The sequence below is a fragment of the Bufo bufo genome, chromosome 8 (genome assembly GCF_905171765.1).
Source record: "Bufo bufo chromosome 8, aBufBuf1.1, whole genome shotgun sequence".
Taxonomy (NCBI): domain Eukaryota; kingdom Metazoa; phylum Chordata; class Amphibia; order Anura; family Bufonidae; genus Bufo; species Bufo bufo.
In genome coordinates, this window is record NC_053396.1 from 11518547 (window position 1) to 11590635 (window position 72089).

Consider the following 72089-nt stretch of genomic DNA (forward strand, 5'->3'; position numbering starts at 1 on the left):
TTACCTTTGCTGTGGAGAGGGGTGCTACACACCTGGTCTATGCTATATAGATCCAAGACACTTAACTTCCCTAGCCCCGATCTCCCATTGCATCTCCTGCAGTCCTTTATTAATCCTACAGTACCGAATGCTACCGGAGTATGGGCTTTGCTCAGAAATCACACTTTACAGGAGGTGATGTCTACAGGGGGAGGGTTGGATTGGGAGGGGATACTCGGATTGCCTAGGGTTCAATCAATAGCATTTCTTCATCTTAATAGTTTTAAGAGGGATATAAAGCTTTTGCAGCTACAGACCTCTCACCTCACCCACTTGGCTGGAACGGAGGCTGAGGTCCGCTCGACCCTCTAGCAGACCCTTCTCTGTGATGTATAAAGAACTACTATCTTCCGCATATTCTGAACCTCACTTCATAGGCTCTTGGGAAAAAGAATTATCCCTCAAGTTGTCTGACCCAGAGAAAGCCTTTATATTGACCCATTCACACGGCTTTAGCCGTTGCATTAAAATCCAGGAGAACTCGTATAAACTGCTTACCCGCTGGTATAAGACACCTGAGTTCCTTCATAGACTCAATCCGGAGGTTCCTGAGGTCTGCTGGAGGTGTGGAGCGGGCATCGGCTCTCTCTCGCATATATGGTGGAATTGCCCTATTATTTGCTCCTTTTGGAGACAGATAGAAAATGAGCTGAACAAGATCTGCTCTACCTCCATTGTACTGTATCAAAAGCTAATCCTACTTTGGTGCCCAAACGCGTCGCTTACCCCGGCTAAATCAGATTTACCTACCATACTGATTACAGCAGCCAAACTCTTAATTCCTCTTCTATGGAGACAAACTGATCCTCCTAATGTCCTGAGATGGATGGGAAAGATAGATCAGCTATACAGGTTTGAGGAGCTGGCCCATTGGGAATCACATACTCGTGCAAGGTTTCTGAGAACATGGCGTCCCTGGAGAAACTTCAGATATCCTGCCAGCTAGAGCATCTTCCCCTTTCCCCCCACCCCCTATCCCCCTCTTTCCTCGTGTTTGTCTCCCCGTCCTTTTATTATCATTTATTTTGACTAATATCTATTTAGATACTTGAGTTATGGTCCATGTGCTCACGTAAAGATGATGTCTTTGTTCATCACTGCTTCGAGCAGATTGCTGAATGTATCTGAAGAGATGTGTTTTACTTCTGCTTTCTTTGACTCATACTGTACATGTATTGATGTAAAATGGAATTTTTGTCAGTATACTTATGTTTGCACATGATATGACCAATAAAAAGAAATTTGGTTAAGAATATAACTACTATAATACTGCCTCCTATGTACAAGAATATATACCTACTATAATACTGCCTCCTATGTACAAGAATATAACTACTATAATACTGCTCCTATGTACAAGAATATAACTACTATAATACTGCTCCTATGTACAAGAATATAACTACTATAATACTACCTCCTATGTACAAGAATATAACTACTATAATACTGCCTCCTATGTACAAGAATATAACTACTATAATACTGCTCCTATGTACAAGAATATAACTACTATAATACTGCCTCCTCTGTACAAGAATATAACTACTATAATACTGCTCCTCTGTACAAGAATATAACTACTATAATACTGCTCCTATGTACAAGAATATAACTACTATAATACTGCACCTATGTACAAGATTATAACTACTATAATACTGCTCCTATGTACAAGAATATAACTACTATAATACTGCTCTATGTACAAGAATATAACTACTATAATACTGCTCCTATGTACACGAATATAACTACTATAATACTGCTCCTATGTACAAGAATATAACTACTATAATACTGCTCTATGTACAAGAATATAACTACTATAATACTGCTCCTATGTACAAGAATATAACTACTATAATACTGCTCCTATGTACAAGAATATAACTACTATAATACTGCTCTATGTGCAAGAATATAACTACTATAATACTGCTCTATGTGCAAGAATATAACTACTATAATACTGCTCCTATGTGCAAGAATATAACTATTATAATACTGCTCCTATGTACAAGAATATAACTACTATAATACTGCCTCCTATGTACAAGAATATAACTACTATAATACTGCTCCTATGTACAAGAATATAACTACTATAATACTGCTCCTATGTACAAGAATATAACTACTATAATACTGCCTCCTATGTACAAGAATATAACTGCTATAATACTGCTCCTATGTAGAAGAATATAACTACTATAATACTGCTCCTATGTACAAGAATATAACTACTATAATACTGCACCTATGTACAAGATTATAACTACTATAATACTGCTCCTATGTACAAGAATATAACTACTATAATACTGCTCTATGTACAAGAATATAACTATTATAATACTGCTCCTATGTACAAGAATATAACTACTATAATACTGCCTCCTATGTACAGGAATATAACTACTATAATACTGCCTCCTATGTACAAGAATATAACTACTATAATACTGCTCCTATGTACAAGAATATAACTACTATAATACTGCCTCCTATGTACAAGAATATAACTACTATAATACTGCTCCTATGTACAAGAATATAACTACTATAATACTGCCTCCTATGTACAAGAATATAACTACTATAATACTGCTCCTATGTACAAGAATATAACTACTATAATACTGCCTCCTATGTACAAGAATATAACTACTATAATACTGCCATCTATGTACAAGAATATAACTACTATAATACTGCCATCTATGTACAAGAATATAACTACTATAATACTGCTCCTATGTACAAGAATATAACTACTATAATACTGCTCCTATGTACAAGAATATAACTACTATAATACTGCTCCTATGTACAAAAATATAACTACTATAATACTGCTCCTATGTACAAGAATATAACTACTATAATACTGCTCCTATGTACAAGAATATAACTACTATAATACTGCTCCTATGTACAAGAATATAACTACTATAATACTGCTCCTATGTAGAAAAATATAACTACTATAATACTGCTCCTATGTACAAGAATATAACTACTATAATACTGCTCCTATGTACAAAAATATAACTACTATAATACTGCTCCTATGTACAAGAATATAACTACTATAATACTGCCTCCTATGTACAAGAATATAACTACTATAATACTGCTCCTATGTACAAGAATATAACTACTATAATACTGCTCCTATGTACAAGAATATAACTACTATAATACTGCCTCCTATGTACAAGAATATAACTACTATAATACTGCTCCTATGTATAAGAATATAACTACTATAATACTGCCCCCTATGTACAAGAATATAACTACTATAATACTGCTCCTATGTACAGAATATAACTACTATAATACTGCTCCTATGTACAAGAATATAACTACTATAATACTGCTCCTATGTGCAAGAATATAACTACTATAATACTGCTCCTATGTACAAGAATATAACTACTATAATGCTGCCTTCTACATAGATAATGTCCCACAGCTGATCATTACAGAAGAATACACTCTCTTCCATGAGTGGTTGATGATTGACACGAAAGGAGTCTGTTTGCCTGATAAATTGCTCACTGTCCAATTACTGTATTTCAGTTTCTCACCTCCGTAATTTGGATACTGATCTTCAGATTATTATTGGAGAATATGTTAGGTGATGTTTTTGCTGGTTCTTGGCCCCCACAGATAGAAGTGTCTCTAATCGGCAATGCTCTAATTATAGATGGTGAGATGATACAGGGTATATTTCTAGACAAGGAATTTTATTCATTTTGTGGCTGCAGAGTAGACAGTCCTGCGCACACTAATTGCTCCCCTGTGACTTTACGTAAATCATGAATGTAAAAGTGAAGTTTCTTTTCAACTGGAGCTGAAAACATTCAACTAATTAGAACAATTGGGAATTGGAAAGTCACTGTAGTTTATATATGTATGTTACTATATTCAGAGCACCATGTTAGGCCCATTCACTAAGATCGAGGAAAATATTCCGCTTTAGAGACATAGCAATATGACTGAACATGGATCTCTACCATATTATTTTTTTTATGGCCCAAATAGTTATTGTCTTGCAGCTTTGCCCTTCTTGGTGCTAATAATATGTGTCTTTTGTACGAAAGAGTATTAAAGCAGTGCATTGTGGGTATTGTCAATGCCATCTCTTGTAACTTCGAAAATAATACAGTATCGGCCAAAATGTCCCTGTGCTGTTGTACATCAAATCTGACTGAATCTCCTCCAGCCTGCTTCCTTTAGGTGATATAAGGATATTGCCAGTAAATCATCTCTTCCCTTCCCTGCAGCGGGTCGGAGTTTGGATACTGCCTGTGACACGCATGCTGCTGCTCAGAGCACAGTCTGCTGCCTCTCCTGTGCAATAGAACTGCAAATGTGACTCTACAACATCTTGATAACAATTTGGAATGAGCTAGATATCTATAGCTTCTTAAAGAGGACCTGCCCCCTCTCCTGACATGCCTCTTTTAATAGCTTCATGCATTCCCCATGTAATAACAATTCTGGAGCATCTATTCTTATGGCTCTGTGTTGTGCCATTCCTTTACTATTTCCACTAGAAGTTAGGAATGAATTGCTAGCAGTCTGCAGTAAGGGTACAGAGGGGAGGTAACCAGTTGGGGGGGGGGTGCCCTGCACCGTCTCACTCTATCCAATCAGTGCTGCCATTTACAGACTCTGCAGGTACACCCCCCAACTGCTTACCACCCCTTTGTACCCTTACTGCAGACTGCTAGCAATTCATTCATAACTTCTAGTTGAAATAATAAAAGAACGTCACAACATAGAGCCATAAGAATAGATGTTCCGGAATTGGTATTGCATGAAGCTATTAAGAGGCATGTCAGAAACGATGAAAGGTCCTCTTTAAACATGTGATCTGGCCATAGATCCCTAAATGATGCCTGAGTAAGACCTCATGGGACATGTAGTTAATAGCTATATACAGTACAGACCAAAAGTTTGGACACACCTTCTCATTCAAAGAGTTTTCTTTATTTTCATGACTACGAAAATTGTAGATTCAATCTGAAGGCATCAAAACTATGAGTTAACACATGTGGAATTATATACATAACAAACAAGTGTGAAACAACTGAAAATATGTCATATTCTAGGTTCTTTAAAGTAGCCACCTTTTGCTTTGATTACTGCTTTGCACACTCTTGGCATTCTCTTGATGAGCTTCAAGAGGTAGTCCCCTGAAATGGTTTTCACTTCACAGGTGTGCCCTGTCAGGTTTAATAAGTGGGATTTCTTGCCTTATAAATGGGGTTGGGACCATCAGTGGCGTTGAGGAGAAGTCAGGTGGATACACAGCTGATAGTCCTACTGAATAGACTGTTAGAATTTGTATTATGGCAAGAAAAAAGCAGCTAAGTAAAGAAAAACGAGTGGCCATCAATACTTTAAGAAATGAAGGTCAGTCAGTCAGCCGAAAAATTGGGAAAACTTTGAAAGTAAGGGCTATTTGACCATGAAGGAGAGTGATGGGGTGCTGCGCCAGATGACCTGGCCTCCACAGTCACCGGACCTAAACCCAATCGAGATGGTTTGGGGTGAGCTGGACTGCAGAGTGAAGGCAAAAGGGCCAACAAGTGCTAAGCATCTCTGGGAACTCCTTCAAGACTGTTGGAAGACCATTTCAGGTGACTACCTCTTGAAGCTCATCAAGAGAATGCCAAGAGTGTGCAAAGCAGTAATCAAAGCAAAAGGTGGCTACTTTGAAGAACCTAGAATATGATATATTTTCAGTTGTTTCACACTTGTTTGTTATGTATATAATTCCACATGTGTTAATTCATAGTTTTGATGCCTTCATAGTCATGAAAATAAAGAAAACTCTTTGAATGAGAAGGTGTGTCCAAACTTTTGGTCTGTACTGTATGAAGGAGGGGAATATAATAATGCTATTATGTGAGTTGGAGGGAATCATATATTTCTGATTATAATTTATTTTTTAACCTGGCCACATATATAATTAATACCCCAAAGCTGGCAGTCCAGAAAAAGCAAACAGTAGTCCCATACACAATAGATTTTAGGGGAGAATTGAAGAATGTAAAATTGCCAGGTATCCTTATAGCCATTCCCATTGCTTCCATCCCCAAGATAAGTGGTGCCAGAGATAGCTGTTAGCCGCAACTCCATTCTGCTCTGTCAGGATTAATATACACTTTTAGTTTACTCTTGTCAAGTTGTGTCATGGTAGGTAGGTACTAGCCGAGCGGATAGGCTCAGTTCATGGTAGGTAGGTACTAGCCAAGCGGATAGGCTCAGTTGTGTCATGGTAGATAGGTACTAGCCGAGCGGATAGGCTCAGTTCATGGTAGGTAGGTACTAGCCGAGCGGATAGGCTCAGTTGTGTCATGTTAGGTAGGTACTAGCCGAGCAGATAGGCTCAGTTGTGTCATGGTAGGTAGGTACTAGCTGAGTGGATAGGCTGTTGTGTCATGGTAGGTAGGTAGGTACTAGCCGAGCGGATAGGCTCAGTTGTGTCATGTTAGGTAAGTACTAGCCGAGCGGATAGGCTCAGTTCATGGTAGGTAGGTACTAGCCAAGCGGATAGGCTCAGTTGTGTCATGGTAGGTAGGTACTAGCCAAGCGGATAGGCTCAGTTTATGGTAGGTAGGTACTAGCCGAGCGGATAGGCTCAGTTGTGTCATGGTAGGTACTAGCCGAGCGGATAGGCTCAGTTGTGTCATGTTAGGTAGGTACTAGCCGAGCGGATAGGCTCAGTTGTGTCATGGTAGGTAGGTACTAGCCGAGCGGATAGGCTCAGTTGTGTCATGGTAGGTAGGTACTAGCCGAGCGGATAGGCTCAGTTGTGTCATGGTAGGTAGGTACTAGCCGAGCGGATAGGCTCAGTTGTGCCATGGGTGGGTGACAACTGACTGGCCTGCAGCTTCACAAATTTTAACTGTCAGAAGGATTACTGCTCCTGGGGTGACTAAATACTCCTGATATATAGGCTGAGAGGTTGCATTGGGTACACTGAAGCTGTATTTATGCAGTCACTATATACACAGGTTATGCTCACAGACTTGTATGTAGTGTATGGTTTGTCTGTGCAACATCTCCCATCCCCCACTTTATTTCTTCCCCATATTAATTTCATTTGCTCCTTTCTTTCCCAGTATCCGTTATTGCTCCTCTGTTCCCCCGTCTATCCTGTCTGACAGCTCAGCTCCTTCCCAGGAGAGTGTATACTGCCTACAGCAAAAAAGTTACAGCTCTCAGAGATGCAGTAGCATCTTGTTACCTTACAGAGCCCATAGCTACAGCTGGACCATGAACTTATGAACATTAAGTGGACACATAGACATTCTGCCATCTTTCATTTATTCATGTTGTGTCTTTTGATCAGCAACTTTTACGTCCTGTCTCACAACACAGAATTTATAAGAACAAAATGTGCAACTTCTTAGGCATGGACTTGCTGAAAGCAATGTACAAAAATAACACAGAAGTCACGCTGAGCGGTCTCTCATCATATCCTGCGCCAGCACAATGTTACCCATGTAATGGTGCAGGGTATAGAAAGAGGCGGGGACCTGCAGCGTTTTGGATGTTTATACTCAATACCCGCATCCCCCATGGTCAGAACAGGAGGCAAGATTTGATTTTGCATTAATGATTGTATTTTTGATTGTAACATTGTATAACCTTGTTATTTGTTAATTGGTAATTTATTCTTTTCAATGTGCGCACATGTGGTTTGGCTGTTCCCCTTCCACTATGGCTGCTATTTAGTTTGGCTGTGTGTCTCACCATTCTATGACGAAGGGTGTAAAGAGGACACACGCATCAGTTAGATGAACACTGTCCTGTTTGTATCCATCTGTATGTGGCTGATTTTAAAAATAATGGAATAAATATTGTATGTTTTTACTATTACCGGTGGCTGGATCTTTCTCTACTATAATACTGCCTCCTATGTACAAGAATATAACTACTATAATACTGCTCCTATGTACAAGAATATAACTACTATAATACTGCTCCTATGTACAAGAATATAACTGCTATAATACTGCTCCTATGTAGAAGAATATAACTACTATAATACTGCTCCTATGTGCAAGACTATAACTACTATAATACTGCTCCTATGTACAAGAATATAACTACTATAATACTGCTCCTATGTGCAAGACTATAACTACTATAATACTGCCTCCTATGTACAAGAATATAACTACTATAATACTGCTCTTATGTACAAGACTATAACTACTATAATACTGCTCCTATGTGCAAGAATATAACTACTATAATACTGCTCCTATGTACAAGAATATAACTACTATAATACTGCCTCCTTTGTACAAGAATATAACTACTATAATACTGCCTCCTATGTACAAGACTATAACTACTATAATACTGCTTCTATGTACAAGAATATAACTAATATAATACTGCTCTTATGTACAAGAATATAACTACTATAATACTGCTCCTATGTACAGGAATATAACTACTATAATACTGCTCCTATGTACAAGAATATAACTACTATAATACTGCTCCTATGTACAAGAATATAACTACTATAATACTGCCTCCTATGTACAAGAATATAACTACTATAATACTGCTCCTATGTACAAGAATATAACTACTATAATACTGCTCCTATGTACAAGAATATAACTACTCTAATACTGCTCCTATGTACAAGAATTTAACTACTATAATACTGCTCCTATGTACAAGAATATAACTACTATAATACTGCTCCTATGTACAAGAATATAACTACTATAATACTGCCTCCTATGTACAAGAATATAACTACTATAATACTGCTCCTATGTACAAGAATATAACTACTATAATACTGCTCCTATGTACAGGAATATAACTACTATAATACTGCTCCTATGTGCAAGAATATAACTACTATAATACTGCTCCTATGTACAAGAATATAACTACTATAATACTGCCTCCTATGTACAGGAATATAACTACTATAATACTGCTTCTATGTACAAGAATATAACTAATATAATACTGCTCTTATGTACAAGACTATAACTACTATAATACTGCTCCTATGTACAAGAATATAACTACTATAATACTGCTCCTATGTACAGGAATATAACTACTATAATACTGCTCCTATGTGCAAGAATATAACTACTATAATACTGCTCCTATGTACAAGAATATAACTACTATAATACTGCCTCCTATGTACAGGAATATAACTACTATAATACTGCTTCTATGTACAAGAATATAACTACTATAATACTGCTCCTATGTACAAGAATATAACTACTATAATACTGCTCCTTTGTACAAGAATATAACTACTATAATACTGCTCCTATGTACAGGAATATAACTACTATAATACTGCTCCTATGTACAATAATATAACTACTATAATACTGCCTCCTATGTACAAGAATATAACTACTATAATACTGCTCCTATGTACAAGAATATAACTACTATAATACTGCCTCCTATGTACAAGAATATAACTACTATAATACTGCTCCTATGTACAAGAATATAACTACTATAATACTGCTCCTATGTACAAGAATATAACTACTATAATACTGCTCCTATGTACAAGAATATAACTACTATAATACTGCTCCTATGTACAAGAATATAACTACTATAATACTGCCTCCTATGTACAAGAATATAACTACTATAATACTGCTCCTATGTACAAGAATATAACTACTATAATACTGCTCCTATGTACAGGAATATAACTACTATAATACTGCTCCTATGTGCAAGAATATAACTACTATAATACTGCTCCTATGTACAAGAATATAACTACTATAATACTGCCTCCTATGTACAGGAATATAACTACTATAATACTGCTTCTATGTACAAGAATATAACTAATATAATACTGCTCTTATGTACAAGACTATAACTACTATAATACTGCTCCTATGTACAAGAATATAACTACTATAATACTGCTCCTATGTACAGGAATATAACTACTATAATACTGCTCCTATGTGCAAGAATATAACTACTATAATACTGCTCCTATGTACAAGAATATAACTACTATAATACTGCCTCCTATGTACAGGAATATAACTACTATAATACTGCTTCTATGTACAAGAATATAACTACTATAATACTGCTCCTATGTACAAGAATATAACTACTATAATACTGCTCCTATGTATAAGAATATAACTACTATAAAACTGCTCCTATGTACAGGAATATAACTACTATAATACTGCTCCTATGTACAAGAATATAACTACTATAATACTGCTCCTATGTACAAGAATATAACTACTATAATACTGCTCCTTTGTACAAGAATATAACTACTATAATACTGCTCCTATGTACAGGAATATAACTACTATAATACTGCTCCTATGTACAATAATATAACTACTATAATACTGCCTCCTATGTACAAGAATATAACTACTATAATACTGCTCCTATGTACAAGAATATAACTACTATAATACTACTCCTATGTACAAGAATATAACTACTATAATACTGCTCCTATGTACAAGAATATAACTACTATAATACTGCTCCTATGTACAGGAATATAACTACTATAATACTGCTCCTATGTACAGGAATATAACTACTATAATACTGCCTCCTATGTACAAGAATATAACTACTATAATACTGCTCCTATGTACAAGAATATAACTACTATAATACTGTCCCATATGTAAATGTATATAACTACTATAATATACAGATTCCAGTCACATTATTATGACCACTTTCGATATCAGCAGCGGGTAGCTCATGTAGGAAGCAGTCCTCAGCCTGCTTGGTGGGTATATAAGGTGTGATAGGCGGTCTGCACACATATCCCTTGTTCCTTTCATGGGTAAATGGGTGATTTTTTCATAGTTGCAAAAAGGGCTTTCTGAAACTGCGCAGTTTGTGAACTATTCTTGTGCTGCTGTGGTGAAAGTCTGTAAACCCATTGTGAATAAGCGACTGCAGGTACCACGTGCCATTGAAGTTAGAGGTGAACGTCGGCTACACGGGTGCGCCAGGGCGAACCAACACACTACAGTGGAGCAGCTCATTGCTAAAATGAACCAGGGGCTACCAGACGTGTGTAACACAACAGTTTGGAGAACCCTACTCATATGGGGTTCTGAAGCAGAAGGATGGTCACTGCACTTCTAATCGGCAGAAAAAGCTTACATTTTTGTGGCAGTATTGGAATTAGACCCCCGCTGATTGGTAAAAGGTTGTCTTCTCAGATGAGTCACGTCTTCTGCTTCATGGAACGGATGGACGTTGGCGTGTCAGATGAGAAACATTAGATAACACTCTGCAGCCATTGCTAGGGGTAGCAGCGTTATGTTCTGGGGAAGGTTTGCGGGGCATTCTCTCATCCATGTGGAAGGCGCTTTGACATGATTTGGGTCTGAATCCATCCTTGCAGATAACGTACACCCATACATGCTGATTGTCTTCCCTGGGGCGGATGGGATCTTCCAGCAAGACAATGTGACATGTCACACGGCTAGAAATGTCCGACATTGGTTAGAAGAGCAGGACCAAGAGCTCCAAGTACAACCTAGGCCCAGTAATTCCCCAGACTTGAACCCATTTGAGCATCTGTGGGAACACCTCGATGGTCGTGTTTTCTCTATGGATCCCCCCACACAACCTCAAGGAGATGGGGGATACGGTCAGCATGGCTCCAGATACCTGTGACAACCTACCAGGACCTTTTTGAGTCACCCCCAACTCGTCTAGCTGCTATCTGTGCTCCACGCGGCGGTTACTCTGGATTAATATCCACGTGGTGGTGGTGATAATAATGTGACTCGACTGTGTAATTTTAGAGAAGAGAAATGTATCTGCATTAGATGCTCTTACTGTAAAAAAGTCTGCTCCATTGTGTTTGTCTTTTACAATCAGAATGTAAACTGTAGACCATTTTGTTGTTTAACCACGTGATCACTCCACTTTGCTCTTTTTAAGGGTCTCGATCACATTGTACATGGTGGAAACAAGCAAATTGTCTCTGACATAAGCCGCCCGCTCCCTCCACCAGCCTGATATTGCATTACACTGAGCAATATCTGCCAAGAATCTTCCATATGAAACGCGCGACAATATCCAGAATATTGATGGTCTCGCTCAAGGCAGCGCGCTTTTAACACTGTTCATTGAAAAATAAATTGTGACGAAACCTAATTCTGCGCTGCCGTTCTGTTCGCAATATCTCACGCGTTTATAGATCCTTCAGGAGCAAGCATTTATTATAATGGCCCCCTTTGAGGAATGGCTTGTAATATTCTTGTCATCCTCTTAAGAACATTTCTTAAAGGGCCACTAACCTTCCATGAACACCAATACCTTATTTGTGTAATGCTTCATTTCTCCTGTGGTGGCGCTCTAGGGAAATTAAACACTTGCTTCTAGGCTCCTTCACAGATCACACCTGCGGCTGCTGGCCAGGTGCTTAAGTACCTGATGCTCCTAGCATTAATTAAGGCTGAGAACATTGGATCATTTATGTACCTGGCTGGCGGCCATGAAGAGGGCTTGAGCGGCCCACCAAGAAATCTCTCTCGAAGGCCAGTCCGCCCTTTCTGATTCCTGTCGGTACCTGATGATCACCTTGGGTTTCATTAGCTGGATGTCCAGCACTGAGCGCATTGCCCAGGGTTAATACAGGATTACAAATACACGGCTGCTTTTTTTTCCAGTAACAGCACCACCCTCGCCACAGGTTGGATGTGGTACTGCGGCGTAGGTCCATTCACTTCAGTGAATGGACCATTCATAACCCATAGCAGCCATCTTTCTCTAATCATGGACAACCCCCGTAATAAAATGTGCAGCTCAGATTCAATACTTCCAATTTCACGTTAATTTTTCATCAGCCAAGGAGGATAACGTTTCCTGCAGACCCCAAGAAGTCAATAAAACATAGTAAAAGAAATGACCGTGACAATAAATACCAATGTGAGTGGCTGTGAACACTTCACACCGGATTTACAGTCGCAGCCGGACAGCCTCGTGGGCAGACGTCAGTACTGACACGGAACGTGGAAGAAATAATAACGTGGACGGAAACTATAAAGTGGGAGATTGTAGCGGAGGGTAAATCACTTCCTTTACTGCTAATTGGAAGCAATGTGCAGCTGGTGGAGGTTTTACTCGGGGATTTGTGAAATTGATTGGGGAGGCTGAGGAGCCAATGCTGGGAACAAGAAGACCTCAGTGAGATGCCCGGACTGCCTGCAGTAATCTGAGAAGTGATGCTGAGTGTACATAGAACTGGCCTGGACCTATATGTAACACATAGCATGTGTGATACTGCCGGCTGTATCTAAGCCCATCATGTGCAATACTATCTGCTAAGCACACAGCTGATCTTTGCTCAATGCCGCTTTTTGCATCTTTTATGCCTTTTGAACTCCTCACAAGAACGCACAGCGATGTCACCCCCGCCCCCCTCTCAGTCAGCCTTCCTGAAGCTGCCAGGGCAGATGGCAAGGAAGCAATGCCAGCATGTGTGTAGCAGAGTGTTTGTAAATGTTTAAATGTGTTTATTTATGCACATGTCTGTCTATCTGCATTAATTGTGCATCAGCTAGTAGGTACTCAGCACAGGAGAGTGGCAGTGGAATATGTGAAGACAGAGAGCATGGACCGTGTGCGTGTAGTGACCGGAGAGGACGGACTGTGCGTAGTGACCGGAGAGGACGGACCGTGTGCGTAGTGACCGGAGAGGACGGACCGTGTGTGTAGTGACCGGAGAGGACGGACCGTGTGTGTAGTGACCGGAGAGGACGGACCGTGTGCGTAGTGACCGGAGAGGACGGGCCGTGTGCGTAGTGACCGGAGAGGACGGACCGTTCGTAGTGACCGGAGAGGACGGACCGTGTGCGTAGTGACCGGAGAGGACGGGCCGTGTGCGTAGTGACCGGAGAGGACGGACCGTTCGTAGTGACCGGAGAGGACGGACCGTGCGTAGTGACCGGAGAGGACGGACCGTGCGTAGTGACCGGAGAGGACGGACCGTGCGTAGTGACCGGAGAGGACGGACCGTGCGTAGTGACCGGAGAGGACGGACCGTGCGTAGTGACCGGAGAGGACGGGCCGTGTGCGTAGTGACCTGAGAGGACGGGCCGTGTGCGTAGTGACCGGAGAGGACGGACCGTGTGCGTAGTGACCTGAGAGGACGGACCGTGTGCGTAGTGACCTGAGAGGACGGACCGTGTGCGTAGTGACCTGAGAGGACGGGCCGTGTGCGTAGTGACCTGAGAGGACGGGCCGTGTGCGTAGTGACCTGAGAGGACGGACCGTGCGTAGTGACCGGAGAGGACGGACCGTGTGCGTAGTGACCGGAGAGGACGGACCGTGCTTAGTGACCGGAGAGGACGGGCCGTGTGTCTAGTGACTGCAGGGGACGGGCCGTGTGTGCAATGACTGCAGGGGACGGGCCGCGTGTGCAGTGACTGCAGGGGATGGGCCGTGTGCAGTGACTGCAGGGGACGGGCCGTGTGTGTAGTGACTGCAGGGGACGGGCCGCGTGTGTAGTGACTGCAGGGGACGGGCCGCGTGTGTAGTGACTGCAGGGGACGGGCCGCGTGTGCAGTGACTGCAGGGGATGGGCCGTGTGTGCAGTGACTGCAGGGGATAGGCCGCGTGTGCAGTGACTGCAGGGGATGGGCCATGTGTGCAGTGACTGCAGGGGATGGGCCGTGTGTGCAGTGACTGCAGGGGACGGGCTGCGTGTGCAGTGACTGCAGGGGATGGGCCGTATGTGCAGTGACTGCAGGGGATAGGCCGTGTGCAGTGACTGCAGGGGATGGGCCGTATGTGCAGTGACTGCAGGGGATAGGCCGTGTGTAGTGACTGCAGGGGATGGGCCGTGTGCCTAGTGACTACAGGGGATGGGCCGTGTGTGTAGTGACTGCAGGGGACGGGCCGTGTGTAGTGACTGCAGGGGACGGGCCGCGTGTGCAGTGACTGCAGGGGATAGGCCATGTGTGCAGTGACTGCAGGGGATGGGCCGCGTGTGCAGTGACTGCAGGGGATGGGCCGTGTGTGTAGTGACTGCAGGGGACGGGCCGCGTGTGCAGTGACTGCAGGGGATGGGCCATGTGTGTAGTGACTGCAGGGGATGGGCCGTGTGCAGTGACTGCAGGGGATGGGCCGTGTGTAGTGACTGCAGGGGATGGGCCGTGTGTGCAGTGACTGCAGGGGATGGGCCATGTGTGCAGTGACTGCAGGGAATGGGCCGCGTGTGCAGTGACTGCAGGGGATGGGCCGCGTGTGCAGTGACTGCAGGGGATGGGCCGTATGTGCAGTGACTGCAGGGGATAGGCCGTGTGCAGTGACTGCAGGGGATGGGCCGTATGTGCAGTGACTGCAGGGGATAGGCCGTGTGTAGTGACTGCAGGGGATGGGCCGTGTGCCTAGTGACTACAGGGGATGGGCCGTGTGTGTAGTGACTGCAGGGGACGGGCCGTGTGTAGTGACTGCAGGGGACGGGCCGCGTGTGCAGTGACTGCAGGGGATAGGCCATGTGTGCAGTGACTGCAGGGGATGGGCCGCGTGTGCAGTGACTGCAGGGGATGGGCCGTGTGTGTAGTGACTGCAGGGGACGGGCCGCGTGTGCAGTGACTGCAGGGGATGGGCCATGTGTGTAGTGACTGCAGGGGATGGGCCGTGTGTAGTGACTGCAGGGGATGGGCCATGTGTGTAGTGACTGCAGGGGATGGGCCGTGTGTAGTGACTGCAGGGGATGGGCCGTGTGTGCAGTGACTGCAGGGGATGGGCCGTGTGTGCAGTGACTGCAGGGGATGGGCCGTGTGTGCAGTGACTGCAGGGAATGGGCCGCGTGTGCAGTGACTGCAGGGAATGGGCCGCGTGTGCAGTGACTGCAGGGGATGGGCCGCGTGTGCAGTGACTGCAGGGGATGGGCCGTGTGTGCAGTGACTGCAAGGGATGGGCCATGTGTGTAGCAATCTATTTGAAAAAAGAAATGTCCAATGTCCAATATATGTAATATAAAACTAGTTTCTGGAGTAATGAAACACATTCACATGTGAGAAGTCACTTCTACCGTCGCCATTTCTTGTCTGTAACCTGATTCATTGCCAGCAGATCAGATCAGTCATTTCAACCAGTGGAAACTGATAAGATATAGTTACTGTGCATAGATCGATTGTCAGTGCTCACAGTGAGATCATTAGTGATTATCAGGTCTATGACCGCCTCGTTAGATGTGGCACGTGATTGGTTGCTATCAACATCACTCCCCCCCCCAGTATATGACCCTATGCATTTATACAAGGCACTTCCCATCCCCAGAATCCCATTTTAATTGCTTTTTAGGTCTCATTTTTGTCACCTGGAAAGAGACATTTCACTGCGGGTTTAATTGTTGCGTTCTGGCGAGTGACATATTTAACATATTTCATTCAACTGAGAGCGTTCTCTGATTTAATTAGAAGCTACGCTGCTCACAGAAACTTTTCATGTTAGACTGATTTTAAGCAATTTCATCAAATATAATGGATAAAACAAGTCTTTTTTTTCCTGTGATAGAAACGGTAGAAGTAATTTAACCTCTTAATACACCTGGGCCAAATGATAGCAACCGCCTCCATCACCCGCCATATGAGCAGGCACTAAGCAGTTGGTGCTGTATGGCACTATATATAACTGTACGGTATTATTTAGGAAGTGTGTAGTGGTATTGGGCAGTGTATCACAGTGGTTATATATACGGCAGTATTATGTTATTTGGCACTATAAAATACTGTTATTATGGTAGTATTAATGAAGCGCTTACGTATTATACATGGCAGTCAGATTCTACAGACTCGCTGGTGGTATTACGTAGGCAGTTTTGACAGTGTATGTCGGTTATTTTATGTGCACTGAGTGGTATTTGTTTGCTATATTATCATTTTATGTTTCTGTATTTTCCGGAAGAATTGCTACACTGTAGCCCAATGAATCTAAAGTAGTTAGTGCACCCCCCCCCCCCCCCCCCATTAAAGGCATTGAAATGAAAAGTATTAAGGCTGCGTTTATAGTCATTTACGTCTGCTGTGTGATTTCCCTTTAATGGAAAAAATTGCACCGTAAATGCAGGTCTGTTGTCGCAAAAACCACGTGTTGTTTTTTTTTTGCCGGACCAAAAACGCCGCCCGGCCCCGACGTGTGTCAGCACCCTTATTATTTATATGTTGAAACTGGTAATTGGTTCCAAAGCTTAAAAATGTCAACCCGATATAAGAAAACAGGAGGATTGAAGCTAATAAAGCAGAGAGATGATACAGATAAAGCGAGTTCTTACTTTTAGGAGTCAGAAGGGGGAACTGGGTAATCACTTTCTAAAAGCATGGGCGCTTCTTCAGGGTCTGTTCTTGGCCCACGGTAATGGAGGGCATTATTTCTTACTCTGTAATGGAGGCATTGGCTGGCACTAGTAGGGGGCATTATTTCTTACTCTGTAATGGAGGGCATTGGCTGGCACTAGTAGGGGGACATTATTTCTTACTCTGTAATGGAGGCATTGGCTGGCACTAGTAGGGGGACATTATTTCTTACTCTGTAATGGAGGGCACTGGCTGGCACTAGTAGAGGGACATTCTTTCTTACTCTGTAATGGAGGGCATTGATTGGCACTAGTAGGGGACATTATTTCTTACTCTGTAATGGAGGGCATTGGCTGGCACTAGTAGGGGGACATTATTTCTTACTCTGTAATGGAGGGCATTGGCTGGCACTAGTAGAGGGACATTATTTCTTACTCTGTAATGGAGGGCATTGATTGGCACTAGTAGTGGGGCATTATTTCTTACTCTGTAATGGAGGGCATTGGCTGGCACTAGTAGGGGGACATTATTTCTTACTCTGTAATGGAGGGCACTGGCTGGCACTAGTAGGGGGACATTATTTCTTACTCTGTAATGGAGGGCACTGGCTGGCACTAGTAGGGGGACATTATTTCTTACTCTGTAATGGAGGGCACTGGCTGGCACTAGTAGAGGGACATTATTTCTTACTCTGTAATGGAGGGCATTGATTGGCACTAGTAGTGGGGCATTATTTCTTACTCTGTAATGGAGGGCATTGGCTGGCACTAGTAGCGGGACATTATTTCTTACTCTGTAATGGAGGGCATTGGCTGGCACTAGTAGGGGGACATTATTTCTTACTCTGTAATGGAGGGCATTGGCTGGCACTAGTAGGGGGACATTATTTCTTACTCTGTAATGGAGGCATTGGCTGGCACTAGTAGGGGGACATTATTTCTTACTCTGTAATGGAGGGCACTGGCTGGCACTAGTAGGGGGACATTATTTCTTACTCTGTAATGGAGGCATTGGCTGGCACTAGTAGGGGGACATTATTTCTTACTCTGTAATGGAGGCATTGGCTGGCACTAGTAGGGGGACATTATTTCTTACTCTGTAATGAGGGCACTGGCTGGCACTAGTAGGGGGACATTATTTCTTACTCTGTAATGGAGGGCACTGGCTGCCACTAGTAGGGGGACATTATTTCTTACTCTGTAATGGAGGCATTGGCTGGCACTAGTAGGGGGACATTATTTCTTACTCTGTAATGGAGGGCACTGGCTGGCACTAGTAGAGGGACATTATTTCTTACTCTGTAATGGAGGGCATTGGCACTAGTAGTGGGGACATTATTTCTTACTCTGTAATGGAGGGCATTGGCTGGCACTAGTAGGGGGACATTATTTCTTACTCTGTAATGGAGGGCATTGATTGGCACTAGTAGGGGGACATTATTTCTTACTCTGTAATGGAGGCATTGGCTGGCACTAGTAGGGGGACATTATTTCTTACTCTGTAATGGAGGGCACTGGCTGGCACTAGTAGGGGGACATTATTTCTTACTCTGTAATGGAGGCATTGATTGGCACTAGTAGTGGGACATTATTTCTTACTCTGTAATGGAGGCATTGGCTGGCACTAGTAGGGGGACATTATTTCTTACTCTGTAATGGAGGGCACTGGCTGTCACTAGTAGGGGGACATTATTTCTTACTCTGTAATGGAGGCATTGGCTGGCACTAGTAGGGGGACATTATTTCTTACTCTGTAATGGAGGCATTGGCTGGCACTAGTAGGGGGACATTATTTCTTACTCTGTAATGGAGGGCACTGGCTGGCACTAGTAGAGGGACATTATTTCTTACTCTGTAATGGAGGGCATTGGCACTAGTAGTGGGGACATTATTTCTTACTCTGTAATGGAGGGCATTGGCTGGCACTAGTAGGGGGACATTATTTCTTACTCTGTAATGGAGGGCATTGGCTGGCACTAGTAGGGGGACATTATTTCTTACTCTGTAATGGAGGGCATTGATTGGCACTAGTAGGGGGACATTATTTCTTACTCTGTAATGGAGGGCATCGATTGGCACTAGTAGTGGGGACATTATTTCTTACTCTGTAATGGAGGGCATTGGCTGGCACTAGTAGGGGGACATTATTTCTTACTCTGTAATGGAGGGCATTGATTGGCACTAGTAGGGGGACATTATTTCTTACTCTGTAATGGAGGGCATTGATTGGCACTAGTAGTGGGGACATTATTTCTTACTTTGTAATGGAGGGCATTGGCTGGTACCAGCAGGGGCATTGGATTGCAGTTAGCAGGGCCATACGGTAATGCAGGGCATTAGAAATCACACTGTTCTGGAGAGCATCTGCTGAAACTGATAGGGGGAAATTTTGGCTCAAACTGTAATGGAGGGCAGTGGCTGGCACTTATTTGGGCATTGGGGCTCACACTAATGGTGAGCATTGGCTGGAACTAGCAGGGGGCATTGGATGGCAGTTATGGCAATGCCGAGCATTGGCTGGCATTGTTAGAAGGGCATTATGGCTGACACTGTAATGGAGGGCATTATGGCTCACACTGTAGTGTAGGGCTTTGGCTCTTTTCCTTTTTGTCAGCCAATCCCTCCAGTCCTGCCTGTAAAAGTCGCTTTCAGATTAGCCTGATATTCCAGCCAACATGCTCTAATTTAAAGGCATTTGGCGTACTGATTACGCCCGCTCTCCTTTAAACAAGTTGCAGTCTACTGGAATTGCTGAACTAATGGATGTTGAAAGGTTGGTTAAAAGGAATACTTGTCCGCTGTTGCTTTACAGAACAGACTGTGTGCAGCGTCAGAACGGGACACATCCCATGTGTGCAGTGACAGCGCAGGGCAAGATGTGGACGTGATGTGCAGTGATCTGTACTTGGTCCATCTGTTCCGGACTTGCTCATATTGACGCCCTCTGAAGCTCAGGTTACAGCACCAGATTTGAAGCAGCAGTAAATATTATGAAAGCTGATGTTCGGTGCATTCTTCAGCCACACACACCTACATCTAAAAGGAGCCATACACCCGTGATTGAACAATATGGAAGTCAGTGATCTAACCAGCGCCGCTGCACATATCCCATGACCCAACTGCAGTGTAGCACGCTGAACATTAGAACATCTCATTTTGTTTTTAGGTTCTAAAATTCTGTGCTGATTAACTTCATAATATGTCTTTATAGGGAATATACATAGCTGCCGATCTCCAAATCTCCTGCTTCCCTTCACACCGCTATAGCGTTATATAATGCATTGTTGTCTGTGCCTGCGGCAGCCACTAGGGGAAGCTTACTGAAGACAGACTCATGACGAAGTTCAATGGATGTTGTATAAATCTGTATGCAGTGAGCTCCCTCTAGTGGCGGCTGCCGGCAGTCACAATTGTGTGAAGGTAACAAGCCTCAATCCCTGTAGAGGTATTAATAAGTCCAACCCTAAAAAATATATGCAAAGGAGGAATTTATTAATTGGAAGAAAGTATAAGGGTTTTGGAGCTGGGACACCTCCTGCTGAACCCCCCCAACCCATTCGACTCTTGTGACATGTTAGTAGAATATCCCTTTAAAAAGAGTCCATTATAACATTAAATTTGCACTTTGATACGATTAGGGCAGGATAACATTATCTGTGGTAAGAATCAGTTATTCAGGATTCATTATGATCATAGTTATCTGTCTTTTTGATATCACGTATACATTTTTAATGACAGCTTTTTACTTTGGAAAGAGATATCTCGGGGCTGGATTTTAATGGGTATCAGTCGGTAGAAAGTGGCATTTTGTAAGAGTGAAGACTTTGATAAGGTTAGGATTATACTTTCGGATCTGTCCCTCCCCCTACCGATCCCCCGCACGGTCGGAAGATAAATTATTGAGATGTCGTTGTACACTCTGCATTTACATGAAAGGATATTGATACCGTCTTTGTAAAATTAAGTCTTGCTATTCTGTAGGATGATAAAGAAGTCCTAACATTTAACCAGTATTCCAATATCTTTTTTTTTTTTTATCGTGACGTGAAAGGGGTTTCACCTGCATAACTCTGTAGGGGAGCAGGGACATGGCTGTACCAGTTAGAAGCTTCCTCTCATCAGACCTGATGTCACATTAAAGGGTTACACTGATCTCATACACTAGTGGCATATCGCCGGGATATGCCTCCAATGTCAGATAGTACACATGTACTCGCCATTAACTCATTGCCATATGTGCACCTTGGAGATGCCCTAAAATGAGTCTGATGAGTAGATAACTATCCTTTCTCCGATACAGAGCTCCATATCCCCTGCACTGCCAGAGAATTAAAAGGACAGTCCAGATTTTGACAACTGATGGCCTATCCCACAATCTGATCGGTGGTGGTCTGACAACCCTGCACACCTGCCAATTAGCTGATTCAGAGTAGCTCGGCACCTGAACTACATAGCTCTGTGCCCTGTGTAGTGACCAACGGGAGCAGCACTGTAGTAACCAGCTATGTCGCCGGAGCTACACTGAAGAAACTGATTGACAGGGTGTCATACCCCCACCAATCACATAGTGACGATCTATCCTGAGGATAGACTATTGCTTGGAAAAAAAATGGATAGTCCCTTTAAATGAAATGCAGCCACCACTAGAGGGATCTTGGTAACCTACCTCAGTACTGATACCAGTGTATTAATAGTATGCAGTAAGCTGCCCCTGGTGGTTGCTACAGGAAATCAGTTAAAAAGGACCTGTCCCCTCTCCTGACATGTCTGTTTTAGTAACTACATGTATTCCACATTAACATGCTGGAGCATCTATTCTTATGACTGTATGTTGTATGACTTATGACTGTATATTATTCTTACTAGAAGTTTAGGAATGAATCGCCAGCTGGGTGTTAACAATGGGGGACTCTACACAGCATTGATTAGACAGTATGAGACTGCAGAGACCCCCCCCCCCCCCCCCCCCTTAAACCAGTAACATCCACTTGGCAATTCATTCACACATTTTCCAGTATTTACTAAAACATGTCAGGAGTGGTGACAGGCCCCTATTGAAATTATTATTTCTAGCCACCACTAGGGGGAGCTTAGTGCATACACACACGGAGATCAATAGTGCAGAAAGTACACAGGCTCCCTCTGGTGGTGGCAGCAGAAACTGCATCATCTAATTCTTACTTGCTGTAAAGCTCTGATCACTATAAAGATATATTAAGAAATGAATGAATATAGATTGATGGCCCTTTAAGCAACATGGTGGTAAAAGGGATAGATTCAGTTTAAGAGTTTTGACTGTGTTTTTTTCTGGATCGGTATCTGCTCCCCTGAATTGAGGGGGCTCGGTATTATGTGTGTCTTGTCCCTCTGTTCTGCTCTCACCTACCTTCTCTATCGTCTCTTGTAGTGGCCATGCCTTTTGGATGTATCAGTGTCCGCAATGAGAAAACATACAACTGCTTCTCGGATATCACAGACAAGTATGAGATTGGCCAGCTCCTCTGTTCGTGAGTATCGTGCCTCTGGCGACTTTCATCACTTCTTTTTCACTGGTTGATTTAACATTGGGTATCTATTCACTATACCTGTGCCCCACAGGAAGGAGTTTTGTGAAATATGCCTCGCCCGAGAGATGCAGACTGACCGTGTCTACGTCTGCAAAAAGTTCCTGAAAAAAGATGGCCGAAAAGTGAGAAGAGCAGCAAAGAATGAGATAATGATACTAAAAATGTAAGAAAACAGCTTCATACATACACATATATATATATATATATATATATATATATATATATATATATACACACACACACACATACGCTATTCCTTTTAATCGGTTGCTAATTATCTCTTTATCAGCTATAATCAGTGACTCTAGCTTACCTGCATGGTCTATTGTCTCAAATACACCTCCTGCCTCATCCGAGGTGCTCATTTGTTCTTCCCCCTACAGCTCTGCTTGCTTAGATCGGCTCCCTTGTTCAAGAACAAGACCACCCGAGGCTCACCAGAACAAGTGGGATAGCTGTGCTCATTAAGGGCAAAGCTATCCAATGATACTGGATTAGCTGCTCTCACAATGGGGGACCACAATGGTGTCTTATGCCTCTGTTACTTATGTTGTATCAGCCTAAATAGGTCTGTGTAGAGGTACAGAAAGCCCTGTGACTACCTCTATACATGTACCCAAATAGTGGTCACCCAGGGAGGAAGTCAAACGATTGCTAGTCAGCATGAAGTACTACAGCTTGATGAATGTCCTAAACAATTAACCTTAGAAGAACCAGAACCAGGTTTTCATTTACCCTGCGGCAAAGGTTCACTTTTTTGTTCTAACTCTGCCTCTAAATACCCTGACCAAGGTAAAGATGCTATACCGCTGACTTAAGTCTCGATACCCACAGACCCAGATGCACATTCAGCTGGTGATTTGGATGTATTCGAAGCTTAGTATGCCATCATTTGACTACCCTATCAGGATATTTGGAACCCCCATCAATTAGCAGGAAAGAATGTCTTTAGAGGACCCAAAATGTCCATACATTATGAAGATAGTACATTGATTTCAATGGTCATCATGTAATACTTAGTTTCTCCTGTAGTGGTGGAAATGAAACACTTACTCCCAGGTTTTCTGGCAGATTACAGCTAATCGCTGAGGTCCATTCAGCAGAACACTCTGTGACTAGTTTATGTCTACTAGAAAGGCATTTGTAAATGGTGGATAACCCCTTTACTGGAGACTTGGGATACCATAGACATAAAGAGCTAGAAAAAAATAAATGTATAACTACCAGGAGCCACACACGAGTCACCGTATTTTTCGCCCTATAAGATGCACCTAGGTTTTAGCGGAGGAAAATAAGAAAAAAAAATTTTTTTCATCTGATCTGAGGTTTTTTCTTATTTTTCATTAGCAGAGAAGAAAAGAAAAAAAATATTTTTCATCAGACCCCCAATACTCATCTGACCTAAGATAAGATCCCAGATCCTCATCAGACCTCCAAATTAGACCCCAATGCTCAGATCAGACAACACAAATCAGACTCCCAGTGTCAGCCCCCCATGCTCAGATCAGACCCCCCCATGCTCAGATCAGACCCCCCCATGCTCAGATCAGACCCCCCCATGCTCAGATCAGACCCCCCCATGCTCAGACCAGACTCCCATGCTCAGACCAGACTCCCATGCTCAGACCAGACTCCCATGCTCAGATCAGACCCCCCCATGCTCAGATCTGACCCTCCATGTTGAGATAGGACCCCCCCCATGCTCAGATCAGACTCCCCTGTACTCAGATTTGGCCCCCCCATGCTAAGATCAGACCCCCCATGCTCAAATCTGCCCCACCGTGCTCAGATCAGACGACTCCCATGCTCAGACCAGACTCCCATGCTCAGACCAGACTCCCATGCTCAGACCAGACCCCCCATGCTCAGATCAGACCCCCCATGCTCAGATCTGACCCTCCGTACTCAGATTTGGCCCCCCATGCTCAGATCTGACCTCCCATGCTCAAATCTGACCCCCATGCTCAGACCAGACTCCCATGCTCAAATCAGACTCCCCCGTACTCAGATCTGACCTCCCCATGCTCAGATCTGACCTTCCCATGCTCAGATCTGACCTCCCCATGCTCAGATATGACCTCCCCATGCTCAGATCTGACCTCCCCATGCTCAGATCTGACCTCCCCATGCTCAGATCTGACCTCCCCATGCTCAGATCTGACCTCCCCATGCTCAGACCAGACTCCCATGCTCAGATCAGACCCCCATTGCTCAGATCAGACCCCCATTGCTCAGATCAGACCCCCATTGCTCAGATAAGACCCCCCCCATGCTCAGATAAGACCACCCCCATGCTTAGATCAGTATCCCCCATGCTCAGTACTATAATTTAAAGAAATCGCCTACCTCTCCTGATCGGGCACTGGGCTTCTGATCAGGCACCTGCTACTCTGCAGGTCTGAGACGGTCTCCACTGCAACCTGATGCGCACAGCGTCAGGTCATAGTGTGCGTCTCCACGTACTACGTGCGCATCAGGACGTAGTGGCCAGCGAGCTGGAGCTGCAGAGTAGCAACGGTGCCTGATCAGGAAAAAAGATTTGAGAATGGGTGGGGTGTAGAGTGCACTGGCCTGACTTCTTCCCAGCTCCACCGCTAGAGCCGCACTTGAAGAGGCAAAGAGCCGCGGGTTGGCGACCCCTGCCATAGACTATCTTGAATATGGCTTAGCCTTTATGGTTGTGACTGTGAGATAAGCTCTAAGCTGGGAAAGGAAAAACGAAACAACATTATCTTGGGTTCTACTTGAGTCAATATATAACAACTTGATTGGATTACGGTCAATGAGAAGCTAGGCTGCATCATTATGAGTCACTGGCGTCCCCAGAGTTAGTGGCTATGAATCTCATAAGCCTTCCAGCTTTAATAATGTACAGCCATCTTCTCTCAGTAAGCAGTTTTATTGAGATTATTTTTTTATGACAAATTGTGAATCTTCTAAGAAGAAAGAAATCATGTGGACTACACCCGGCGGTCCTTGCATGCATGTTAGAAGATGAGGGTGATTGTCTTTTTATGCCCAGTTTATGAGGATGGGGCTGTGTTCACATCTGTGTTACAAGCCTTCGTTGCAGAAAATACAGAAAAAAAATAGCGCTGCATGCATCAGAATGTGCTGTGCCTGGTGTGAACTGTACTTTTTCCACAATCCAGTACAGTGGAGTACACAATGTACAGACTAATGCTGGCCATACACTCAAAGGGGTATCCAGGTTGCACTGCGATCCTGTAAGGTGACCACTTCCGAGATTACGTGCCTGGCGTTAGTATCCGTAGTGCATGCGTGAGTGTGAATCCCTTGTTAGCGCTGTGGATTCTAACCCCAGACTAGGATCACGTGTCCAGTGTATGGCACATGATCCCAGAGGTGGTTGCTGCACGGGATCGTGGTGCAACCCGGATAGCCCCTCTAAGACTTCTTAATCTATGGGGAGAGGACAGAAAGCAGCTGCCACACATCTCTGGCAGCAGCTTATCTTCCTGAGAACAAAAAAAATCAGGCATGTTGAAATCCAACATGCCCGACACCTCCCAGTGGAGGAGTGTTAAAGAGGACCTGTCACCTCTCCAGACATGTCTTCCCCATGTAATAACGATTCTGGAGGCTCTATTCTTATTGCTCTTTGGTTATGCCATTGCTTTGTTATTTCTGCTAGAAGTTTATGAATGGATTACCAGCAGCTTGCAGTAAGGGTACAGATGGGTGTTACCAGTGTGTGTGTGTGTGGAGGGGGGGGGGGGGTGTCCTTGCACAGTCCGACACCAGCAGCACTGATTGGACAGAGTCAGACTCCCTACTAGTAACACCCAACAATACCTTTAGTGCAAACTGCTGGCAATTTGTCAACTATTAGCAGGAATATTATAGGAATGTCACAACACAGAGTAATAAGAATAGATGCCTTTGAATTGGTATTACATGGGGAATGCAAGTAGTTACTAAAACGGACATGTCAGGAGAGGTGACAACTCCTCTTTAACCCCTTAAAGACTCAGGCCTATTTCACCTTAAGGACTTGGCCATTTTTTGCAAATCTGACCAGTGTCACTTTAAGTGCTGATAACTTTAAAACGCTTTGACTTATCCAGGCCATTCTGAGATAGTTTTTTCGTCACATATTGTACTTCATGACACTGGTAAAATGAAGTAAAAAAAATTCATTTTTATTTATAAAAAAATACAAAATTTACCAAAAATTTGTAAAAAATTGCAAATTTCCAAGTTTCAATTTCTTTACTTCTATAATACATAGTAATACCTCCAAAAATAGTTATTACTTTGCATTCCCCATATGTCTACTTCATGTTTGGATCATTTTGGGAATGATATTTAATTTTTTGGGGATGTTACAAGGCTTAGAAGTTTAGAAGAAAATCTTGAAATTTTTCAGAAATTTTCAAAAACCCAATTTTTAGGGACCAGTTCAGGTCTGAAGTCACTTTGCGAGGCTTACATAATAGAAACCACCCAAAAATGACCCCATTCTATAAACTACACCCCTCAAGGTATTCAAAACTGATTTTACAAACTTTGTTAACCCTTTAAGTGTTCCACAAGAATTAATGGAAAATAGAGATACAATTTAAAAATTTCACTTTTTTGGCAGATTTTCTATTTTAATAATTTTTTTCCAATATTTATGGCCCTAATTCTGTAGTTTACAGAAACACCCCATATGTGGTCGTAAACTGCTGTACGGGCACACGGCAGGGCGCAGAAGGAAAGGAATGCCATACGGTTTTTGGAAGGCAGATCTTGCTGGACTGTTTTTTTTTTTTACACCATGTCCCATTTGAAGCCCCCCTGAGCGGGGTGCTCAGGGGGGCTTCAAATGGGACATGGTGTAAAAAAAAAGTAGAAACTCCAAAAAAGTGACCCTATTTTAGAAACTACAGGATAGGGTGGCAGTATTGTTGGTACTAGTTTAGGGTACATATGATTTTTGTTTGCCCTATATTACACTTTTTGTGAGGCAAGGTAACAAGAAAATTGGATTTTTTGTACTCACCGTAAAATCCTTTTCTCGTAGTAGGCATTGGGGGACACAGCACCATGGGTATATGCCCAGCTGCCACTAAGAGGCTGACACTAGAAACATAAAAAGTTGGCTCCACCCAGGTGGGCTATACCCCTCTGCCAGAGCCGAGAGAGATCAGTCGGTACAAAAGCAGTAGGAACGTCACACCTGAACCAAAAAAAACTGAAAGCCAACAACAAGTCTTCAACTGGGCAAACCCGACAACCAAACTAGGCAAAAGCCGGAACCTCAAACAAGAAGAAACTCAAGAAGGGGGGGATCTGTTTCCCCCAATGCCTACTACGAGAAAAGGATTTTACGGTGAGTATAAAAAAACAAATTTTCTCGTGCATGGCATTGGGGGACACAGCACCATGGGACGTCCAAAAGCAGTCCCCGAGGGAGGGAAGAAAAAAGTGCCATGCCACCAATCTAAAGCACAGCTGCTTGCAGAACCTTGCATCCCAGAATGGCATCAGCAGAAGCCAAGGAATGAATATGGTAGAACTTAGAAAAAGTGTGAACCGACGCCCAGGTGGCGGCCCGGCAGACCTGGGAAGCTGATGCCTGATGACGCACCGCCCAAGAAGCCCCAACCGCCCTAGTTGAATGTGCGGTCAACCTGGAAGGGGGAGCCCGGCCCTTCGCGACATAGGCCTCCTTGACGGCCGACCGAACCCAGCGAGAAATGGTGGCCTTGGAGGCAGGCAAACCTTTACGAGGGCCCACCGGGACCACAAAAAGAGAGTCTGAACGACAGAAGGGTTCCGTGAGGCGAAGATACAGGCGAAGAGCCCGAACCACATCCAGGCAATGGAGGGATTTCTCCTTAGAGTGAGAAGGATTGGGGCAGAAGGAAGGAAGGACGATTTCCTCATTAATATGAAACGAGGAAACCACCTTCGGGAGAAAGGAGGGAACAGGACGCAAAACCACCTTGTCCTGATGGAACACCAGGCGAACGGCAAGAAAGCGCCGCAAGTTCGGAAACCCGGCGGATGCAGGTGACAGCCACGAGGAAGGCCACCTTAAACGAGACAAACGAGAGAGAGATCTCTGCCAAGGGCTCGAAGGGCGATGACTGAAGGGCGTCCAGGACGCGATTCAGGTCCCACGGCTCCACCGGAAAGCGAAAGGGAGTGGCTCGGCGAGCAACACCCTGGAGAAAAGTCCTAACCTGGGCCCGCGAGGCCACAGGACGCTGAAAGAGGACCGAGAGGGCCGAAATCTGCCCCCTGAGAGAAGCCAGAATGTTAGGGACGGAGAAACGGAGAGGGCGAAAAAGACCAGATTCGCACCAGGCAAAATACGCTCTCCAGGTCCCATAGTAAATGTGGGCCGACTGGGGCTTGCGAGTGTGAAGCATCGTCCGGATGACCGAGTCTGAGAGACCACGGGACTTCAGGACCGCAGTCTCAACAGCCATGCCGTCAAACGAAGCTGAGGTAAATTCGGGTGGAACAGAGGGCCCTGGGAAAGGAGATCGTGGCGCGGAGGAAGTCGCCACGGGATGTCGGCGAGCAGAAACACCAGATCTGCGTACCACGCCCTGCGGGGCCAATCCGGAGCCACCAGGATCGCCGGAACTCGGGCTGCCTTCAGACGCTTGAGCACTCGGGGAAGGAGAGGAATGGAACGAAAAAGATACAGAAGGTCGAACTGAGACCAAGGCAGAACTAGGGCGTCGACCGCGAGAGCCTGAGGGTCCCTGGACCGCGCAACATAGCACGGGAGCCTGCGGTTGAGGCGCGACGCGAAGAGATCCACGTCCGGGGTTCCCCAACAGTGACAAAGTTGGAGGAACACCTCTGTGTGGAGAGACCATTCGCCCGGGTCGATGAGCTGACGACTGAGAAAATCTGCCGCCCAATTGTCGACCCCGGGAATGTGTACGGCGGAGAGGACTGGAACGTGCGTCTCCGCCCACCGCAGGATACGGGAGGCTTCCTGAAGGGCCATCACACTCCTGGTGCCCCCTTGGTGGTTCAGATAGGCCACAGCGGTGGAATTGTCCATCTGAACTCGGATCGGGAGACCGTGGAGATGGGGAGACCAGTGAGAGAGTGTCAGGAAAATTGCCCCGAGTTCGAGGACGTTGATCTGCAGGGAAGACTCCTGAACAGACCAAAGACCCTGGACAGTGCGGGACTCGAAGACCGCCCCCCAACCGAGAGGCTGGCATCTGTGGTGATCACCCGCCAACTGGGGGGAGGAAAGACCGGCCCAGGGACACAGTCCGAGGATTCAGCCACCAGGAGAGATCCTGGCAAAGCTCGGGAGGGAGATGGGTCCAGCGATCGAGGCCTGCCGGGGACTTGTCCCACCTGGATAGGATGAACAACTGAAGGTCCCGGGAGTGGAATTGGGAATGGCCTCAAAGGAGGCCACCATCCTGCCCAGGACACGCATACACATCTCGATGGTCAAGGGAGACGGGTCGCGGAGACGAGTCACCCCCGACTGAGGAGAGGCAATCTACTCTGGGGGAAGGAACACCCGCCCGAGGCGAGTATCGAAGATCATGCCCAGAAAGGGCATCCTCCAGCATGGGACGAGAGAGGACTTGGATTGGTTGATGAGCCAGCAGAATTGGGCAAGAGCCAAGAGGGTTGTCCTCCAAGGACGGAGCCCGGATCAGAAGGTCGTCCAGGTAAGGCACCAATGCAACCCCCCTGGCACGGAGAAGTGCCACGAGAGGCTCTAGAACCTTTGTGAAAACCCTCGGGGCAGAGGCCAGGCCGAAGGGCAGGGCGACGAACTGAAAATGAAGAGAACCCACCGTGAAGCGAAGGAACCTTTGATGGGAGAGGGCAATGGGGACATGTAAATAAGCGTCCTGAATGTCTATGGACGACAGGAACTCGTCCGCCTCCAAGGAGGCGATCACCGACCGGAAGGATTCCATGTGAAAATGACGGACACGGACGAAGTGTTTGAGCGCCTTCAGGTCCAGGATTGGGTGGAGCGAACCGTCCTTCTTGGGAACCGTAAACAGGTTCGAGTAGAACCCCTGAAAGCGTTCTGATTCCGGAACCGAAATGATGACCCCTAGAGAGCGAAGGGAACGAATGGCCCGGAAAAACTCATCTGCCCTGGCGGGGGACTTGGGGGGGCGACGTCAGGAAGAACCGTCCCGACGGAAGACCTGAAAATTTGATCTTGTATCCGGAGGAGACTACCTCCAGAACCCAAGCGTCCTCCACACTTGCTTGCCAGATATTCTGAAAAGCGAGCAAGCGCCCCCCCCACCTTGACCGGGGCCGAGTCATGCGGAAGGTGGCTTAGTGGACTGGGGGCGAGCAGGTTTGGGCTTGGCATGCCAGGAGGGCTTGGCCTTAAAGGAAGGCCTAGTGGACTTCTTGTCTGGTCGGGCTGAAGGGGCCCGAAAGGAACGATAGGTCTGCGCCCGAGGAAACTCTTACCGCCAGTGGCCTCAGAGATGAGCTCCTCCAAACGCTTCCCACCGAGGAAGGGAAATTAGAGCCTTCTTGGAGGCGGAATCCGCCCCCCAAAAACGAAGCCAGATGGTGCGGCGTATGGCCACAGAGTTAGCGGCCGCACGGCCGGAGCGGCGAGCCGATTCCATAAAGGCATCACAAAGAAACTTGGATGCCTGGTAGATCTGAGAGGCAAGCACTGCCAGTTCCCCCTGGACCGAGCCTGGAGGTAAGGCTCGGATGAGCTGTTTGGCCCAGATCGCGCAGGCCTTGGCCACCCAGGAAGCGGCAAAAGCAGGATGGATGGCGGCACCCGCTGCTACGAACACGGACTTGGCCAAGGACTCGACCCGTTTGTCAGCAGGATCCGACAAGGAAGCCGCATCAGCCAGGGGAAGGGTAGTGGCCTTCGCCAGGCGACCCACCTGAGGAACCGTCGCTTGCTATTACACTTTTTGTGATGTAAGGTGACAAAAAATTGCTTTTTTTACACCGTTTTTATTTTTATTTTTTTACGGTATTCACCTGAGGGGTTAGGTCATGCGATATTTTTATAGAGCAAGTTATTACGGACGCTGCGATACCTAATATGTATACTTTTTTTTTTATTTATGTAAGTTTTACACAATGATTTCATTTTTGAAGCAAAAAAAATCATGTTTTAGTGTTTCCATAGTCTGAGAGCCCAAATTTTTTCAGTTCTTGGGCGATTACCTTGGGTAGGGTATGATTTTTGCGGGATGAGATGACGGTTTTATTGGCACTATTTTGGGCTGCGTGTGACTTTTTGATCGCTTGCTATTACACTTTTTGTGTTGTAAGGTGACAAAAAATGGTTTATTTAGCACAGTTTTTATTTTAAATTTTTTACGGTGTTCATCTGAGGGGTTAGGTCATGTGATTTTTTTTATAGAGCCGGTCGATACGGATGCGGCGATACTTAATATGTATACTTTTTTTTTTAATTATGTAAGTTTTACACAATAATATCATTTTTGAAACAAAAAGAAAATCATGTTTTAGTGTCTCCATATTCTGAGAGCCATAGTTTTTTCAGTTTTGGGCGATTATCTTAGGTAGGGTCTCCTTTTTTGCGGGATGAGATGACGGTTTGATTGGCACTATTTTGGGGTGCATATGACTTTTTGAACGCTTGCTATTAAACTTTTTGTGATGTAAGGTGACAAAAAATGGTTTATTTAGCACAGTTTTTATTTTTTACGGTGTTCATCTGAGGGGTTAGGTCATGTTATATTTTTATAGAGCCGGTCGATATGGACGCGGCGATACCTAATATGTATACTTTTTTTTATTTACGTAAGTTTTACACAATAACCGCTTTTTTAAAACAAAAAAAAGATGTTTTAGTGTCTCCATATTCTGAGCCATAGTTTTTTTATTTTTTAGGCGATTGTCCCAGGTAGGGGCTCATTTTTTGCGGGATGAGGTGTCGGTTAGGTTGGTACTATTTTGGTGGGCAAACGCCTTTTTGATCGCTTGCTGTTGTACTTTTTGTGATGTAAGGTGACAAAAAAATTGTTTATTTAGCACAGTTTTTATTTTTTATGGTGTTCATCTGAGGGGTTAGGTCATGTGATATGTTTAGATACCTAATATGTCTACTCCCCCCCCCCCCCCCCTATTTTTTACCTTTTTTTTTTTTACTTTATTTGGGGAAAATTAAGTTTTTGTTTATTTTTACTTGAAACTTTTAGTTTTTTGGGGGGGGAAACTTTATTTTTTCAACTTTTTTTTAACTTTATTTTTTATCCCACTTTGGGACTTCAACTTTTGGGGGTCTAATCCCTTTTACAATGCATTCCAATACTTCTGTATTGGAATGCATTGGCTGTATGAGTAATACTGTGTGTATTACTCATACAGCTTCCGGCCTGTGAGATCCAGGGGGCTGAATCTCACAGGCTCGTCACCGGAAGGCAGCGCAGATGCCTAAGGAAGGCATCGCGCTGCCTTCCATGCCATCGGGTCCCCCCTACAGCCGCATGGGGACCCGATGGCACCGCCGCCCGCTGGATAAGGTAAAACCGCAAACCGCAGGTCTGAATTGACCTGCGGTTTGCCGCGATCGCCCCCGGCGTTGTGTGATTGATTTCAGCAGACATCCTGTCCCGATTAACCCCCGCCGCTATGTAATTTTAAACTTAGGACGTACCGGTACGCTTTGGGTCCTTAAGGACTCGGCAAAGTCCTTAAGCGGTTAAAGGGAATGTCTCACTTCAGCAAATGGCATTTATCATGTAGAGAAAGTTAATACTGTACAAGGTGCTTGCTAATGTACTGTGATTCTCCATATTGCCTCTGCTGGCTTGATTAATTTTTCCATCGTATTGTACACTGCTCGTTTTCTGGGGTTACGGCCACCGCTGCAGCGCATATATGAGGTGGTCGGGATGGGAGCTCCCGGGCATGCTTACCTATGCACGATTTCATGGTCCCACCCACCAGAGAGGCCGCTGCATTCTCCTATAGTGTGCAAGCACGACCACTGCTGCTGGATTTCAGGGTGGTCGTAAACCCCTGCATATGAGCAGTGTTTAATACAATGCAAAGGAGGCGATATGGGCAATCACAATACATTAGTAAGTGCCTTGTATTAACCGTGTCTACATGATAATTGCCATTTGCTGAAGTGAGACAACCCATTTAAGAATTCCCTGAGCATATTAGATCTGCCTAAATTGTCAGTTCACCCTACATCTGATGTGTGTGGCCAGCTTCTGTCAGTAAATACAAGGGAAAATGGAGCTCCAGATACTCACTGGGCACCTATACTAACATTGCTTTGGCCAGGGTGTTTAGATACAGGGCTATGGCAGCGAACCGTCATTTTGCCTTCAAAGTCACAGTCATCATTGCTCTTGCCAGAGAGCAGAGCATCATGGGAGTTTAGAAAACAGCCACACAGATAAAGCTGTCACCTGTCTGCGCACGGTGTGAAGTTGTCTGTTTCCCACAGCAACATTTTTTTTTATTCCACTTTGGATGTGAAGAGAGAAGAGAAAACATGATGACTTAAAATTAGATAAGCAAAATATATGCCAAGCCATTCAACAGTTTATGCAGCGATATGTCAATTTGGGTTACTCCCCAGATGGGCCCGTCTGCAGACGCTTACTAAGGTCTCTGCTTTTGATGATTATCTTAGAGGTTGGGTTTTCTATTCAGATTTCTAGTAATTGAGCTCCCGAGGGCTTCCCCGTTTTTGCAGTTAGTAAATTTCTTCTAGGACTTGTACATATTTATTAGTACAGAACAGGGCTATCAATCAAACCCCGCACAGCTAGAAATCCATTAATATTTTACTCTATTCTGGCTCCCGTCGTTTGTTTTCTAATTCGGGGAAAGTAATCTTGGCCATTTGCCTGCCCACACTTGCTTCCTCCTTATGTCTACTACGTGCAGGTTTATGCTTTCACTGCTTGCATCAGTTTATTCTGCATTATATCAGCACCAAACGACATCATTTTCGAGAGATACAGCAGTGGATACTAAAAACTCATTTAAATTAAGTTTTTCATGTGTCATCCCACAGCTCCATGTAGAACAGCAATTACGATAAGGATCCTTGTTCATCCTGAGCTTTCTGTTTAATGAATAGAATTCCAGTGAAGACTGACACTCACCTAGGGGGAGCAGAGGGACATGCAAATGCAGTGTCACTTGCTATTCAGGGTCTGTGAAAATCTACGCAACATTCTTTATGGTGCCTGTAATCTAGTTATCACACAGCGGAAGGCCAGGATACGTCAGTAATGGCGGCACGCTGCATCTCATCTTAGGCTTATTCCTGTTTTTCGATTTAACCCCCCCCCCCTCCTTCTGCTGAATTATTCTAGAAGCAGCAAAGATCATTTTATTTCTGCAGCTGTAAACACATTTATTGGCTCCCTAGATACAAGCGTGTGCATGTGCAGGCAGCGCGGAGAACCTGGGGTAGGGGAATATCAGTTGCATGTTTTATAGGTCTGTAAGCAATGGAATATAAATGATAAAAACGGGTTCCCATCGGGTCCGTACATGGAGAGTCATGCCACTCCTGATACATGCCGCCCCCTGAATTAAAGGGCATTTGCCTGTAAAAAAAAAAAATGAATTAAATTTATTTTATTTTTCAAGATTAACACCTTCTGGAAAAGTTGAGTGACACCCATTATGGCTGCTACTACAGCTTCCTCTGGTGTCACTCAGCTTTCCCAGGCTCCTGAATGGCAACTCTGCCTCATTCTGCGCGGTGGCATGACCCAAAGTCACTGCGGACGGCCTACTTTATGCATCAATCATTAGAGACCTTGCCAGAAGCAAAATCTGTACCGGAGCCCACCTCCATCTCTCCTGTGACTTTTATATTATTGCTATGCTCTTACACTGCTTAGGGGCCTCATGTGCGACTGCAACACCTACTGTTAAACCCCATAGAGTAGGGTGATTCTAGTAACAGCATGGATGACATCACTATGTTCGGCACAATGACATCACCTGTTACCTGTGCCCTAAAAGCAGAACAACCTCTTTTGACGATTATGTTAGAGGTAGATTTCTAATAAAGCACCTTACGCCTATTTGTTTATTTCATGGCGTCTATAAACATCCACAGTTTTTATTTTTCGTTGCATTTTTTTTGAAAATAGTGTGCTTGAGCAACACCTTTTTATGACATTTTTTCAAGCTATGTGTTTTTCTATAGAAAGTGCAACAAAACACTTAAAACAATGGGTGTTTATGGGAGAAAAACTCCAGAAAATGGTCCAAAAAAGACACACCCAAAGCATTCTGCGATAAAAAAAAAAAAGGCCATTGTTTCCAAAAAACACAATGCAAATGAAGAAAAAACGCAACTTAATAAAAACATGTTTGCGCTGCATTTGATAATTCCCTTAGACTTACAGCCAGTCTCTGAAGGCAGTTTTTTTTGCAAGAAAAACACAAAATTCCTTAAGAAACGCCAAAAAAAAAAAGGCTTCGTGGAACCACCCTGAGGGATAATTTCAGGCAATTTATTGATGTAGTGTGAGGCGTTGATGAGTTTAGGCGTTAAATAATCCACATCCAGTCCACTGACCGTTTCATATGAAACCATCTTCTGTGTGGGACAGAACGGGGACCTTTTTGGGTCCTTCAAGTGTTGCCTCCTTTCATCAAACCTAAAAAATGTGTAAGTTAAAGGGATTATCCAGGACTTTGATATTGATGGCCTATCCTCAGGATAGGTCATCAATATCTAATTGGTGGGCGTCCGTAGGACCAAGCTTTTTGAAGAGACCCCGGCGCTCTGTGAGTACATAGGCTTCTTCCTAGGCCAGTGCTGTCACCATACATTGGCCAAGTGGCCGGGGCGCAGCTCAGTCCCATTCAAGTGAATGTGCCTGAGCTGCAATACCAAGCATAGCCACTATACAAAGTACGGCGCTGCTCTTGGTAAGCTGTTAGAAGACTGCAGTGCAAGCTAATCATCAGGGATGCTGGGAATCTGATATCAATGACCTATCCTGAGGATAGGACATCGATATCAAAGTCCCAGAGAACCCCTTTAACCAACATTTATGGGGGGGGGCCTTACACTTCCAGTTCCAATTTCCCGTACCCAATGAGCAATGTGTTGGCTATTCTGGGCGCAGTGACCGCCTTCGATGTATCACTCTGACAGACCGCAGAGATCAGCAGGGATCGTCTCTTTCATGCATATTTATCAGCTGTTTGTCCCAGTTTCCTCTGACACAATGGCCACTTGTGTTTTTGTTTGCGGCACAATTTGCTGACGTCAGCAGTTTTAAAAATACAGAACAATAGTGAAGTGGGACGCCCTGTATGAAAGCCGCTGCGCCATGGATGATATTCCCGGCAGGTTTACGCGCTGTTAATGAGCGCATCTCAGCGACTGTCACACAGGTGCTCCCATTTATACATTGAGGCTGCTCGCATGCTGACAAGTACATTCTCCAGATAAATGTGCATTAAAATATAGTGCCACCATTAGTAGAGTATTTTTAGCACCACCCTTAATATCACGGCAGATTTATATAGAAGCTGGAAGTTTATTGTGATGGGAAGTTCATTACTTGGCTGCGTGGAGAGAAGACGTCAGCTTAGGTTCTGGTAAACTGTTTTGCCTTTATTAAGGACCGAGCCTATAATAGCATTAAAGGGGTATTCCATTGCAGTCATCCATGGCAGAGAATAGTTGTTTGTGGCGGCCAGGGTTACGAAAACAACCGAACGGACTGCTCACAAAGGATTACTACTTATACCTGTGTGCAGAATGCTGCTGCTTTCTCTCTGGAGACTGCCTGCTGTGAGCTGTACTCTTTGAGTGCTACCCCCTCTCCCCACTCTGATCAGCCATGCACAACGTCCTCCCCCTCCCTGCTGCTATTGCAAAGGATCCTTTTAGACGGGCTAACACGTGGTCATAATCATCATGGGTTGAAGATTGACTATTGCTTAAGACATTTTTTACTGGGCCGGATGCAAGCTGTGTGGGGGCGAATTAGATTGTTCAGTCCCCATACAGTCGGCATGTTGTCAGCAGCACATAGCTGGATTACATGGGGCGATGTGCTGCTCAAAATTATGATTTGCTCATGTGTCACCTAATCACTGCCATGTTTACACAGGCCATTGATTGGGACAGAGTGTTCTTATACACTGCGTGCAGAATTATTAGGCAAATGAGTATTTTGACCACATCATCCTCTTTATGCATGTTGTCTTACTCCAAGCTGTATAGGTTCGAAAGCCTACTACCAATTAAGCATATTAGGTGATGTGCATCTCTGTAATGAGAAGGGGTGTGGTCTAATGACATCAACACCCTATATCAGGTGTGCAACTTCCTTTCCTTTGGCAAAATGGGTCAAAAGAAGGACTTGACAGGCTCAGAAAAGTCAAAAATAGTGAGATATCTTGCAGAGGGATGCAGCACTCTTAAAATAGCAAAGCTTCTGAAGCGTGATCATCGAACAATCAAGCGTTTCATTCAAAATAGTCAACAGGGTCGCAAGAAGCGTGTGGAAAAACCAAGGCGCAAAATAACTGCCCATGAACTGAGAAAAGTCAAGCGTGCAGCTGCCAAGATGCCACTTGCCACCAGTTTGGCCATATTTCAGAGCTGCAACATCACTGGAGTGCCCAAAAGCACAAGGTGTGCAATACTCAGAGACATGGCCAAGGTAAGAAAGGCTGAAAGACGACCACCACTGAACAAGACACACAAGCTGAAACGTCAAGACTGGGCCAAGAAATATCTCAAGACTGATTTTTCTAAGGTTTTATGGACTGATGAAATGAGAGTGAGTCTTGATGGGCCAGATGGATGGGCCCGTGGCTGGATTGGTAAAGGGCAGAGAGCTCCAGTCCGACTCAGACGCCAGCAAGGTGGAGGTGGAGTACTGGTTTGGGCTGGTATCATCAAAGATGAGCTTGTGGGGCCTTTTCGGGTTGAGGATGGAGTCAAGCTCAACTCCCAGTCCTACTGCCAGTTTCTGGAAGACACCTTCTTCAAGCAGTGGTACAGGAAGAAGTCTGCATCCTTCAAGAAAAACATGATTTTCATGCAGGACAATGCTCCATCACACGCGTCCAAGTACTCCACAGCGTGGCTGGCAAGAAAGGGTATAAAAGAAGAAAATCTAATGACATGGCCTCCTTGTTCACCTGATCTGAACCCCATTGAGAACCTGTGGTCCATCATCAAATGTGAGATTTACAAGGAGGGAAAACAGTACACCTCTCTGAACAGTGTCTGGGAGGCTGTGGTTGCTGCTGCACGCAATGTTGATGGTGAACAGATCAAAACACTGACAGAATCCATGGATGGCAGGCTTTTGAGTGTCCTTGCAAAGAAAGGTGGCTATATTGGTCACTGATTTGTTTTTGTTTTGTTTTTGAATGTCAGAAATGTATATTTGTGAATGTTGAGATGTTATATTGGTTTCACTGGTAAAAATAAATAATTGAAATGGGTATATATTTGTTTTTTGTTAAGTTGCCTAATAATTATGCACAGTAATAGTCACCTGCACACACAGATATCCCCGTAAAATAGCTAAAACTAAAAACAAACTAAAAACTACTTCCAAAAATATTCAGCTTTGATATTAATGAGTTTTTTGGGTTCATTGAGAACATGGTTGTTGTTCAATAATAAAATTAATCCTCAAAAATACAACTTGCCTAATAATTCTGCACTCCCTGTAGATCAGGCATCTCAAACTCCGGCCCTCCAGCTGTTGCAAAACTACAACTCCCACAATGCCCTGCTGTAGGCTGATACCTGTAGGCTGTCCGGGCATTGTGGGAGTTGTAGTTTTGCAACAGCTGGAGGGCTGCAGTTTGAGATCCCTGTTATAGATGATTCTTTGGCAGATTATCAGCCTGTGTAAAAGAGCTTTAACATTGAGAGAAGGGAGGGGGAGAGCAGAGAGAACTGTCAGAAAAAGAGCAGACCTGTGACGGATTTTCCTGAGATAAATAACCTATCCAGTGGGCATAGATATAATTAAGTATAACATGGTGATGCAAAATAATAGTAAACACAACACCTACAAAAACAGCATTAACCAACCAACATACATATAAAACATAATATTTTTTTAGACTTATCATAGGAAAAGCAAGTAATATGATAAAACAGTGGAAATAATGAACTAAAGATTGCAACAAGCTGTGGTAAGTATACAAGTATAAATGGGTAAAAAAAAATAGTGCAAATAAGCAGCTATAATGCTTGCAATTCATATACACTGGTCAACATAGGGCAAGTAAATAAGTAAAAAAATAACCGGTAAGTACCAGCATAAACTAATCCTGGTGACCAGAATTTAGAATGAGCAAGTTACATCAAAATTACAAACACCATGTTAGTAATGCTAACTGCAGGCCAGGCCTTCAAACGCATTTCGCCAGTGGCTTCTTCAGGGACATGAGGCACTTCAGGGGATTTGCAAGCATTATGGCTGCTTATATGTACTATTTTTACCGCAGTTTGCTGCTATCTTTAGTGGACTATTTCCCCAGTTTTATCACATTACGTGCTTTTACTATGATGAGTCTACGGACCCCATAGAATATATTGGGGTCCGTTAGGTTTCCGCTCAGAGGAAGATTTTTGAAGCAGAGACAAAAGTCATGCGCGCTCAACTTTTGTCTCCGCTACAAAATCATCTTCTGAGCGGAAACCTAACGGACCCCCATTATAGTCAATGGGGTCCGTAGGCTCCGTTCGGCTCAGTTATGTGCCGAATCCGTCCTTTCCGTTCTCCTGCTCCTATAACAGAGCAGGAGAACGGAAAGGCTGAACGCTGATGTGAACTCCGCCTAAGTGGTTCCTTCCAGCTGAATGTTGCTCAATATTTCATATAGATTTAGAGTGTAAAATGCTGTAAAAAGAGTTTTCCTATTGCTTCAGGGACCCCTCCATCTTTGTCCTGGAGCGCTACAGTCTATAATCTCTACGTTTTTATATCTATGTGTTTTTAATATCTTTACTGGATAATGAAAGAGACCTGCTGTCTCTCAGTGACAGATGTATGCCCCATAACAGCTGCTCATTGTTAATCCCACACATTATGTAATCTTCACAACACAAAATTTAACATATATGGAATTGGTCTCCAACCTGTGGTTCATCAGCTGTTGCAAAACTACAACTCCCAGCATGCTCAAGCAGCCACAAGAGTCTTAGTTTCTCAAAAACAAGAGGGCTGCTGGTTGGAGAACAAGGATAAATGGTATACCGAAAGACGGGGACGATGCGAAGGATGCTCTGGTATTTTTTTGCTGTTTTATGTCTTCTCTACTATTCCTCTACTCTAGGGTGAATCATCCAAATATCCTGCAGCTGATCGATACTTTTGAGACCAAGAAGGAATTTTACATTATTCAAGAATTGTACGTTTCAAGGCGGAGTATAATATATATTTATGATATACTTTATATGTAACATAACATAGTACATATTACATAAGGCCGAAAAAAGACATTTGTCCGTCCAGTTCGGCCTGTCATCCTGCAAGTTGATCCAGAGGAAGGCAAAAAAAACAAAACCCTGTGAGGTAGAAGCCAATTTTCCCCACTTTAGGGGAATAAAAAATTCCTTCCCGACTCCAATCAGGCAATCAGAATAACTCCCTGGATCAACGACCCCTCTCTAGTAGCTATAGCCTGTAATATTATTACACTCCAGAAATACATCCAGGCCCCTCCTGAACTCCTTTATTGTACTCACCATCACCACCTCCTCAGGCAGAGAGTTCCATAGTCTCACTGCTCTTACCGTAAAGAATCCTCTTCTATGTTTGTGTACAAACCTTCTTTCCTCCAGACGCAGAGGATGTCCCCTCGTCACAGTCACAGTCCTGGGGATAAATAGATGATGGGAGAGATCTCTGTACTGACCCCTGATATATTTATACATAGTAATTAGATCTCCCCTCAGTCGTCTTTTTTCTAAAGTGAATAACCCTAATTTTGATAATCTTTCAGCATACTGTAGTTGCCCCATTCCAGTTATTACTTTAGTCTGGACCCTCTCCAGCTCTGCTATGTCTGCCTTGTTCACAGGAACCCAGAACTGTACACCGTACTCCATGTGTGGTCTGACTAGCGATTTGTAAAGTGGTAGGACTATGTTCTCATCACGGGCATCTATGCCCCTTTTGATGCAACCCATTATCTTATTGGCCTTGGCAGCAGCTGCCTGACACTGGTTTCTACAGCTTAGTTTGCTGTTTATTAAAATTCCTAGATCCTTTTCCATGTCAGTGTTACCCAGTGTTTTACCATTTAGTATGTACGGGTGACTTGCATTATTCCTTCCCATGTGCATAACTTTACATTTGTCAGTGTTAAACCATAATACTACAGAATATGTAGACCAAACCTTTTCTCTATGACAGTCCCTGAGTGTCTATCACCCAGTGTGTATTATGACAGGAAGAGCCATACTTCAGATTTCTGCAATGATTGAAGTGGACAGAACTTGTGCTTTGGCGTCTTAGGGTAATGCATTCTGTCGCACAGGGCCACAGGAGGAGATGTATTTGACTGGATCCTGGAGCAAGGCTATTACTCTGAGAAAGATGCCAGTAATGTGATCCGCCAGGTTCTGGAGGCTGTAGCCTATCTGCACAACCTCCATATCATCCATCGAAACCTAAAGGTATAACATCAGTCATGCTATACTGTGATTGACAGCACTGGGGGGTGACCTCAGTTCAGTACGGGAGCTCTTTATTTCGGAAGTATTGGCTCTTCTCTTCACGGTTTTAATTAGTGAGAGATGGCAGAGCTATATTTATGATTAGACAGGACTTGGCGCAAAGACAGTGAGGGTAAAGTCAGACGGTGCAGCCAAATGGCATGTTTTATTTTATTTTTTTCATTTTTAAAGCTGCAACTCGACTGCACCATCTGAATGACCCTTAAAAAATTCCTCTATTGAAAGTTGATTGATTGGATACTGTATAGGACCATACATTGGGGTGATGCATTGCTGGTTAAGTTGTGGGACATGGAGATTCAAGCTATTATAAGGTATTCAGGAGAACACAGAGGGACAGACTAATTAACACTTCTATATCAGTTTTCAGGAGTAGAAAAATTGCCACAAGTCCTATTTTGTGCCAAAAGTTGCAACTTTTCCCCTCTTTCCGACTCCATCGCCACTTTTGTAAATCATGAGCAACAAGTGGGTGAAGCTGTGGGTGGGACCCCAGTTGCTGACGCATTAAGCAATATGTGTGCCAGAAAACTGGCACACATTACAATGAAAATCTACTCCAGATCTCTGATGGAGTAGGTCTCAATTCTGGTGTATGGGTGGCCCAAAATGTGCCACAATTAGTATAAGGTGTGCACCTTTTAGTCCTTGTGGTGCAACTCATGGCAGCACAGGGCGAATTAAGACCAGCATATACTATGCCAGTCCTTTTGTACTAATGACTGATCCTTATCCCAACCATTTTATAGAGTGTTTAATCCAGAATGGAGTGTATATGTAAAGAGGAGTATGATGGTAAAAATGTGGTGCATTTATTGGAATGATGTCAGTGTCTTGACTGTTCTAGAAAGAATAGCATCACAGAAATACACGCAGCTAAACTCTCCAGTGTAAAGGGGTTTAAAGGGACTGAAGGGAGATACGAGTGATGCTGACAGACCCTAATGTATGTCTCTGTTTCCCCCAGCTGGAGAATTTAATGTATTACAATCACAATACTCACTCCAAAGTTGTCCTGCGAGACTTCTACCTTTCGTGTTTCGAGAGTGGAGAAATTACAGAACCGTGTGGAACCCCTGAGTATTTAGGTAAGCAGCAAGAATCTGGCTGGAGATGTCATAATGGCAGAGTGGATTATTTAGCATAAAAATTAATTTCCTTAAAAAGAAATATATGAAAAACACATGGACATATAAGTACTAAGTTATCATTATGTGTGGGGTATTTTAGTCTTCCACTTAGCAGTGTTTAAAGTGTAGCTGTCATTTCATGTTTTTTTTTTTGTTTTCAGTACAGTATAGGGGCAGGACTGTTAAACATTTTATAATATACTTTATTAGGGAAAGGTGTTTCTTTTTTACTAGAGTAAGTAAAAAGACTCTCCTTAGCAACAGTCTGAGCATTGCTAGAGAGTCTGTCTTCATCGTTCTACTGAGCGCTGAAGATAACTAAGGAAACATACAGAGACTTCCAGCCTACCTCTTATCTCACTGCCCCTGCCTCCCTATGTGTACACTCCCTGTCTGTGTCCCTGCCTACAGTATGTGCCAACTGTGTACATTTCTCACTTCCCTGTGCTTCTTGGTTAGTTACTACATGCAGAGAAGAGAGAGAACACAACTACTGCACTTAGTGCTGACAGTAAGTCAGTCTCCATTCCGCTCTGGAGGCTGCCTGCAGCGCTTTGCTGTCCGCTTGACAAAACTGAGCAAAACGGATCCGTCCTGGCACACAATGTAAGTCAACGGGGACGGATCTGTTTTCTCTGACACAATAGAAAACGGATCCGTCTCCCATTGACTTTCAATGGAGTTCATGAGGGATCCGTCTTGGCAATGTTACAGATAACACAAACGGATCCGCTCATGACGGATGTGTAACAGAAGCCCTCTGTTTGTCTGTTGGAATATTGTGGATTTTGGGGTACTTTTTAATGCGTTATAAAAAAAAAATGGGGTTTACTGTCTGGAGATGATTGGGTTACCTACAGTGTCTGACCTAATTATCTCCCAGTCATGGGGGAGACATTGTATGTCCTGTATGGGGTCTTTATACACAATGTGGTTTTACAGTCTGGAGATGATTAGGATACCTACAGTGTCTGACCTGATTATCTCCTAGTCAGAGGGGAGGCATTGTGTGTCCTGTATGGGGGTCTTTATACTCAATGTGGTTTTACAGTCTGGAGATGAGTAGGATACCTACAGTGTCTGACCTAATTATCTCCTAGTCAGAGGGGAGGCATTGTGTGTCCTGTATGGGGGTCTTTATACGCAATGTGGTTTTACTGTCTGGAGATGATTAGGATACCTGCAGTGTCTAACCTGATTAACTCCCAGGCAGAGGGGAGACATTGTGTGGGAATGTCCCGGATTGTGTGATTATTTCCATTGGTCTGTGTGGTTGTCACGTAGTTCTCCATCAGGTCCACAGGGGAAGTCCCCTTCCATGGAGACGTGCATATAAGGCCAAGGGTGGCACCAATAAATGTTGATCTTCTTACCCTCAACTCGCAGCCTCGTCTCGTGTTGTAGGGAACAGCTATATCACTACTAGCTCTTGTAAGAGCTGCACAGCTACTGGAAATCACATCTCGGCTTGGAAGTCTCTGGAGCAGCTCTACAGCGCCACACTGACCAGGGGAGAAGGACGTCACCAACGGTAGATACCGTTACAGGATGCATGCGGTTGTATTATTGTAACGGATCCGTTTTTGCAGATCCATGACGGATCCGCCCAAAACGCGAGTGTGAAAGTAGCCTAAGTGTTCTATGTCCCTGTATATCTACTGCCATCGCTAAGTGCTGGAACCCTGTTCTTGTCTCACTTTCATGCTAAGAGAGAACGAGATTGCCAGCGCTTAGCACTAACAGTAAGTATGCTGGGACATAGTACACTTATTGTCAGCGCTGACAGAAAAGGTTCTGTTCTTCTCTCTCGTCCTTGAGCTCAGTAACTGAAAAGCACAGGGAAGTGAAAACTGTACAGAGCTGCAAGCAAAGCAAGTCAGACAGACAGGGAGACAGGCAGAGGGCACACATATGGATCCCGGGGGTGGGGTAGATAAGAGGCAGGCTGAGAAGCCTGCCTCTGTATGTTTCACATAGTCCTCTTCAGGAGATTTCTGCAGTGGTTTAGCATTTTGTATGCTCTGTGAATTTAGCTATATTCAAGGTGTAGAACCCAATGTGATTTTTGAGCGTTTTCCATTTTTGAAACAGAATTAGAATATGAATGCCAGGGAACAAAAATGCTGTGGTTTTTACCCAACTTTGCACAGACCCTGAGTGGCATATAAGCACACTATTCTGCAAGTACACACATTCCTCTTTCCCCTGCTTCCCGTCTCCTACTCCTCTACTTATGTACTGTATCACTGTGGTTCTGACATTACCGTCATGAACCAGGGAGCTCACAAAGAACATTAGACTTTCCCTGATCAAGAAGGGCTGCAGAGTAAAGCATTACATACAGTCAGGTCCATAAATATTGGGACATCGACACAATTCTAACATTTTTGGCTCTATACACCACCAGAATGGATTTGAAATTAAACAAACAAGATGTGCTTTACCTGCAGACTGTCAGCTTTAATTTGAGGGTATTTACATCCAGATCAGGTGAACGGCGTAGGAATTACAGCAGTTTGCATATGTGCCTCCCACTTGCATATGTGCCTCCCACTTGTTAAGGGACCAAAAGTAATGGGATAATTGGCTTCTCAGCTGTTCCATGGCCAGGTGTGTGTTATTCCCTCATTATCCCAAATACGATGAGCAGATAAAAGGTCCAGAGTTCATTTCCAGTCTGCTATTTGCATTTGGAATCTGTTGCTGTCAACTCTCAAGGTGAGATCCAAAGAGCTGTCACTATCAGTGAAGCAAGCCATCATTAGGCTGAAAAAACACAACAAACCCATCAGAGAGATAGCAAAAACATTAGGCCTGGCCAAAACAACTGTTTGGAACATTCTTAAAAAGAAGGAACGCACCGGTGAGCTCAGCAACACCAAAAGACCCAGAAGACCACGGAAAACAACTGTGGTGGATGACCGAAGAATTCTTTCCCTGGTGAAGAAAACACCCTTCACAATAGTTGGCCAGATCAAGAACACTCTCCAGGAGGTAGGTGTATGTGTGTCAAAGTCAACAGTCAAGAGAAGACTTCACCAGAGTGAATACAGAGGGTTCACCACAAGATGTAAACCATTGGTGAGCCTCAAAAACAGGAAGGCCAGATGAGAGTTTGCCAAACGACATCTAAAAAAGCCTTCACAGTTCTGGAACAACATCCTATGGACAGATGAGACCAAGATCAACTTGTACCAGAGTGATGGGAAGAGAAGAGTATGGAGAAGGAAAGGAACTGCTCATGATCCTAAGCATACCACCTCATCAGTGAAGCATGGTGGTGGTAGTGTCATGGCGTGGGCATGTACACTGCGTGCAGAATTACTAGGCAAATGAGTATTTTGACCACATCATCCTCTTTATGCATGTTGTCTTACTCCAAGCTGTATAGGCTCGAAAGCCTACTACCAATTAAGCATATTAGGTGATGTGCATCTCTGTAATGAGAAGGGGTGTGGTCTAATGACATCAACACCCTATTTTAGGTGTGCATAATTATTAGGCAACTTCCTTTCCTTTGGCAAAATGGGTCAAAAGAAGGACTTGACAGGCTCAGAAAAGTAAAAAATAGTGAGATATCTTGCAGAGGGATGCAGCACTCTTAAAATTGCAAAGCTTCTGAAGCGTGATCATCGAACAATCAAGCATTTCATTCAAAATAGTCAACAGGGTCGCAAGAAGCGTGTGGAAAAACCAAGGCGCAAAATAACTGCCCATGAACTGAGAAAAGTCAAGCGTGCAGCTGCCAAAATGCCACTTGCCACCAGTTTGGCCATATTTCAGAGCTGCAACATCACTGGAGTGCCCAAAAGCACAAGGTGTGCAATACTCAGAGACATGGCCAAGGTAAGAAAGGCTGAAAGACGACCACCACTGAACAAGACACACAAGCTGAAACGTCAAGACTGGGCCAAGAAATATCTCAAGACTGATTTTTCTAAGGTTTTATGGACTGATGAAATGAGAGTGAGTCTTGATGGGCCAGTGGCTGGATTGGTAAAGGGCAGAGAGCTCCAGTCCGACTCAGACGTCAGCAAGGTGGAGGTGGAGTATTGGTTTGGGCTGGTATCATCAAAGATGAGCTTGTGGGGCCTTTTCGGGTTGAGGATGGAGTCAAGCTCAACTCCCAGTCCTACTGCCAGTTTCTGGAAGACACCTTCTTCAAGCAGTGGTACGGGAAGAAGTCTGCATCCTTCAAGAAAAACATGATTTTCATGCAGGACAATGCTCCATCACACGCGTCCAAGTACTCCACAGTGTGGCTGGCAAGAAAGGGTATAAAAGAAGAAAATCTAATGACATGGCCTCCTTGTTCACCTGATCTGAACCCCATTGAGAACCTGTGGTCCATCATCAAATGTGAGATTTACAAGGAAGGAAAACAGTACACCTCTCTGAACATTGTCTGGGAGGCTGTGGTTGCTGCTGCACGCAATGTTGATGGTGAACAGATCAAAACACGGACAGAATCCATGGATGGCAGGCTTTTGAGTGTCCTTGCAAAGAAAGGTGGCTATATTGGTCACTGATTTGTTTTTGTTTTGTTTTTGAATATTCAGAAATGTATATTTGTGAATGTTGAGATGTTATATTGGTTTCACTGGTAAAAATAAATAATTGAAATGGGTATATATTTGTTTTTTGTTAAGTTGCCTAATAATTATGCACAGTAATAGTCACCTGCACACACAGATATCCCCCTAAAATAGCTAAAACTAAAAACAAACTAAAAACTACTTCCAAAAATATTCAGCTTTGATATTAATGAGTTTTTTGGGTTCATTGAGAACATGGTTGTTGTTCAATAATAAAATTAATCTTCAAAAATACAACTTGCCTAATAATTCTGCACTCCCTGTATGGCTGCCAATGGAACTGGTTCTCTTGTATTTATTGATGATGTGACTGCTGACAAAAGCAGCAGGATGAAATCTGAAGTGTTTCGGGCAATGTTATCTGCTCATATTCAGCCCAATGCTTCAGAACTCATTGGATGGCGCTTCACAGTGCAGATGGACAATGACCCAAAGCATACTGCAAAAGCAACCAAAGAGTTTTTTTTAAGGGAAAGAAGTGGAATGTTCTGCAATGGCCAAGCCAATCACCGGACCTGAATCCGATTGAGCATGCATTTCACTTGCTGAAGACAAAACTGAAGGGAAAATTCCCCAAGAACAAGCAGGAACTGAAGACAGTTGCAGTAGAGGCCTGGCAGAGCATCACCAGGGATGAAACCCAGCGTCTGGTGATATCTATGCGTTCCAGACTTCAGGCTGTAATTGACTGCAAAGGATTTGCAACCAAGTATTAAAAAGTGAAAGTTTGATTTATGATTATTATTCTGTCCCATTACTTTTGGTCCCTTAACAAGTGGGAGGCACATATGCAAACTGCTGTAATTCCTGCACCGTTCACCTGATTTGGATGTAAATACCCTCAAATTACAGCTGACAGTCTGCAGGTAAAGCACATCTTGTTTGTTTCATTTCAAATCCATTGTGGTGGTGTATAGAGCCAAAAATGTTAGAATTGTGTTGATGTCCCAATATTTATGGACCTGACTGTATATGGGAATAGCAATGATCTCAGACATCTTGAACTACAGGATTATTATAAATGTTCTGATAACAGGCTATCACCTTTGTCTTGCCAGCCCCTGAGGTGGTGTCCCGGCACAGATATGGCCGTCCGGTTGACTGTTGGGCAGTTGGTGTTGTTATGTATATCCTGTGAGTTGCAGGGTGGTGGTACATTATTGAATAGTCCTTCAGTTTGTTGACTGGCCCTTTATCACACCTACGTTTTTCAGTCTTTCAGGGAACCCTCCTTTCTATGATGAAAATGAGGAAGAAAACAGCGAGAATCACAACAGGAAAATTTTCCGCAAAATTCTGGCTGGTGAATATGAGTTTGACTCGCCATATTGGGATGTCATCTCTGTATCAGGTACGTGCTAAATCCTCAAAGACACCCCGGAATAACCTCTAATGGGCAGGGTCTATTAGTCGGGTCTCTGATTCTCAGGGGTAAGTTGGGTAGTAGGAGTACCTTTGTCATATAATTTGTGCATATTTTCTATGTATACTGCTTCTTGCTATAGTTATGCTGTATATGGCATATGTATATGTGCTCTAGTATGATTAACTGCCAAATAATGACATATGTAGCCGCTAGGCTTCCCTATTACTTGTATGTTTTGCTGTTTCTTAAATAGCCCAATCACTCACCATAGATTTCTCTCCAACAGCAAAGGATCTTGTGTCTCGTCTGATGGAGATGGACCAGGAACAAAGAATCACGGCACAAGAGGCATTAGGGCACATCTGGTAAGAGTTCAGGGCGTTCACAGTAAAAAGTTCATTTATCTAAGTAATAGAATTTCACTATCTTGCTTTATTTCTCTTACCTTCACTAGCTAAGGAGAATCTGGTCAGGCCAAGGGCTGCATCTACAGATGTGGTCCAGCTTTAATGAAGTCAAAATGGTTGCACTTTCTTTATACTTTCTTAAAAAATAATAAATAAATTGGAACTTGAAAGGCATTTTTTCAATCTACATATGATATTCAGTAACTTTCCAGATATTTTTCTTTCCTGTGCTAATCTTGAGCTACATCATGTCTTGCACGCCAATCACATCCAGAGCTGCATTCACAATTGAGACTGCCTTGAGCACAGGTGGACCTATAACCTATAACAACACACTGATTTAGGTTTTCCACTATGCCTGGTGTAAACTTTTTCCCCACAGTACAGTACAGTGGAGTATAATATATAGAGCAGGGATCAGCAACCTGAAACTACAACTCCCACCATGCACACACACTTGGCTGTTCTTGTAACACCCATAGAAGTGAAAGGAGGATTCTGGGAGTTGAAGGTGAGAACAGCTGGAGGTTGCTGATCCCTGATGTAGAGTCCAATCCTGGCCCTACAGATAACTGTCACATCTATTTCCTCTGCTCCCCCCATATATGTACATGCATGCTCAGCTGGGTGGGCGTACGTTTTAAATAGGAGTTAGGCCTCTTTCACACTTGCGTTGTCCGGATCCGGCGTGTACTCCACTTGCCGGAATTACACTCCGGATCCGGAAAAACGCAAGTGTACTGAAAGCATTTGAAGACGGAACCGTCTTCCAAATGCGTTCAGTGTTACTATGGCAGCCAGGACGCTATTAAAGTCCTGGTTGCCATAGTAGGAGCAAGGAGCGGGGGAGCAGTATACTTACAGTCCGTGCGGCTCCCGGGGCGCTCCAGAATGACGTCAGAGCGCCCCATGCGCATGGATGACGTGATCCATGCGATCACATGATCCATGCGCTTGGGGCGCCCTGACGTCACTCTGGAGCGCCCGGGGAGCCGCACAGACGGTAAGTATACTGCTCCCCCGCTCCCCGCTACACTTTACCATGGCTGCCAGGACTTTAGCGTCCTGGCAGCCATGGTAACCACTCTGAAAAAGCTAAATGTCGGGTCCGGCAATGCGCCGAAACGACGTTTAGCTTAAAGCCGGATCCGGATCAATGCCTTTCAATGGGCATTAATTACGGATCCGGCCTTGCGGCAAGTGTTCCGGATTTTTGGCCGGAGCAAAAAGCGCAGCATGCTGCGGTATTTTCTCCGGCCAAAAAACGTTCCGTTCCGGAACTGAAGACATCCTGATGCATCCTGAACGGATTTCTCTCCATTCAGAATGCATTAGGATAATCCTGATCAGGATTCTTCCGGCATAGAGCCCCGACGACGGAACTCTATGCCGGAAGACAAGAACGCAAGTGTGAAAGAGCCCTAAGCCGCTGCTAGACTCCTCTGACGGGGGCTTATTCCCTGGGAACAAACGACAAAAGGAGCAGGCATGCTGACATCCAACATGTCTGAACCTTCTTTTCCCTGACTTCTGCTACTGGGGAAGAGGGAAGTTAAGAGGCCCCCAAACACATTATATAGCTGGCCTGTCCCGCCAAAATCAGCAGGTTTGGCCTACATTAATCTAATGTGTATGACCACCTTAAAGGTAATCTGTCACCTCAGACAAGCCCCAAAAAGTACAGTAATACATGTATAACTTGTATACATAGCACCTGCCACTGACTCCTGATCAGTAATTTGTATGTCACCCCCATTTACCTGCTGTGCGGCCACAAACCATTGCTGGAATGAGTAGGAAAAACTTCTCCCGTTCATTATGTGTGCATGTACAGGAGTCCTCTCAATGTATTTTACAGATGGTTTGCAGGGTAACAGGGGGGAGTATCAACATACAAATTAGAGTCAATGGCAGGTGTTATATATATATATATATATATATATATATATTAGTAGCAAGAAACGAAGAGATATCCAGCTCTAAAAATAGTGGTAGAAAAATCTGTATCTCTAATTTGCGGTAATTAAAATCTTCAGTACAGGATGCTTAAGTCAACGCGTTTCAGACCATCATATATTCAAGGTCCTTCCTCATGACAACATAAATATATTAGTGTACTTTATTGTGCTTGCTGGATGTCAGATTCCCTTTAAAGAGGACCTTTCACCACTCCTGACATGGCTGTTTCAATAGCTTTATGCATTCCCCACGTGATAACAATTCTGGAGCATCTATTCTTATGGCTCTGTGTTGTGCTGTTCTTTTCTTATTTCTACTAGAAGTTATGAATGAATTGCTAGCAGTCTGCAGTAATGGTACAGAGGGGGAAGGGGGGGGGGGGGGTAACCAGCTGGGGGGGGTGTACCTGCACAGACTCACTCTATCCAATCAGTGCTGCCATTTTCAGATTGTGCAGGTACGTTACCACCCCTCTGTACCCTTACTGCAGACTGCTAGCAATCATTCATAACTTATAGTAGAAATAAGAAAGGAATGCCACAACATACAGACATAAGAATAGATGTTGCTGAATTGTTATTACATGGGGAATGCATGAAACTATTAAAACAGACATGTCAGGAGAGGGGACAGGTCCTCTTTAAAGAGGTTGTCTGGAATTTTTTATTTTTTTTCCCCACTCCACACAGCAGGACCTGTGAAGAGATCTATACTTAAGGTAACTGCTCCCCATCGTTAGGTTCGGTCTATGCGGCTGTCACTTCCAGTCCCTGCCTCTAAACTTTGTGCACGGGCAGGTTGACGTGCACCACTGCAGCCAATCGCAGACCTCAGCGGTGACATGTCCCCTGTTTAATCTTTCATCCAGACATAAAACCAACAGGACATATACAAACAGCTCCATCCTATCTGTGACTATAAATATAGCGAGCAATATCACGCTGGTGCTCAGTAACCACCAAATATACACATAGTAAAAACACAAACAACTGAAAGAACAATTTCTTGTGCACTCAGGCCACGTGCCTGCAGTATAAAATGAATGATTTAATTGTGCTGAAATATTAAAACTCACTAAACAGAATTTAACAAAAACACAAAGAAATGCATTCACATCACTAGGTGCTAGTACAGCGCCGCTGAATACGCTTGCTCGTCAGCTTGGGGGAAAAAAATTACTGTTACAAATCATAGAGAAGTATAAATCTATATTTTGCAAATGAATGCCACATTGTAACAGGCACAAACGTATCGACCATTAAGATATTAGGCCACGAGGATGGAGTGAAGGAGAGTTCAATCCATTCAATGGGATCCCATAAAGCTGTCCAGTGCTGAATAATATAATCCATGAATATAAACTGCTAAGTGCATGTGGGGATATATATCGAAATAATCCACTGTAAAGGTCCAGCAACCACAGAGGTTATAACCTGCCAATACAGACACGGAAATGACTGCTGTTTAATAAATGCTATGGAGAAGTGGGGGGGGGTCCTTTGAGTTTTCCAGTAGTGTGAATAATGCATGGCACTCTGCAAAGTGTCAGGAGATGCAGGTCAGGTATAACCCTCAAGTATGAGCCCTGTATCCGTGCAGTAAGCAACCTCCAATCAGCCACACACAGGCAGCCGGCTAAACTGGAGAATATGAAGCAGCAGTATCATCCAACAAGCAGCTCTAAAAACAGAGCGGGCGGTGGAAATCTCACATAGGGTCAGCAGCTCAATCTCCTCCATGATCAAAAAGCACGGTGTCTTATGTCATCACCTACGCATTTTGTCCAGTGCAAGAAGGAAGCATTTGCAGTAACGTGGGGCTCTTTGAACAGCATCTCCCAACGCATTGAACTTTGCAACTCTATTCACGCCAGTAGAAAACCAGAAGGACCCCTGGTTGATACATTTTGTGTAGAAAAATATGGATTTATATCTCTCTGCGATTCATAACATAGATATTTGATACAAGCTGCTAGTAAGAGAATTCAGCAGCATAGTACAAATTCACAAATGTGAATTTATTTGTTGTGTTTTGCTAAAAAAAAACAAAAAACATTTTGGTATTTATATCGCCGATATGTGCCCTCAGCGCTCAAGAAAATTGCTTTCCGCCAATCGTTTCTAACAGGAACTCAGAAGAATCTTGAAAGCAGCTCTTGATGTGACTGGAGTCTAATATAGGATGTCACTCAGAATCAGTACAAGTAAAGCCAAGTATCTGCAGTTAGCAGAACACGTTAAGAACAGCTATGACTTAACTTTTGTTTCTCTCACGAACTGCCATAGGATTTCAGGAAACGCAGCTTCTGAGAGGAATCTCAAAGAAGGTGTCTGCGCCCAAATTGAAAAGAACTTTGCTAAAGCCAAATGGAGGGTGAGTAATGGATGCCTTGGAAGGTTCCTCATAGCTGGAAGGTGTAAAGTAAGTAACCAGTATGCAATTTGTATGGTCTTTGCCTATTACAGAAAGCCATACGAGTCACCACCTTCATGCAACGATTGAGAGCTTCCGAAGGCACAGCTGGACGCCTTCCCGTCACCCCAAGATCTTCCATGAGTGTGTCCCATGAAGTCACCGTGGACGCTTGTCCTTCTCCCCAGTCTTCCCCTTCTCAACACAGCAATCCCAACAGAGTTCTGCAAACCGCTGACTGCGGAGGACATTCATCTGGGCATCCAGAGCTTGGTGGCCCGCCTTAGGGCCCGCTCAAGCCATACGTCCGCACGCAAACCAAATCCAGATCCAGTCAAAGACATATGTTTTGCTTATGACAAAGTAAGTGGGCAACTTCAGCACGGACATTTGCTAAAAAGAACACCTGACCTGGGAAGAGGGACAGACGGCCCTTGGGGACAAACCAATGACTTGAAGATAGATCCTTGTCTTGCAGCATGGAAACTGACCCCAGACAAGATATTGCTTACTATGTGTCCTACTTTTCTTCTGGTTTTATAAAAGTGACAAGACCAAAACCTTACTACTTGGTGACATTCCACTAACTCTTGGGCAAACGTATCCAAGACTGATACCTAATACTGCAAAGCCCACCAGTCAGCGGGTCTCCGGCAGACCTGCTCTTCACACTCCATGTCCTTCATATCTTCAAACTTAGTTTTGGGTGGGTGACCTGTTGCATGTCATCTGCATGTTAATATGTTTTAGTTTGGACTGCATACCCTTACTCTGCCACAGAGGCCGGTACCCTGGCAGTAAGGGAGGAAATAAACCATACAATAAAGAGAAAGTTAAAACCCACAATCTGTGCCTCATTACAGCTCCCATAATGCAATGCAGAACAAGGTACGTGGTTCATGGTTAATTGTTCTTGGCAGAAAAAAAAAATTATTTAAAAAAACAAGTGAATCACTGGGTCTATCCATCTGGATCCTCCTCAGAACCATTTAGGGCTGTTTCACACGAGCGAGTCCATTGCGGGAAACACGCTCCGTGTGTGAGTGTGATCCTCCGCTCTGGACTCGCAGGAGCGCACGGCATTATCATGATTTATAATGCTATGTGTCTATGCATGGCCCTTTTTCCACAGAATCATAGTGACATAAAGCTGTCAGTATGATTCTGTAGAAATAAGGTCAAGCAGAGGCACAAAGCATTATAAATCATGATAATGCCGTGCGCTCCTGCAAGTCCAGAGCGGAGGATCACACTCCCGCAATGGACTCGCTCATGTGAAACAGCCCTTAAAGTCTCTGACCAACATTCATATTATTCATTTAGAAGAGAGTTCATAATGATTACAAGCTCAGTATGCCGCCCCATTCTGTCTGTACCCTCTGTCATCAGAACAGGTTCATTAAGATCACTGTACTGCTGAGACAGTGGGCACATCAAAGTGGGATACAACATTTCTATTGTCTTATCAGAAACATATTCTTTGTTATAAGGGGTAGTATTATAGTAGTTATATTCTTGTACATAGGAGCAGTATTATAGTAGTTATATTCTTGTACATAGGGGTAGTATTATAGTAGTTATATTCTTGTACATAGGAGGCAGTATTATAGTAGTTATATTCTTGTACATAGGAGCAGTATTATAGTAGTTATATTCCTGTACATAGGAGGCAGTATTATAGTAGTTATATTCCTGTACATAGGAGGCAGTATTATAGTAGTTATATTCCTGTACATAGGAAGCAGTATTATAGTAGTTATATTCTTGTACATAGGAGCAGTATTATAGTAGTTATATTCTTGTACATAGGAGGCAGTATTATAGTAGTTATATTCTTGTACATAGGAGCAGTATTATAGTATTTATATTCTTGTACATAGGAGGCAGTATTATAGTAGTTATATTCTTGTACATAGGAGCAGTATTATAGTAGTTATATTCTTGTACATAGGAGCAGTATTATAGTAGTTATATTCTTGTACATAGGAGCAGTATTATAGTAGTTATATTCTTGTACATAGGAGGCAGTATAATAGTAGTTATATTCTTGTACATAGGAGCAGTATTATAGTAGTTATATTCTTGTACATAGGAGGCAGTATTATAGTAGTTATATTCTTGTGCATAGGAGCAGTATTATAGTAGTTATATTCTTGTACATAGATGGCAGTATTATAGTAGTTATATTCTTGTACATAGGAGCTGTATTATAGTAGTTATATTCTTGTACATAGGAGCAGTATTATAGTAGTTATATTCTTGTACACAGGAGGCAGTATTATAGTAGTTATATACTTGTACATAGGAGCAGTATTATAGTAGTTATATTCTTGTACATAGGAGCAGTATTATAGTAGTTATATTCTTGTACATAGGGGCAGTATTATAGTAGTTATATTCTTGTACATAGGAGCAGTATTATAGTAGTTATATTCTTGTACATAGGAGCAGTATTATAGTAGTTATATTCTTGTACATTGGAGCAGTATTATAGTAGTTATATTCTTGTACATAGGAGGCAGTATTATAGTAGTTATATTCTTGTACATAGGAGCAGTATTATAGTAGTTATATTCTTGTACATAGGAGCAGTATTATAGTAGTTATATTCTTGTGCATAGGAGCAGTATTATAGTAGTTATATTCTTGTACATAGGAGGCAGTATTATAGTAGTTATATTCTTGTACATAGGAGCAGTATTATAGTAGTTATATTCTTGTACATAGGGGTAGTATTATAGTAGTTATATTCTTGTACATAGGAGGCAGTATTATAGTATTTATATTCTTGTACATAGGAGGCAGTATTATAGTAGTTATATTCCTGTACATAGGAGGCAGTATTATAGTAGTTATATTCCTGTACATAGGAGGCAGTATTATAGTAGTTATATTCTAGTACATAGGAGGCAGTATTATAGTAGTTATATTCCTGTACATAGGAAGCAGTATTATAGTAGTTATATTCTTGTACATAGGAGCAGTATTATAGTAGTTATATTCTTGTACATAGGAGGCAGTATTATAGTAGTTATATTCTTGTACATAGGAGCAGTATTATAGTAGTTATATTCTTGTACATAGGAGGCAGTATTATAGTAGTTATATTCTTGTACATAGGAGCAGTATTATAGTAGTTATATTCTTGTACATAGGAGGCAGTATTATAGTAGTTATATTCTTGTACATAGGAGCAGTATTATAGTAGTTATATTCTTGTGCATAGGAGCAGTATTATAGTAGTTATATTCTTGTACATAGGAGCAGTATTATAGCAGTTATATTCTTGTACATAGGAGCAGTATTATAGTAGTTATATTCTTGTACATAGGAGGCAGTATTATAGTAGTTATATTCTTGTACATAGGAGCAGTATTATAGTAGTTATATTCTTGTACATAGGAGGCAGTATTATAGTAGTTATATTCTTGTACATAGGAGCAGTAGTATAGTAGTTATATTCTTGTACATAGGAGCAGTATTATAGTAGTTATATTCTTGTACATAGGAGGTAGTATTATAGTAGTTATATTCTTGTGCATAGGAGCAGTATTATAGTAGTTATATTCTTGTACATAGGAGCAGTATTATAGCAGTTATATTCTTGTACATAGGAGCAGTATTATAGTAGTTATATTCTTGTACATAGGAGCAGTATTATAGTAGTTATAATCTTGTGCATAGGAGCAGTATTATAGTAGTTATATTCTTGTACATAGGAGCAGTATTATAGTAGTTATATTCTTGTACATAGGAACAGTATTATAGTAGCTATATTCTTGTACATAGGAGCAGTATTATAGTAGTTATATTCTTGTACATAAGAGCCGTATTATAGTAGTTATATTCTTGTACATAGGAGCAGTATTATAGTAGTTATATTCTTGTACATAGGAGCAGTATTATAGTAGTTATATTCTTGTATATAGGAGCAGTATTATAGTAGTTATATTCTTGTACATAGGAGCAGTATTATAGTAGTTATATTCTTGCACATAGGAGGCAGTATTATAGTAGTTATATTCTTGCACATAGGAGCAGTATTATAGTAGTTATATTCTTGTACATAGGGGCAGTATTATAGTAGTTATATTCTTGTACATAGGAGCAGTATTATAGTAGTTATAGTCTTGTACATAGGAGGCAGTATTATAGTAGTTATATTCTTGTACATAGGAGCAGTATTATAGTAGTTATATTCTTTGAAAATTCTCTTTTTATTGAAAAGTATATTGAAAATACATACTACAACATTATGCAGTGACATATACAAAGTGGTTGATATCGTACATTGCTTTGAGTATACATAACAGCTTGAAGGACTGTAGATATGGACCTAAACAGAATTCCGTATATAAATAACGGGACAATACTAATTTCCCATTTTTCACATATAGACAGAATAATCATATCCCATTATACAAGTATTATGCAAAGGTTACAGATGCATCTTACCAGTATATAAAGGTCTTGTAGTATGACTGGTGAACATAATGACGCAGAAATAGAGGAAAAAGGGGGAGGGGAAGGATATGGGGATAGGGACAAGGAATAGGAGGGAGGGAAGGATAAAGAGGAATAACCAAAAACAACAATCCATCCATGACACTCGTTCGTATGCAGCATATTAGATATCTAAAGTGCATATTGAATGTATTCATATTCACAGGTATTATTTTGTCAGTGACTCAGACATGGTCTAGAACGCGTACCTATAGTAGTTATATTCTTGTACATAGGAGCAGTATTATAGTAGTTATATTCTTGTACATAGGAGGCAGTATTATATTAGTTATATTCTTGTACATAGGAGACAGTATTATAGTAGTTATATTCTTGTACATAGGAGCAGTATTATAGTAGTTATATTCTTGTACATAGGAGCAGTATTATAGTAGTTATATTCTTGTACATAGGAGCAGTATTATAGTAGTTATATTCTTGTACATAGGAGCAGTATTATAGTAGTTATATTCTTGTACATAGGAGCAGTATTGTAGTAGTTATATTCTTGTACATAGGAGGCAGTATTATAGTAGTTATATTCTTGTACATAGGAGGCAGTATTATAGTAGTTATATTCTTGTACATAGGAGCAGTATTATAGTAGTTATATTCTTGTGCATAGCAGTATTATAGTAGTTATATTATTGTACATAGGAGCAGTATTATAGCAGTTATATTCTTGTACATGGGGCAGTATTATAGTAGTGATATTCCTGTACATAGGAGCAGTATTATAGTAGTTATATTCTTGTACATAGGAGCAGTATTATAGTAGTTATATTCTTGTACATAGGAGCAGTATTATAGTAGTTATATTCTTGTACATAGGAGGCAGTATTATAGTAGTTATATTCTTGTACATAGGAGCAGTATTATAGTAGTTATATTCTTGTACATAGGAGCAGTATTATAGTATTTATATTCCTGTACATAGGAGGCAGTATTATAGTAGTTATATTCTTGTACATGGGGCAGTATTATAGTAGTTATATTCTTGTACATAGGAGGCAGTATTATAGTAGTTATATTCTTGTACATAGGAGCAGTATTATAGTAAGACAACATGCATAAAGAGGATGATGTGGTCAAAATACTCATTTGCCTAATAATTCTGCACGCAGTGTATAGTAGTTATATTCTTGTACTCAGGGGCAGTATTATAGTAGTTATATTCTTGTACATAGGAGCAGTATTATAGTAGTTATATTCTTGTACATAGGAGCAGTATTATAGTAGTTATAGTCTTGTACATAGGAGCAGTATTATAGTAGTTATAGTCTTGTACATAGGAGCATTACATTGTATTTGATCCCATAACCAAAACTTAACAGGAGATTGTACATTTTTATTTTTATTTTCAATTTTAATCGTATTTATTTCATCTGGTTCATTTTTGTGTTTTTACATGATTCATTAAATATTATATATCTATACAACTCTGTATGACCTCAGATTTAGAGTGCCGGTCCTCACATTCAATTAGTATTATAGTAGTTATATTCTTGTACATAGGAGGCAGTATTACAGTAGTTATATTCTTGTACATAGGAGCAGTATTACAGGGAGTGCAGAATTATTAGGCAAGTTGTATTTTTGAGGATTAATTTTATTATTGAACAACAACCATGTTCTCAATAAACCCAAAAAACTCATTAATATCAAAGCTGAATATTTTTGGAAGTAGTTTTTAGTTTGTTTTTAGTTTTAGCTATTTTAGGGGGGTATCTGTGTGTGCAGGTGACTATTACTGTGCATAATTATTAGGCAACTTAACAAAAAACTAATATATACCCATTTCAATTATTTATTTTTACCAGTGAAACCAATATAACATCTCAACATTCACAAATATACATTTCTGACATTCAAAAACAAAACAAAAACAAATCAGTGACCAATATAGCCACCTTTCTTTGCAAGGACACTCTAAAGCCTGCCATCCATGGATTCTGTCAGTGTTTTGATCTGTTCACCATCAACATTGCGTGCAGCAGCAACCACAGCCTCCCAGACACTGTTCAGAGAGGTGTACTGTTTTCCCTCCTTGTAAATCTCACATTTGATGATGGACCACAGGTTCTCAATGGGGTTCAGATCAGGTGAACAAGGAGGCCATGTCATTCGATTTTCTTCTTTTATACCCTTTCTTGCCAGCCACGCTGTGGAGTACTTGGACGCGTGTGATGGAGCATTGTCCTGCATGAAAATCATGTTTTTCTTGAAGGATGCAGACTTCTTCCTGTACCACTGCTTGAAGAAGGTGTCTTCCAGAAACTGGCAGTAGGACTGGGAGTTGAGTGTCACGACCGCTATCCCAGCAGCAGTCGTGTCGCACCAGACAGAGGGGAAGGGGGACCCTTATCTACGGATGGGAAATAGAATGGCCACCCCTGACTAACCCTCAGCTGGCACCTGTCTGCCCTGATACCCTAGACGGGGTGTGAACCCGTGCGGCGAGCAGGATGCCTAAAACCCTCAGTCGCCCTAACTAGACTGGACTGGGGAAAGGCCGATGGGAGCGCTAGTCACCATCACTCACGTCTAGGAAAACAACAGGGGAAGACAGCAACAAACAATCTATGGCAGTGATAGACTTATCCAGTCACGAGCAGAGAAGGCGATCCCAAACACGACAGTCCACGCCGGACAAGAGCTCCACAGCAACACCATCAAACGATCTCCTTCCAAGGTCAGAGTAGCACTGGTAGTAAGGACTATATCTGGCAATGACTGCAAGTGAAAGTGAAACTAATATAGTAGCTGGGAGTGGCAGACAGGACTCACCTGAGGAGGATGCCTACAAACTCCCAGTCAGGACAAAAAGGTTCACAAGGCAAAACCCAGATGACATACCCTGAACCACGGAGCAAACTCACAAGCTATCGCGAGTAGCAAGTCGCTGCGACCTTCTCCTCCCAGACCTGTCTGGATCAGTCACAGTCGTGACATTGAGCTTGACTCCATCCTCAACCCGAAAAGGCCCCACAAGCTCATCTTTGATGATACCAGCCCAAACCAGTACTCCACCTCCACCATGCTGGCGTCTGAGTCGGACTGGAGCTCTGTCAAGTCCTTCTTTTGACCCATTTTGCCAAAGGAAAGGAAGTTGCCTAATAATTATGCACACCTAATATAGGGTGTTGATGTCATTAGACCACACCCCTTCTCATTACAGAGATGCACATCACCTAATATGCTTAATTGGTAGTAGGCTTTCGAGCCTATACAGCTTGGAGTAAGACAACATGCATAAAGAGGATGATGTGGTCAAAATACTCATTTGCCTAATAATTCTGCACGCAGTGTATAGTAGTTATATTCTTGTACTCAGGGGCAGTATTATAGTAGTTAAATTCTTGTACATAGGAGGCAGTATTATAGTAGTTATATTCTTGTACATAGGAGCAGTATTATAGTAGTTATATTCTTGTACATAAAGAGCAGTATTATAGTAATTATATTCTTGTATATAGGAGCAGTTAGGGGTGGGCGGTATAGGCGATATGCGAAATTTGGGCCACGATATGGATTTTCGCCATATCGCTGGACCGTGATATGATCGCGCTCTCTGCGCGCACCATTTTCTCCTGAGCCGGCCGGCACAGTGGAGGGAGAAGGAGGGAGTCCTTCCCTCCCCACTGTGCGCGGCTGCCGCTGAACACCAATGAGGACAGAGTAGGAGGAGGAGGGGAGGGACTGTGGCCACTGCGCCACCAATGAATGTGCCGGCCATATCCCACAGGGTCCCCCCCCCCATCATTGGTGGCAGTGGGCAGTTCCGATCGGAGTCCCAGCAGTGTAATGCTGGGGCTCCGATCGGTTACCATGGCAGCCAGGACGCTACTGAAGTCCTGGCTGCGATGGTATGTTAGTGAGCAGCATTATACTCACGTGCGCTGTGGCCGCCGGGCGCTCCTTCTTCTGTCTGTGCGGCGGATTGCTAATGCTTATAGCATTAGCAATGCGCCGCACAGACCTATGAGAAGGAGCGCCCGGCGGCCACAGCGCACGTGAGTATAATGCTGCTCACTAACATACCATCGCAGCCAGGACTTCAGTAGCGTCCTGGCTGCCATGGTAACCGATCGGAGCCCCAGCATTACACTGCTGGGACTACGATCGGAACTGCCCACTGCCACCAATGATGGGGGGGGGGAGGAGGACCCTGTGGCCACTGCCACCAATGATTAATACTGGGGAGGGAGGGAGGGGGGTGGGTTTGAGTTACCAGAGGGGGCGGATCAGAGGCTGGTGGGGGCAGATCAGAGGCTGGTGGGGGCAGATCAGAGGCTGGTGGGGGGCACATCAGAGGCTGGTGGGGGGCACATCAGAGGCTGGTGGGGGGCACATCAGAGGCTGGTGGGGGGCACATCAGAGGCTGGTGGGGGGCACATCAGAGGCTGGTGGGGGGCACATCAGAGGCTGGGGGGGCACATCAGAGGCCGGCTGCCATGGTCAGCTCCCTGCTGTTGTGTGCACAAAGCACAGGGCAGCAGGGAGAGTGTAAAGTCCTATTCACCCATTTGGTCAGGGAGAAAATGATGTCATCAGCATATAAAGATATTCGATGATCTCTGCCCCCTATGCCTACTCCTCGAATATCTGGACATTGTCTGATCGCCTGAGCTAGAGGTTCTATGGTGAGAATGAAGATGATGTGGGACAGTGGGCAGCCTTGTCTAGTTCCGTTCGTAATGTCGAACTCGTCAGACATTGTGCCGTTTACAAAAACTCGGGCGGTAGGGCTAGAATATAAAGCCTTGATTGCAGTAATGGCCTTCGTACCAAATCCCATCTTAGTCAATACCGAAAAAGCAAACGACCAGTTAACACGGTCGAAGGCCTTCTCGACATCCAAAGCAACCAAGGCTGTAGGGATATGTTTCTTATTTATGTGATCCAATATGTTTAGTATGCGTCTCATGTTGTCGAATGCCTGCTGTCCATATACAAAACCAACCTGGTCATCAGCTATTAAGAGTAGGATAATGGAGGTTAGTCTATTGGCCAGGAGCTTAGCATATAGCTTGGTGTCAGTATTTAAGAGGGATATGGGGCGAAAGTTCTGGGGAGAGACAGGAATCTTTTCCAGGTTTTGGAAGGGTTACTAATATGGCAGTCAGCATTTCTTTAGGGAGAGAGCCGTGATTCCAGGCACCTTCTAATGTGATACACAAATAAGGCAGTAATTCTTTCATGAAGGTTTTGTAGTATTGTGTGGACAAACCATCAGGACCTGGGGCCTTGTGGGATGGAAGTGACTGTATGTTTTTTTGTATTTCTTCAGTGGAAAAGGGGGTTTCTAGAAGACGTAAATGGTTCTCAGACAAGCGGGGCAGGGCTATAGAGTCCAGGAACATATTAATATCCCGATGGTTTGGTGTTAGGTCAGGGGCTGTAGCTAGATTATATAATGAGGAGTAATATTCTCTAAATTTGTTGACTATGCCTTTAGGGTCATATATTTTTGTACCTGACTGGTCTTTTAGCAGGAAAGGGATTTTAGTATTGTATATTCTAGCTTTCAATCGGTAAGAAAGGAGTTTACTGGCTTTATTATCTTGTGAATAATATTGCACCCTTAAGGAGCGTATAAGTTTCTCATATGTAAGTAGTAGCCATTCATTTAGTTGGGATCGTAGCAGTCGAAGTTTATCTATTAAGGTAGGGGAAATATCTTTTTTGTTGAGAGATTCGATGCGTCTGATCTCAGACATGATCTCCGTGAACCTTTTTTCTCTTTTGAAGCGACTTCCTATTTTGATTAAAAAAAAACTCCGATGTAGGCCTTGTGAGCATTCCATAATGTTGCTGAGTTCTCCAAGGAACCCACATTTAAAGTGAAGTATTCTTGTAGTGCTTTAGTAAGCTCTGCTCTGTATATTTCGTGAGATATTCATTATTTCTCCTTTGAGGGGTCACATTAGGCTTAAATTTTTCTGTTAGTGTCAGTGTAATAGTGGCATGATCTGACCGCGTGATGGTGTCTATGACCGCAGAAACCGAGTTGGACAGTGGGGATCTGGAGACCAGGAAAAGGTCTATACGTGAATACATTTTATGCCCGTGAGAAAAGAATGCAAAATCCCTCTCAGATTCATGGAGGATTCTCCAAATATCATATAAGTCCTGTTTGCATAACATTTTTGCTAGGGAGTGGGACCTCCAAGTTGAAGGAGAGGTAGTGTCCCAAAGATAGTCATGCACCGCGTTGAAGTCCCCACAGACCACCAAGTGTCCTCTTTTAAGCTTATCAACCTTGTTCATTAATTTATTGAAAAAGGACAATTGACGCCTGTGTGGTGCATATATTGCCACCACAGTATACTGGACGTTATTGAAATCACCCACAAGTATGATGTACCTGCCTCCTGGATCAGCCATGATCTCTTGCTGGGTGAAAAGCTACTGTATCTTTGATAGCTATCAGTACGCCTCTTTGTTTTTTGGTAAAGTGGGCCTGAAAGATATGTGGAAATTTATGATGATGCATTCTATGGGCATCAGAGGCTAAAAGATGAGTCTCCGATGCGCAGAAAATGTCTGCTTTCTGGGTTAAAGCCTCTTTCGACATCAGTGAACGCTTAAGTGGGCTATTTGGTCCCTTGACGTTCAGGGATGCGAATTTAAGCGGCATGATAAAGGAATACATTGCTGATGACTGAAGCAGGTACCTCAACCTGGAGATCTGGGACGACGACATCCCAGCACACAGCAAACAAAAAGACAATCATCTCACACTCACAGTAGAATACAATCTGGCGTCGGTGGATGCACCTGGAGAACGGTATAAAGGTAAGGAAAACAAAAAGTTGAAAAACAAACCCAAGAAAACAGGAAATCCCTCTTATTTCAAGGGATAAGCAACTTTGAGATCTAACATTCAACAGCAACAACTGGTTGCACTTTTTTGGGGGGCAGCAACCTAACATAGGAAGTCTTTCAGGTAGCAGCTACATGACCCCTCATAGTTAAAGGTATTTGGAACCCTTCATCCAACCCTTTGGCGTGATCTGGAGACCACTTGCCAGTCTGGATCCATGTGCTTCTGCTTTTCTTGCCCTTGGGGAGAGTGGATGTTGGGGGTAGAGATACCCCATTCTTGAAGCATGTGTATGCTTTCCTTAACAGAAGTACCACAGTGGAGTTTTACAGGGAATCCCCAGCGGTAAGCAATGCTGTTATCTCTCAATGCAAAAGTGATAGGTAGCAGCTGTTTTCTCAGGCGGAGAGTAGTGGCTGAGAGGTCCGCATATAGTTTAACTTGTTGATATTGAGAAGGCAGTTCTTTCTAGGACCTGGCAGCCGCCCTGGCTTTTTCTTTGACGTGGAAAAAATGAACACGTGCTAGCACGTCTCTGGGCATGAAATCCGTAATGTGCTTGGGCCTAGCTACAGAATGTGCCCAATCAATCACTATCTCTCGGGGGTCGCAGCCTGGTAGAAGCAGCTTTAGCAGAGATTGTAAAAATGAGAACAGTTCTGACGAAGGGACGTCCTCTGCAATGCCCCTGAATTTTATGTTATTTCTCCTTGACCGGTCTTTCAGGTCAGCAACTTTAGCCCTCAATGACTCGACCTCTTCAGTTAAATCATAGTGGGAGTCAATAAGATGATTATGTAAAAAGGAAATCCTGCTCCAGCGCTTCAAACCCAATTCAGACAGTCTTGGATGTAGAAAGGTTTCTTTATTGCATTAAAAATGCGCACAAGTAAAAATATGTCTAACCTGGAATATCCCACTCCTTTACCCATTCCAGATACCATTAAAGCCACTTCACCTTCCACTAACCAGGCCGTGTGCAAATACCCTGCCTCAGTATTCGGCCTAGAAGTCTTAGCTGAGTGTGCACCACTGAACCTGCCACCTACACAGTTTTCCGTTTACCCAGATCTATCTTCTGAATCCACACTCACATCGCCAGTACTCTCCATATCCTCTGATGTAGAAGCGGATTCCCTTATCCAAAACTACACTTCACCTACCTTACAGCCATTATTATATGTATCAGAAACCGATGACAACGGTACAAGGTCACACCCACAAGGAAGTTTTACCTACCAATCACCAAACAATGATATCATTAATTCAGATATAGTCATCCAAGCTATACGCGCCACCATCCACCTCGGTGTCTTTTTTAGCGTTACCTCCCCTACTAACACCTGCTATGTCAAATCTGATTTTAAAAAGCCCCAAGACAACCACTATAACCTACTTTTTCCACCCATTAGACCGGAAATCGGTAAAAAGAAAAAATGCAGAAGAGGCTGCAGGGGAGGTACTGGCAAAAAGAAAGCAAGGAGTGACAGCATGACAACAACTAATCAGGCGACGGAACTGCTTGCCGGATCACTCTGCCGCAAGTGTGAAAGTACCCAATCAAGACCGCCAACCATTGGCTGGATAAGAAGGAAAAGGAGTATATACTAGTAAAAGATTCCACTCTATCCACATTCTACCACCTTCTGAAGATACATAAAGATCTCAAAAATCCCCCAGGCAGACCCATCATCTCAGGGGTATCCTCTCTGACTCGTAATTTATCCCACTATATAGACATTTTCTTACAGAAATACGTAAGCAACCTAAGATCCTACCTGAAAGACTCCACGACTCTAATCAAACAACTGAAAGAAATCAGATGAGATGAAGGCTACCAGTGGCTCACCCTATATGTATCTGCCCTATATTCAAATATTTCGCATAAACTTGGGACGGAATGCACATATACTGTACATTTCTCACAGAAAGAATTCATCATAAGAGGGATCAATTTCATACTCACACACAACGTGTTTCAGTTCCAGGGCGAAATCTATAAGCAAATACGGGGGACCACCATGGGGACTCGTTTTGCAAACCTTTTTATGGGTATTTTTGAGGAATTCTACATATACATGTCACATTATTGGGAAGAAACATTGTATACTACAAGCGCTATGTCGGTGATTTGTTATTCATTTGGAGAGGGGACCCAAAAAACCATTGAAGGTTTCATCTCACATCTAAATACAACTGGGGAATATCCCTCTCAGGGAGCTACAATCCCCAAAAAATAGAATACCTAGACCTTGAGCTTTCTTCCAAAGGAAAAGAAATTATAACAAAAACGTTTTTTTTTTAAAGTCGATAGCAACAGTTATTTCAACTACACCAGCACACATTTCAAAAAATGGAAGCAGAATATACCCTTCAGTCAATTTAAAAGAATAAGAAGAAATTGCACACTGGAGGAAGACTTTAAACAACAAAGTAAAATACTATCGACAAGATTCGAGGAAAAGGGCTATCCGAAAAATATAATCACTGCGGCACAGGATAAGGCAACTGGACTAACACAGTTGGAATGTCTGGAACCTAAACAAGAACAAACTAATGCTCTGGAGATCAGTGTAATTTTATCACTACATACAACCAAAGACACAATGTGGTCAGATCTATCTTGGCCAAGCATTGGCATATTTTAAGGAAGGACCCCATTCTCAATAAATTGATCTCAAAAAGCACACCCCAACTGACGTATAGAAGGGCCTGTACCCTAAAAAACATATTAGCCCCAAGTAAGCTGAAGGGCATTGAGAACCAAAAAGACATTGGAAATAAGAAGAAACGAAATGGCAGCAGAAGATGCGGACATTCAAGGTGCCTGTGTTGTCCAATGATCCGCTAAACAGAATGTATCCAGAACAAACGTGATGGGACATCTTACCCCATTCTTGGAAAACTGGATTGCAACTCAACTCATGTGATCTATGTACTTGAATGCCCCTGCAACAGATATACAAACGCTAAGAAATAGATTGAATAAACACCGATCCAATATCAAAAAACGATATTTGAAACATAGCGTCTCAAGACACGCTGCAGACTTTCATGGAGGGAGCTCAATAGGTTTCAGAAACACCCAAATCAAGCAAATACCCACATGCCAGCGGGAAGATATCCAATATATAAGAAGACGAGAAATGTACTGGATCTTTAAATTTAACAGTCTAAATCCACACGGACTTAATGAGGTGTTTGAAATCAACTTATAAGCCTCATCCCAATCACCACAATACAGTTACCCTCCATTGCCACCCAAAATTTATTTTCATCAATACCAGCATTCTCATCCTTCAGCTTTTTTTTTTTACTAGCCATTTTATGTATTTATATCCAGTTCTTGTCCTTTTGTAGTTATTTATAGTTTTCCTTCCACCTCCATTATACATATATAGGCTTCCAGGTTATACCCGTGTCTCCCTCTCTCTACCACCTCTATATATACAGTTGCAATAAAAAGTATGTGAACCCTTTGGAATTATATGGATTTCTGCACAAATTAGTAATAAAATGTGATCTGATCTTCATCTAAGTCACAACAATAGACAATCACAGTCTGCTTAAACTAATAACACACAAAGAATTAAATGTTACCATGTTTTTATTGAACAAACCATGTAAACATTCACAGTGCAGATGGAAAAAGTATGTGAACCCTTGGATTTAATAACTGGTTGAACCTCCTTTGGCAGCAATAACTTCAACCAAACGTTTCCTGTAGTTGCAGATCAGACGTGCACAACGGTCAGGAGTAATTCTTGACCATTCCTCTTTACAGAACTGTTTCAGTTCAGCAATATTCTTGGGATGTCTGGTGTGAATCGCTTTCTTGAGGTCATGCCACAGCCTCTCAATCGGGTTGAGGTCAGGACTCTGACTGGGCCACTCCAGAAGGCGGATTTTCTTCTGTTTAAGCCATTCTGTTGTTGATTTACTTCTATGCTTTGGGTCGTTGTCCTGTTGCAACACCCATCTTCTGTTGAGCTTCAGCTGGTGGACAGATGGCCTTAAGTTCTCCTGCAAAATGTCTTGATAAACTTGGGAATTCATTTTTCCTTCGATGGTAGCAATCCGTCCAGGCCCTGACACAGCAAAGCCGCCCCAAACCATGATGCCCCCACCACCATACTTCACAGTTGGGATGAGGTTTTGAGGTTGGTGTGCTGTGCCTCTTTTTCTCCACACATAGTGTTGTGTGTTTCTTCCAAACAACTCAACTTTGGTTTCATCTGTCAACAGAATATTTTGCCAGTACTGCTGTGGAACATCCAGGTGCTCTTGTGCAAACTGTAAACGTGCAGCAATGTTTTTTTTGGACAGCAGTGGCTTCCTCTGTGGTATCCTCCCATGAAATCCATTCTTGTTCAGTGTTTTACGTATCGTAGATTCGCTAACAGGGATGTTAGCATATGCCAGAGACTTTTGTAAGTCTTTAGCTGACACTCTAGGATTCTTCTTCACCTCATTGAGCAGTCTGCGCTGTGCTCTTGCAGTCATCTTTACAGGACGGCCACTCCTAGGGAGAGTAGCAGCAGTGCTGAACTTTCTCCATTTATAGACAATTTGTCTTACCGTGGACTGATGAACAGCAAGGCTTTTGGAGATACTTTTATAACCCTTTCCAGCTTTATGCAAGTCAACAATTCTTAATCGTAGGTCTTCTGAGAGCTCTTTTGTGCAAGGCATCATTCACATCAGGCAATGCTTCTTGTGAAAAGCAAACCCAGAACTGGGGGGTGTTTTTTATAGGGCAGGGCAGCTGTAACCAACACCTCCAATCTCATCTCATTGATTGGACTCCAGTTGGCTGACACCTCACTCCAATTAGCTTTTGGAGATGTCATTAGTCTAGGGGTTCACATACTTTTTCCACCTGCACTGTGAATGTTTACATGGTGTGTTCAATAAAAACATGGTAACATTTAATTCTTTGTGTGTTATTAGTTTAAGCAGACTGTGATTGTCTATTGTTGTGACTTAGATGAAGATCAGATCACATTTTATGACCAATTTGTGCAGAAATCCATATCATTCCAAAGGGTTCACATGCTTTTTCTTGCAACTGTATATATATATATATATATATATATATATATATTCTTTCTAACAATAAATTAGCTCCTATACACTACCTTTCACCCTACAACTCTTCATATAGGTTATGACACCGAATAGTAACACCGAGTACTCATGTAAGTCTAGACAGTATCATATTATAATATTCAATAGTAATATATCGCATGCATTTATCCCCCCCCCCCCCCCTTTTCTACATATAAAAAGGTTTTTTATGTATATTCCTTTTGGTATCATCTCTTATGTATTATATATTTAGTTGTACTGTTCACATTACTCATTTTAGTCCCTCATTTTTTATGTATTTATATTGTATTACCTATACATTCATTCTTTTTTTCTGTATCGTGCATTTAAACGGATTGTCTATATAACTTATTTATTTCAGTTCCCCATTTTTATGTATTTATTGTATTGCCTACACATTCTATTGGCCCCTCCCTCCTAAGTTTTAGTATATCTGCACCCTTTTGCCCCTAAGTAATGTAAGTTACATTGGCTGCGGTGGCAGAAGATAGGATGAGCGTTGTTCTCTCCATGACAACGCATCACGTGACTCCAAGCACCCCGGGCACCACCCACAGCCTTTTCTACATACAGAATATTCTCCGTCCAAGTCCCAGAGTCACATGATCGGAACATATCATGTGACACACACGTGTCTAATTTTTATTGGCCAGAGCGGCCGGTCATTTGACTCATTCCCTTCTCCTCTCCGGTCACGTGACCACCTTAGGAGACGTGACCCCACGCGATAGGCCAGAACGCTTCCAAGCATTACTGATTACTATGGCGATGGTCATGTGATTGCTGACTTTGCGATCACATGACCCAACCCAGTATTACATTGTCCTTTGCAGTTCAATCTAAACTAAACTAATATTAAATAATAGGAAAACACTGCCATGATCTGTAGTATAATTATACTACCACCCTCCTCCTCCAGACGTGTGTTGTTTTAATATATATAAACCATGAACTATATACCTGTCACATATGCTAATTGGACAGCACCGGTGGGTGGTCCCATGAGTTGGTAGCCCCCCTAGTGCAGTTTTATGGCGGTTATTATGTGTATATATATCCCACACTGTATCAGTGATGAACCTGATGAAGGAGATCTGAACTCCCCGAAACACGTT

At 43.0% G+C, this 72089-nt stretch overlaps 1 protein-coding gene across 1 annotated transcript; it reads left to right on the forward strand.

Annotated features, from left to right (window-relative positions):
• Positions 1-22801: 22801 nt before the first annotated feature.
• LOC120977044 (caM kinase-like vesicle-associated protein) lies at positions 22802-55281 on the forward strand. Its single transcript, XM_040404773.1, has 10 exons — positions 22802-22917; positions 23009-23140; positions 41263-41337; positions 42469-42607; positions 43635-43755; positions 49451-49526; positions 49607-49743; positions 50045-50123; positions 54410-54497; positions 54590-55281. The coding sequence occupies exons 1-10, from the start codon at positions 22823-22825 to the stop codon at positions 54821-54823; spliced, it is 1176 nt and encodes a 391-aa protein (XP_040260707.1). The 5' UTR covers positions 22802-22822; the 3' UTR covers positions 54824-55281.
• Positions 55282-72089: the final 16808 nt, after the last annotated feature.

What these genes read in the sequence shown, in the direction of transcription:
- LOC120977044 (XM_040404773.1), top strand. Translation starts at nt 22,823, where the DNA reads ATGCCTTTTGGATGTATCAGTGTCCGCAATGAGAAAACATACAACTGC. An exon ending in TCATCCATCGAAACCTAAAG is followed by an intron (nt 42,608 to 43,634) that starts GTATAACATCAG and finishes TGTTTCCCCCAG; the next exon opens with CTGGAGAATTTAATGTATTA. An exon ending in GGTGTTGTTATGTATATCCT is followed by an intron (nt 49,527 to 49,606) that starts GTGAGTTGCAGG and finishes TACGTTTTTCAG; the next exon opens with TCTTTCAGGGAACCCTCCTT.